This window comes from Triticum urartu, chromosome 2, assembly GCF_003073215.2.
Source record: "Triticum urartu cultivar G1812 chromosome 2, Tu2.1, whole genome shotgun sequence".
In the NCBI taxonomy this organism is placed as follows: domain Eukaryota; kingdom Viridiplantae; phylum Streptophyta; class Magnoliopsida; order Poales; family Poaceae; genus Triticum; species Triticum urartu.
In genome coordinates, this window is record NC_053023.1 from 737,510,010 (window position 1) to 737,582,098 (window position 72,089).

The 72,089-nt window shown below is 47.4% G+C and overlaps 2 protein-coding genes and 1 pseudogene across 2 annotated transcripts; 2 read left to right on the forward strand and 1 right to left on the reverse strand.

Annotated features, from left to right (window-relative positions):
• The first annotated feature begins 41,128 nt into the window (after positions 1–41,128).
• LOC125538400 lies at positions 41,129–50,948 on the forward strand (annotated as a pseudogene).
• An 8,774-nt stretch (positions 50,949–59,722) lies between these two features.
• On the forward strand, positions 59,723–62,606 carry LOC125540332 (mevalonate kinase-like). The gene is made up of 5 exons (XM_048703940.1): positions 59,723–60,160; positions 60,251–60,506; positions 60,591–60,850; positions 61,222–61,635; positions 62,189–62,606. The coding sequence occupies exons 1-5, from the start codon at positions 60,031–60,033 to the stop codon at positions 62,296–62,298; spliced, it is 1,170 nt and encodes a 389-aa protein (XP_048559897.1). The 5' UTR covers positions 59,723–60,030; the 3' UTR covers positions 62,299–62,606.
• A 727-nt stretch (positions 62,607–63,333) lies between these two features.
• Positions 63,334–66,236, reverse strand: LOC125540333 (tetraspanin-19-like). Its single transcript, XM_048703941.1, has 6 exons — positions 65,845–66,236; positions 64,787–64,886; positions 64,423–64,503; positions 64,227–64,331; positions 63,756–63,947; positions 63,334–63,654 (listed from the first exon to the last, which is right to left on the reverse strand). Exons 1-6 carry the CDS (start codon positions 65,997–65,999, stop codon positions 63,640–63,642), a joined length of 648 nt encoding a protein of 215 aa, XP_048559898.1. The 5' UTR covers positions 66,000–66,236; the 3' UTR covers positions 63,334–63,639.
• Between the last annotated feature and the right edge of the window lie 5,853 nt (positions 66,237–72,089).

Genomic DNA, 72,089 nt, shown 5'->3' on the forward strand with positions numbered 1-72,089 from the left:
GTTCTGAATCTTGCAAGCTGGGAATCAGTGAGATGTGTAGGCATCTTTGTTGTACTTATTATTTGAATCTTATTTGTTGGTTCTGAATCTTGCAAGCTGAGAATCAATGAGATGTGTAGGCATCTTTGTTGTACTTATTGTTTGGATCTTATTTGTTGGTTCTGAATCTTGCAAGCTAGGAATCAATGAGATGTGTAGGCATCTTTGTTGTACTTATTATTTGGATCTTATTTGTTGGTTCTGAATCTGGCAAGCTGGGAAACACGGCATGATGATGCAGAGGACAACAACCATAACAAATAGTTCAAACTTGGTAGTATTATCTTTGTGAAAGTGCGACAAATGTGCTGATCATGTGCGTCCTGAGAATAATAATTCTACTTGTTGTGCATGTTGATCTTGTGGCACTGATAGAATGAGCGAATGCATTGCTTGTTTTAAGTACAAATTTCTATTAAAACTAATTAAATTAAAGTAAAGTGACCACTAACTCCTGTTATTATAGTACCAATACAGACCCGCTCGTGAACCGACGTGTGGCCGAGGGTGCATCTTCTGCCGGGCATGCAGTGGACGAGGGAGGGGTAGTAACTGTTGTCGCCTGTACACACTCAGCTTACTATTGAATCGAGTTCACCAAGAGCTGAAAAACGAACTGCTGCCGCCGCCTACACACTCGTTCACTCGAAGAGACTCCAATGGCGATCCGAGGGGTGAGCCTGCTAGATATGGACTTCAGCAAGGAGTTCCCCTTTGAGTTCGCCGTTCATTCCTATGGCTGCACCAAGTTGAATGTGATGTACACCAACGATACGGACTCGGTGAAACTCTGCCTTGCCTCAGTCCTATGGCTGCACCAGGTTCTGGAGCATTCACCCGTTTCATCGGTAGCGCCAACTGCACCTTCGCTACGGTGGAGAGAAGGAAGAACATGACGATTCGGCCATCTGGTGCAACAAGCTTGTCGACATCCAGAAGCAATACAAGATCATCAGCAACGGGCAGGAGAAGGACTCCGTGGTTGACCTCGCTGAGACCATCATCGACCCCTGATACGCCAACATGAAAGAAGACGACCTGAACACGTGGGAGGTACCTCTGAATCTAGCCTACATAACCTACGCGGCCAAGGACGCATACGCATGCTACGACATGTACAGGCAGATCTTGGACATGAGGGCGTGTCTGCTTCCCATAACCGACGAGTACACGGACAACCGCAGCGTCATGATCAAGCGTGCCAGGAAGGTCTAGATGTTGTACTTTATCTGTTTATAAGCACCATTATCATCTGAGTGTTTCATGCATTAGCCTATGTGTCGTAATTATCTGTTTTGTCCGAAATATTTCTTTTCAGAACTCATTAATCTGATTGCTTTTTTAGTGGCTATTTGCTTATGTATGTAAACTAGTTCACTTGTCCGTAAAAAAAACTAGTTCACTCGGCTGCCGTGCTTTGAATCTCCTTCCTCCCAACATATTCCCTTCCTCAAGTGGACCCAGCAGGTCTTTGAATTTTCTCCCACTTTCTTTTTCGATCTAAACTAGGTTTTCTCCCAGTACTTTCCCCTAGAACCAACTCAACTGTCCCATGTCTAGCCTAAAAAATAATAATACCCCACGTACTATTAACTCATCAAATTAAAATGATATTTTATTTCATAAGTTGAAAGTTCTTACAAAATAATAATAATAATTGTTTATATATAACTTGGCAAGTTAACTCCTAGTGATTGCGTACATAAGCTTGCAAAGATTTTACTGACGTGCAATCATGTGTTTATGTTTTTATAACATTTCTCCGTCTAGCCCAACATGATATTTTCACCCAGCCTAGCAAGTCTGCAGATTTCAAGAAAAATGCAAATGGGATTTAAACGGGATGCATAGATGCTACATCATTGTTTCACCCAGCCCACCAAATGGACTAAAAAACAAATGGACTGACAGCTGGGTCCACGGCCATAGCCCAGTTTTTTTGTGATTTGCCAAGTAAGTCGCTTTGTCAGGCCTATTGGGCTGCAAATCTTTCAACACGAGGAGAGCTTTCATTCGGCTGGCAGAGAAAATGGCCCATCAGTAATGAGAAATGGGCTGTACATTTTTAAAACACATCAAACTGGCAATTAGTTTCAAATATCTTTTTTTTTCATTTCGAGATTTTAAATTACATTAATTTTTATGCGTGGAGAATTTGTTGGATTTTATATTGATATACATTTATTTTTTAAATCAGTTTGAATGTGAGTCGAAATTTCGGGATTAAAAACAGTTCGGACCGCACCGAAATATGCAAAATTTCGTATAATTTTTTAACTGTAGCCACAATATGGGCTGTAGTGCTAACAAAAAGAATATGGGCTTCAAAAAAACCTTAATAATTAGCAAATGGGCTGTACATTATTAGAAATAATGGCAGATGGGTTGTATGCTATTTTCCACAGATTTGAGGCTTTCCTAAAAAAAGGTTGACGCACAAGCAGTGACTGTTGGATGGCCATCCAACGGCCGTCGTGCTTCTTCAATCTCTGCTCTTCCTGCTCCAACCGCTCAAACAAGCACCGGCGGGACTGCCTGCTCCCTCCTTCCCGCGGCCGACTCTGCTGCCGTGCAGGCCTCACCGCCCCACCGTACTCCCATCGCTGGCCTAGCCATCCCTCTACTCACCCACACCTGCTGTTATTCTCCGGCGACGGCAGACGAACCAGTAAACCCTCGTACAGTCATACTCCCCTCCGCGTGGGAAACAACTGCCGAGTCTTCCCTGCCTCCGTGTCGTTCCCTTCCTAGGCCTCGCCGTCGTCCACCGCCCTGGTGCTCTCGGCGCGGCCTGGTCAACATGGTCAACGACCGACATGCATCTGAAGTGGACTGTACGTGGAGAGGCCGACAGCTGGGTCCACGGCCCCATGCAAGGAAATGCCTCCTTATTACACGCAAAATAATGATTCCTCCACCTGACATCAGGGACCCACCGAAAGGGCCTCTGTATTTCACGAAAAAAAATGTTACCGCCGCTGACAGCTCGGACCCATCAGCTATATCTTCGCACACAAGGAAGTGGCTCCTTATTATGCACAAAAAATGAATACTCCCCCTGTTAGCTGGGACCCAGTATAGTGGCAGGCTGACTTGTGGGCCTACTAAGTTGACGGGGACGGAGGGCTTTGTCAACTTAGTCAATATGCACGATTCTAGCTCTAGTGACCGTACGATGTCCATCCAACGGCCGTAGTGCTTCTTCAACCTCTGGTCTTCTTGCTCCAGCCGCCCAAACCAGCGCTGGTCATGCCTCGTGCTCCTGCCTCCCGTGGCCGGCTGCGCTGCGGCGGAGGCCTCACCGCCCCTACTACTCCCACCGCTGGCCAGGCCATCCCTCTACTCACCCACACCCCCTGTTATTCTGTGGCGACGGCAGCCTCACACCACAGCAAACCAGTGAACCCTCGTACTCCTCTACGCGTGGGCATCCACTGCCGCGTCTTCCCCGGCTCCGCGTCGTCCCCTACCTAGGCCTTGCCCACGTCCACCGCCCTGGTGCTCTCGGCACGGCATGGTCAACGTGGTCAAGGAACGGCTTCAATCGGACGTGGACTGTACGTGGAGAGGCTGACAGCTGGGTCCACGGCTGCAGCAAGGAAGTGCCTGTCAGGACCCCGATTCCAAGTCACATTGATCTAGCCGGTAACACTTCATATCACATTGCGGCCTCACGCACGGTATCCCCACGGGTGTCGCCTTACCATGGCCCAAGACCGTTTGCGCCTTTTGGCTCACGTATATGATAGTGTCGCTAGCATCCATATGACAGAGAACCCGGGCCGACATGGCTAGTCGTGAACGCAAAGCGGCACAGACCTATGGAGACAGGCATACGTGAATCACATCGAGCATGTCGGTCATCAGCGTGTGAATCCGGGTTGTAGCACTGGGCTAACAGGACTCCGGGGAACCCGGGCTGTAGCAGGCTAGGAAGGACTCCGGATGTCACCGCGTGACATTTCCCCGAAGGGACAGGCATAGGAACGAAGTGAAACACATGCCGGCCAGTCAAGTGTCCTGAGCAGTAGTGCTGGGCTAACAGGACTCCGGTGAACCGGGCTGTAGCGGACTACTATGGCTCGAGGAACACTAGACTACATTTCCCCATAAGAAAGGCTGCCAAGGATAAACAACTAGATTGTCGGATCCCACACATATCAAGCATTTCAATCATACACACAATATGCTCGATATGTGTAAATACAACATGGCATCACAACAAAACTCTACAACTCAAGTACTTTATTTAAAGGCTCCAGAGAGCCATACATAACATGTTTATACAGGTAGGGGTCACATGACCCGACACTCAAGTCATACAAGCATACAACCACATGCGGAAGCAAATAGTCTGAGTACAGACACTAGAAGGAAAGAAGGCTTCTCGAATCCTGTCTATCTACATAGGGCCCTCCATGGCAAGGATCACCACCTGGGTGGCAAGTCACTCATCGACGTCGAGATCTACATAAAACCCATCGGAGGGGGCGGTGTAGTCATCTGAAAACAGTAATTAAACAAACATGAGTACAAAGGTACTCAGCAAGTCTTACATCAGAACCTACTATACATGCTCATTCTCAAGAAGGTGGTGGAGTTATTGCAGCAAGCCAGCTTTGACTCTTGGCTAAGCTATCCTACGGGACACCACTAGTAAAATAGTTTTCGCACACGAGTCCACTAATCACCAACACAATACTCCACCGGGGATCCTCCCTCGTCATCCTACGAGAGAGCCATCCTTGGTACTCACACTTATCTTGAGTCTTTTAGTAGTATCCATTAACTTGTCTATGAACTATATAGGCAACCAAGTAGTCCTTTACCGCGGACGCGGCTATTCGAATAGATGATGTTAACCCTGCAGGGGTGTACTGATGAAGCTATGTACCTAGGGTAGGGTCACGGACCTGTCCCAACTGCCCTACCCAAGGACATCTCTAGAAGAAATCACCTTTCAATCGACTTGGAGGTGTTCCACTCGACAGACTCGAAGACACTCGACCAAGAAGCAATCACTCGACCAAGACCCAACCACTCGACGGCCAAGAGACCTAAAGGCACTCCGCACGCTAACGGTCGGTTATTAAGTAGCTTTTATGGTTATTATAGCACTTTATTAGGGGCCTTACCAGTAACGCCCGACCTTAATGTATTTAAAACCCTGCACAACTGAGGGCCGGAGGGGTCCGGCGAACTCTATATAAGCCACCCCCCTCCTCAGTGTAAAGGGTTCGCACCCCTGTAATTCATACTCGCATAATCCAGTCGACCGCCTCCGGGCTCCGAGACGTAGGGCTTTTACTTCCTCCGAGAAGGGCCTGAACTCGTAAACCTCATGTGCTTACAACTACTCCATAGCTAAGACCTTGACTCTCCATACCTACCCCCCTACATTACTGTCAGACTTAGAACCTCAACAGTTGGCGCCCACCGTGGGGCAGGTGTTTTAGCGATTTGTTGGAGGAGTTGCAATCTTTTCCGATCCAAATCATCATGGTTTCTGGTGGAGTTTTGGTGGAGGGCCGCGAGATCCGTCTCGGTGCGCTCACGTTCATCGCCGACGACTCCGCTTGGCTTTAGGAGGCTCCGCTCGACGTGGACGCACTCCCTGTCCGCGGGGCAACGCACTTTCGCGCGTGCATCCGTGACGTCCTCTTGCGGCAACCGTCGACCCATTATCGGTCGGTTCCTGTGTTGTCCTCCCTCCCTGTTTCCCGCCGGCGGAAGCGCTCCGGTCGGTCGAGACTTCAGCGATGGGTGAGACACGCGGTGGCACGCCAGTCGACCACCCCTCAAGTCGCGGCGATCGAGCCCGACGAATCCCTCTACGGCCTGTTCGACTGGCTCCGCAAAGACCGCATCCGAGTGCGACAGCAGTGATCCGGCGGCAGAGGTTCTGATGGTCGATGGACCGCCCAGTCCTCCCAGTTTTCCCCGCACCGACGGAGGCGCAGGTGGAGGCGACCCGTCGCGTCCCCATGAGGAATATCTCCCCGAGCCTCTCACATCGCTGCAGAGAGAAGAACTTTGTCGCCGGAACATGGATGCACTTCACACTCCTATTGTTGGAGAAACCCCCGAGGCTCGTGGCTTGGAGGACGCGCGCCTGGCAAACTTGGCCGAGTGCACTCGACTGGAGAACCTCCAGCAAGCACTTGACGAGCGTGCGTGACAACGGGTTCCAGAATCCAGTCGACGCCAGCTCTTTCTGCCCCTGCAGGTATATCGAACTCCGATTCCGAATTTAGCAGCTGCAGCCCGTATAGCAGAGTCGATTCAGCCTTCCCAGTCGGAGGCTGGCAGAGGCTTGCTGCAGATCAGAGCGTTACTCCGGGCAGCAGGAGACCAGAATTCCGCTGTTTCTCAGTCACGGAACAGGATTCATAGCAGATCCGTTGTTGCAGACACAGTCCAGTCGGCTCATAGCCCAAGATCGCCCCCGAGGCGTGAGGGACGTGGGGACCGGCGTAATCAGTACGGGAACCGTGAGCAGTATGATCACCGATTCGATCGTAACGATCAACGTCGAGTGCCCACGCCTCCCCCGAGGAGCGGGTCGTATGTGCCTCGACAGCAGGATGACAGGCGCCCTCATAGTGTTGGGCGAAGGATTCCAGTCGACCCCAGGGAACCAGGCTTTGATGCGAGATCCATTCTCGTTCAAGGTTTGGTCGACAGGAACAGAGCTCACCGAGAAGGTCACGACAGAGATGCACCTACCAGCAGCAGAGTACATGTTTCGAGGCCAGAGTGCTTTAGTAGAGCCATCAGGGCCGCTGTGATTCCTCCCAACTTCAGGTTGGCGACTGGAGTCAGTAAGTTCACTGGTGAGTCCAAGCCTGATACTTGGCTTGAAGACTACCGAGTGGCCGTCCAGATTGGCCGTGGCAATGATGAAGTGGCCATGAAGCACCTGCCTCTCATGTTGGAGGGCTCGGCCAGAGCGTGGCTGAATCAGTTAGCACCCAGCAGCACTTACACTTGGGAAGATCTCGCCCGAGTGTTTGTCACCATATTTGAAGGAACATGCAAGCGACCGGCAGGGCTGACGGAACTGCGGTCTTGCGTGCAGTAGCCGAATGAAACTTTGAGGGATTACATCCAGAGATGGATCACGTTACATCACACGGTAGAGAATGTGCCTGACCACCAAGCAGTCTGTGCCTTCAAAGAAGGCGTCAAGTACAGAGAACTGAATCTGAAATTCGGTCGAACCGGAGATATGTCTCTGAATCGGATGATGGAGATTGCCACCAAGTACGCTAATGGTGAAGATGAGGATCAACTCAGGAGTGGCAAGCTCAAGTCAGTCGCTCAAGAAACCGGAGGAAATTCCAATCGGAAATAGAAGCGGAAAGCCGAGCCAGCTGCTCCTGGGGAAGCCTTGGCTGTAACTCAAGGAAATTTTAAGGGGAAACCCAAAGGACCTTGGAACCCCAAGAAAGTTAAAGACCAAGACGGAAATTATGTGTTGGATTTGCCATGTCACATCCACACCAAGAAAGATGAAGAGGGCAAGTTCATTTACCCGAAACATACCACTCAACAATGTCGTCTCTTGATCCAGCAATTCCAGGGCAAGCAGCCCAAAGATAAGGAAAAGGAGTTGGACAAAGTTGAGGACAAGGAAGACAGTGATGATGGATACCCTCAGGTCAATTCCACCCTGATGATTTTTGCTGATGTTGAAAGCAAAATTCAACTGAAAGTTATCAACCGTGAGGTGAATATGGTTGCTCCAGCAATACCCAGTTATCTGAAGTGGTCTCAGACTGCCATCACATTCAACCAGTCCGATCACCCAACGCACATTGCCACCCCTGGGAGGCAAGCTTTGGTGGTCGACCCAGTTGTTGAAGGCACTCGACTGACCAAAGTCTTGATGGATGGCGGCAGTGGTTTGAACATACTGTATGCTGAGACGCTGAAAGGGATAGGCATTCCCATGTCCAGACTCAGTACCAGCAACATGAGTTTCCATGGAGTCATTCCTGGGAAGAAGGCTGAGTCACTCGGCCAGATTGCTCTTGATGTAGTTTTCGGTGATTCCAAGAATTACCGCAAAGAAAAGTTGACGTTCAAAGTTGTAGATTTCCAGAGTGCTTATCACGCTATTTTGGGCAGGCCGGCTTATGCACGCTTCATGGCTCGACCATGTTATGTGTATCTCAAATTGAAGATGCCTAGTCCCAAAGGTGTCACTGTTACGGGCAATCGGAAGAAAGCAGAAGAGTGTTTTCAGAAAGGTTCAAAGATCGCTGATGCTCAGATGGCAGTGGTGGAGCTGCAGGAATACCAGAAGACTGCAGACCCGAGTGATTTGTTGCGAGCCGAGAAGCCCGCTACAGAATCGGCTTTTCAGTCGTCCGGCGAAACGAAGCCGGCTCACATTCACCCGACCGATCCCAGTGCTGCTCCGACTCATATCTCAACAACACTCGACTCCAAATAGGAAGAAGCGCTCATCCAGTTCCTCTGTGAGAACTGGGACATTTTCGCATGGAAGCCTTCTGACATGCCGGGTGTTCCCAGGGGGCTGGCTGAGCACTGCCTACGAGTCGACTCAAAAGTAAAACCTGTCAAAGAGCATCTCCGACGGTCCGCCGTCCAGAAGAGAAAGGCTATTGGTGAGGAGGTGGCTCGGCTCTTAGCAGCAGAGTTCATCCGAGAGATCTACCACTCCGAGTGGCTCGCCAACGTTGTCATGGTCCCGAAGAAGGACAAGTCACTTCGCATGTGTACTGACTTTAAACATATCAATCGGGCCTGCCCGAAAGATCATTTTCCTCTCCCCCGCATCGACCAGATAGTCGACTCGACTGCGGGATGTGAGCGACTATCTTTTTTAGACGCCTATTCCGGGTACCATCAGATCCGTCTGTATGGACCTGACGAGATCAAAACAGCTTTCATCACTCCATTCGGGTGCTTCTGTTATGTTACCATGCCGTTTGGCCTCAAGAATGCCGGAGCCACATTCATGAGGATGATTCAGAAGTGTTTGCTCACTCAAATCAGTCGGAATGTGGAAGCATATATGGATGACATTGTGGTCAAGTCATGGAAGGGTTCCGACCTGCTGACTGACCTTGCTGAAACCTTTGCCAACCTTAGGAGGTATGATATCAAGCTTAATCCATCAAAGTGCACATTCAGAGTTCCTGGCGGAAAGCTACTCGGTTTTCTCGTTTCCGAACGGGGAATCGACGCCAATCCAGAAAAAGTCGGTACTATACTCCGAATGAAAAGTCCTGTGCGAGTGCACGACGTCCAGAAGCTTACTGGTTGCTTGGCCGCTTTAAGTCGATTCATCTCTCGTCTCGGTGAAAAGGCATTGCCTCTTTACCGATTGATGAAGAAGTCCGACAAGTTCAAGTGGACTCCTGAAGCTGATGCAGCGTTTGCAGAGCTCAAAGCTCTGCTCTCCACCCAGCCGGTGCTTGCTGCCCCAATCAGCAAAGAGCCTTTGCTGCTTTACATCGCGGCCACGGGACAAGTCGTCAGTACGGTACTTACGGTCGAGCGGGAAGAAGAAGGAAAAGCCTTCAAAGTTCAGCGCCCAGTATATTATATTTCTGAAGTTTTGACCCCGTCGAAGCAAAGATATCCTCATTATCAGAAGCTTGTATATGGGATTTATATGACCACAAAGAAGGTTGCTCACTACTTCTCTGATCATTCCATTACAGTCATCAGCGATGCTCCATTGTCAGAGATCCTGCATAACAGAGATGCAACTGGTCGAGTGGCAAAATGGGCGATTGAACTCCTTCCTCTAGATATCAAGTTTGAGGCAAAGAAAGCTATCAAGTCCCAGGCAATAGCAGACTTTGTCGTCGAGTGGATTGAACAGCAACTGCCGACTCAGGTTCACTCGGAGCATTGGACCATGTTCTTCGATGGTTCCAAAATGCTGAATGGTTCCGGTGCCGAGGTGGTATTGGTCTCCCCCCGAGGAGATAATCTCAGATATGTTCTTCAAATCCACTTTGACTCCTCCAATAACAAGGCAAAATATGAAGCACTTTTATGTGGGTTGCGCATGGCCATTTCACTCGGCGTCCATCGCCTCATGGTCTATGGCGACTCAGATTTGGTGGTTAATCAGGTGATGAAGGAGTGGGACGTCAGAAGTCCAGCCATGACTGGTTATTGCAATGCAGTGAGAAAGCTGGAGAAGAAATTCGAGGGGTTAGAACTTCATCACATACCCCGACTGAAAAATCAAGCAGCTGATGATTTGGCGAAAATAGGTTCCAAAAGAGAAGCCATTCCTAGCAATGTGTTTTTGGAACACATCCACACACCATCAGTTCAGGAGGATCCCTTCACTGAAGAAGCCCCGCAGCCAAAAAGTGCCACGGATCCGACTGAAGTTGAAGTTCCAGCTATGGTCGACCTGATCATGGAAGTCTTGGTCATCACTCCCGACTGGACAATACCGTACATCGCGTACATCCTAAGGAAAGAACTCCCAGAGGACGAAGAAGAGGCTTGACAGATCGTCCATCGATCCAAGGCCTTTACAGTCATAAAGGGACAGTTGTATAGAGAAAGCACGACTGGAGTCAGTCAGAAGTGTATAACACCAGAAGAAGGTCAGATGATCCTTGATGATATCCACTCGGGGACCTATGGTCATCATGCGTCCTCTCGGACCATTGTGGCTAAAGCATACCGAGCGGGATTCTACTGGCCAAGAGCGAATGAAATGGCGAAAGAGATAGTCGACAAGTGTGAAGGATGTCAGTTTTACTCCAATATGTCGCACAAGCCCGCGTCAGCCCTGAAAACCATTCCACTCGTCTGGCCCTTCGCCGTTTGGGGACTGGACATGGTTGGACCACCCAGAACGGGCAGGAGCAGCTTCACTCATGTGCTAGTAGCAGTCGACAAATTCACCAAGTGGATTGAAGCTAAGCCTATCAAGAATCTTGATGCTTGCACAGCTATCAGTTTCATCAGAGAGTTGATATTCAGACATGGAGTTCTGCACAGCATCATCACTGACAATGGGTCAAACTTTGATTCTGACAAATTCAGAGCCTTTTGCGCCTCTCAGGGCACACGAGTCGACTACGCTTCGGTCGCTCACCCCCAGTCGAATGGACAAGCGGAAAGAGCAAATGGCTTAATTCTCAAAGGACTGAAACCTCGATTGATGCGCGATCTCAAGCACGCAGCAGGTGCATGGGTCGACGAGCTTCCATCAGTTCTTTGGGGATTGAGGACAACCCTGAACCGATCGACCGGAAGAACCCCATTCTTTCTGGTCTATGGGGCCGAAGCAGTTTTGCCGAGTGACCTGCTTCACAACGCACCTCGAGTCGAGCTCTACTCTGAAGATGAAGCAGAACAAGCCTAGCAGAACGCAATCGACCTCCTGGAAGAAGAAAGAGAAATGGCCATGATCCGATCGACCATCTATCAGCAAGACTTGCGTCGATTCCATGCCAGAAATGTGAAGAGTCGAGCCTTCCAAGAAGGAGACTTGGTCCTCCGAGTGGATCAGCAGAAACCACACATACTCGCTCCTACTTGGGAAGGCCCCTTCACAGTCACCAGAGTCCTCCACAATGGAGCGTACCACCTGTATAATGTCGATCGCCAGATTGATGAGCCACGAGCCTGGAATGCGGAGCTGCTCCGCCCCTTTTATACTTGAATTCTCACTCGGATGAGATGTAATAAGAAAAACTCCTGTAGTTTATTTGTCAAAGACAAGAGCGTTATAATTTTCCCAGTGATTGTTATTGTTTTTGTTTGCGTGAGAAATCCCCCAGTGGGTGGCTTAGTTGCGAATCCGTTTCGCCTAAGTTTGTAAAAATAATTTCCTACCGAGTGGTGAGCCAGCCTCTCACTCGGAGGCTTAGCTGCGAACCCGTTTCGCCTAAGTTTTTGAAAATCCTACCGAGTGGTGAGCCAGCCTCCCACTCGGGGGCTTAGCTGCAGTCCAGTACTCGCCTAAGTATTTGAAATCCTACCGAGTGGTGAGCCAGCCTCCCACTCGGGGGCTTAGCTGCAGTCCAGTACTCGCCTAAGTATTTGAAAATCCTACCGAGTGGTGAGCCAGCCTCCCACTCGGGGGCTTAGCTGCAGTCCAGTACTCGCCTAAGTATTTGAAAATCCTACCGAGTGGTGAGCCAGCCTCCCACTCGGGGGCTTAGCTGCAGTCCAGTACTCGCCTAAGTATTTGAAAATCCTACCGAGTGGTGAGCCAGCCTCCCACTCGGAGGCTTAGCTGCAGTCCAGTACTCGCCTAAGTTTGAAGATCCTACCGAGTGGTGAGCCAGCCTCCCACTCGGAGGCTTAGCTGCAGTCCAGTACTCGCCTAAGTTTGAAAAATCCTACCGAGTGGAGGGTAACCCCCCCCCCACTCGGGGGCTTAGCTACAGTCCAGTACTCGCCTAAGTTTGAAAAATCCTACCGAGTGGAGAGCGACCCTCCCACTCGGAGGCTTAGCTGCAGTCCGGTACTCGCCTAAGTTGGAAAAATCCTACCAAGTGGAGAGCGACCCTCCCACTCGGGGGCTTAGCTGCAGTCCAATACTCACCTAAGTATTTGAAAATCCTACCGAGTGGTGAGCGATCCTCCCACTCGGGGGCTTAGCTGCAGTCCAGCACTCGCCTAAGTATTTGAAAATCCTACCGAGTGGTGAGAAACCCTCCCACTCGGGGGCTTAGCTGCAGTCCAGTACTCGCCTAAGTATTTGAAAATCCTACCGAGTGGGGAGCCAGCCTCCCACTCGGGGGCTTAGCTGCAGTCGAGTACTCGCCTAAGTATTTGAAAATCCTACCGAGTGGGGAGCCAGCCTCCCACTCAGGGGCTTAGCTGCAGTTGAGTACTCGCCTAAGTATTTGAAAATCCTACCGAGTGGGGAGCCTGGCTCCCACTCGGGGGCTTAGCTGCAGTCCAGTACTCGCCTAAGTACGAAACACGTCTCAATCCACAAGGACGACGAGGTGCAGGTCGACTATCGCCTTATCCTTGGGAGCTTCGCCACAAATACAACATGCGCTCCATCTCAATCCACAAGGACGACGAGGTGCAGGTCGACTGCCACCTTCTCCTTGGGAGCTTCGCCACAAATACAACATGCGCTCCATCCCACTCCGCAAGGACGACGAGGTGCATGTCGACTGCCACCTTCTCCTTGGGAGCTTCGCCACAAATACAACGTGCGCTCCATCCCACTCCGCAAGGACGACGAGGTGCAGGTCTACTGCCACCTTCTCCTTGGGAGCTTCGCCACAAATACAATGTGCGCTCCATCGCTGACCCGCAAGGACGACGAGGTGCAGGTCGACTGCCACCTTCTCCTTCGGAGCTGCGCCGCAAATACAAAAGTTGTCTCGAGTGAAGAACGAGTTCCACTCGACGGAGGATTCATGAAGATATTCAACGATAAACCAAGTTCAGATAAATCCTAAAGGTTCCGGACCATAGATCGAAGTGCTCGGGCATTCAGCCCGAAAGAGTTTAATGGTTACAAAAACCACTCGGCATTCCGAGGAAAATTTAAGGTGGGGCATAAAAGTTTGTTCACTCCGCAGGAGGAGGACTGGCAGGCTCGACGAACTCGTCCAGGTCGATGCCGTCGGCGATCCGAGTGGCTGCAGCGATGAAAGTCTCCATGAAAGTTCGGAAGTCATGCTTCTAGGTGTTGGCGAACTTGATTGCTGCCAGCTTATCTTGTCGCACCTCCTTGCAGTGGACACGAACCAAAGACAGAGCCACATCAGCACCACACCGGGCAGAAGATTTCTTCCACTCCTGCACTCGATCAGGGATCTCGTTAAGTCGAGTCATCAGGGACTCAAGATCATTCTGGAGCGTGGCCTCTGGCCAAAGTGCCGTGTCGATCCGTGACATGGCGAACTTTAGTCGAGCCAAGTAGTCCGCAACACCGTCAATGCGGGATGCCAGTCGGAGCAGATTCATGGCCGTTTCATCTTTCACGGGAGAATTGATTGGGTCCAAACCTGGCTCAATCCGCCCAGTCTCCTCCTCGAAGTTCTGGCAAAACTCTGCATTCACGATCCAAGGATAAGTCAATTTTCATACGCTGAGTCGACAAAAAACATCAGTCGGAACAAAATGTGTACCTTCAAGCTTGATGAACAACTTCTTGTCAAGGCTCCTCGGATAGCTCTCCAGATCGTCCCTCCTGCGAGCGATGCCTTCCATCTTCTCGTACAGGTTGAGATTGTCCTTCTTCAAGCGCGTGCACTCCTTGTTGGCTTCGTTCAGATAAGATTTCATCTTGGTGTTCTCTTCTTCCAACTGGCCGACCGAAGCCAGTTTCTGTTCAGCCAGAGCGGTTCTGTCGCCAGCTTCCTTTTGAGCAGCAGCCAAATCCTGATCCTTCTTCGCCAGAGCTTCTCTAAGTTTTTCTGCAAAGAAATGGTGCTTGATTCAGAAAGAGCAGAAGGGTACTCAAGCCTAAGACAAACCAGTCGACAAGCTCGTCTTACCATTGGCGTCGTCCTTGGCCTTTTGCAGCTCTGTCTTGGCCAATTCCAAGTCAAGGTTCAGTTGGATCTGCTATTTCTCCAAGTCAGCAAAGCGAGCTCCAAGATCACTAGATTTCTGCAATCAGGGAGGAGAAGTTATTTTACAGTGAAAAACGACAAAGACAATAAGTACTAAGACTACGGTCGACTGCCCGCAGTCCACCATAGTCTCGGGGACTACACCCAGTGGGTGCACTTTGCGTGCCCCCACCGGTTATGATTCCACTCGACCGGCCCGCCGGAGTCGAGTGCAGGGAGTAGAAAAAAAGGGGGGAGAGAAAGAAGAACTTAGACCATAGAACTCAGACCACAGTCGACTGCCAGCAGTCGACCGCGGTCTCGGGGACTACACCTAGTAGGTGCACTTGGCGTGCCCCACCGGTTCTGTTCCCACTCGCCCAGACCGAGCAGAAGAGACAAACTACCAGTTCGGTTTACACTCGACGCGGCCAGACCACATCGAGCAAAAGAATCAAAATACAAAGACTACAATCGACTGCCAACAGTCCACCGTAGTCTCAGGGACTACACCCAGTGGGTGCACTTAGCGTGCCCCCACTAGTTCAAAAATTCAATTGACGCACCCAGTGGGTGTACAGATGCAAAGATTTTCAGAAAAAGAGTCTTCAAATAGCATATCCAAACAGAACAAGCGGCGACCAACTAACCTGAACGTTGCTTTGGAGAGCCGAGCTGGCGTCATAGGCAGCCTGACTGGCGTCCCGCACCGTCTTCATCTTCTCCATCATAATGCCCGCCTGGCGTATGGCTTCCTTGGCAGCATTCACTTCGTCCTCTGGGACATGATGGGTCGCAAAAACTGAAGGTGGGTCGACAGGGGCCTGAGCAGTCGACGAAGAAGGCAAGGCACTCAACAATGGCACGGCAAAGGTAACAGAACCCCGATTGGCATCACCAGCATCCTGAACGACTGGTTCCGCCCTCAGCGTCGACTGTGGCACCTTGCTTGCAGGAGCTTTCCTATTTTTCCTCGTCAAAGGCCTCTCGGGCTCTTCATCATCATCATCGGGGAGGTCAATAATGTTAGGAGCTGTTCAAAGTTCAATCGCCAAAATCACATCACCCAATGGTACACATTGCAGTTGAGTCGACCAAATAAAGACAGAATGGCAGAAATCATACCCAGATTGGAAGTGACCGCATCCTCCATTACCTCATCATCGTACCTGTAAGCTGAGGTCCCGGAAGTAGCAGCGCTGCCAGTTCCAAAGTTCGTCCGGTTAAAACAAGAAAAACAAACAGCACGGGGTGTTGAGTGAATACAAAGGGAGACACTCACGCAAAAGCGACGGGGATGTCAATCTTAATCTTCGGCAACGCCTTTCGAAGCTTCAGCTCTGCAACTTTGGGATGCTTTGACGCTTTTTCAGTTGGAGTTGGCGAAGAGGTCCGAGGACGCTTTGAAGACTGACCAGCCTGAGCAATCGCCTTTTCACGGGCGCTCGGTCGTTCTTGGTCAAGCTTGGACCGCCTCTCCCTGCGAGGAGGCGACTCGACTTCTTCTTCGTCACTTGAGTCGTTGCTTTCTTCGTCCCCTTCACCATCAGAATCCCATTCGCCACTGTCGCCGCCACTCGCCTCTCCTTCCGGGTCCTGCTCTTGCTCTCCGTTGGGCATTGAATACATTTCGATAAGGGCCTAAAAGAAAGCAGCGAGAACAAAGTCAGTCGACGCAGTATAGGTAGCCGCGCGAGTGAATTCAGATTACAATCAAAAGCTCAGAATCGGACCTTTTCTGGTACATGGGACTGGTCGAATGGAGGAACTCTCCTGGCTCCCCTGGGGTTGTCCTTGTTTCCGGTCATGCCCGACAGCCTCTTCTCCAGTGTGTCATCATCGACCTCCTCTGGGTGAATCCGAGTGGAGTCGTCAAGACCCGAATACATCCACATCGGATGGTCTCAGGCTTGAAGAGGCTGGATGCACCGCTGAAGGAAAACCTCCAAGAGATCCATACTGGTGACCCCGTCACGGATAAGCTGGACCACTCGTTCGACCAGCACCCTAACCTGCGCCTTCTCCTCCGGGAGCACCTTCAAAGAGGAGGGTTTCCTCACTCGGTCCATGGTAAAAGGAGGGAGGCCAGTCAACTGGTCTTTGCAGTAAAACCAGGTCGACTGCCATCCGCGAACCGAGTCAGGAAGAATCATGGCTGGAAAGGAACTTTTCCCTCTCATCTGAACACTAAGACCCCCACACATCTGAATCACTTGTGTTCTCTCGTCACTCGGATTGGCCTTTTTCACTGTCTGAGAACGACAGGTGAAAATGTGCTTGAAAAGACCCCAGTGAGGCCGACAACCCAAGAAATTCTCGCACAAAGACACGAAAGCAGCGAGATACACAATTGTGTTGGGAGTGAAGTGGTGGAGTTGTGCCCCAAAGAAATTCAGAAACCCCTGAAAGAAAGGGTGAGGAGGCAAGGAAAATCCACGGTCGACGTGGGCGGCGAGGAGAACGCGCTCACCCTCCCGAGGTTATGGCTCGGACTCCTTCCCCGGAAGCCGCGCTGATCCATGGGGGATCAGCCCTCCTTCGGCTAGGTCGTCGAGGTCTTCTTGGCGGATCGCCGAGTGGATCCAGTCGCCCTGGATCCAGCCCTTCGGCAGGCCAGCTCGCGAGGAAGATCCACCCCAACTGGACGCCTTCCCCTTCGCCTTTGTCGTCGCCTTCTTCGCCCGCTCCAGATCCGCCGTCTTCTCCTTCCCCATCGTCGCATGTGGCACGATCGGCGATGCTTTGGGCGGCTGGAGCAAGAAGACCAGAGGTTGAAGAAGCACTACGGCCGTTGGATGGACATCATACAGTCACTGGAGCTAGAATCGTTCATATTGACTAAGTTGACAAAGCCCTTCGTCCCCGTCAACTTAGTAGGCCCACAAGTCAGCCTCCCAGCAAGGTGGGTCCCAGCTAGCCGGGGGAGTATTCATTTTTTTGTGCGTAATAAGGAGGCACTTTCGGTGGGTCCGAGCTGACAGCCGGGGGGACGTTTTTTCGCGAAATACGGTGGCCCGTCCGGTGGGTCCCAGCAGTTAGGGGGAAAAGATTTTTTTCGCAAAATACTGGTGGCCCGTCCGGTGGGTCCCTGCTGTCAGGTGGAGGAATAATTATTTTGCACGTAATAAGGAGGCACTTCCTTGCTGCGGCCGTGGACCCAGCTGTCAGATTCTCCACATACAGTCCACGTCCGATGGAAGCCGTTCCTTGACCATGTTGACCACGCCGCGCCGAGAGCACCAGGGCAGTGGACGACGGCGAGGCCTAGGAAGGGGACGACGCGGAGCTAGGGAACACGCGGCAGTGGATGCCCACGCGTAGAGGAGTACGAGGGTTCACTGGTTCGCTGCAGTGTGAGGCTGACGTCGCTGCAGAATAACAGGGGGTGTGGGTGAGTAGAGGGATGGCCTGGCCAGCGGTGGGAGTAGTAGGGGGCGGTGAGGCCTCCGCTGCATCGCAGCCGGCCACGGGAGGCAGGAGCACGAGGCACGACCAGCGCTGGTTTGGGCGGCTGGAACAAGAAGACCAGAGGTTGAAGAAGCACTACGGCCGTTGGATGGACATCGTACGGTCACTGGAGCTAGAATCGTGCATATTGACTAAGTTGACAAAGCCCTCCGTCCCCGTCAACTTAGTAGGCCCACAAGTCAGCCTACCACTAAGGTGGGTCCCAGCTAGCAGGGTATTCATTTTTTTGTGCGTAATAAGGAGGCACTTCCAATGGGTCCGAGCTGACAGCAGGGGGAACGTTTTTTCGTGAAATACGGTAGCCCGTTGGGTGGGTCCCAGCAGTCAGGGGCAAACATTTTTTTCGTGATATACTGGTGGGCGTCCGGTGGGTCCCTGCTGTGAGGTGGAGGAATAATTATTTTCCGCGTAATAAGGAGGCACTTCCTTGCGGCTGCCGTGGACCCAGCTGTCAGCCTCTCCACGTACAGTATTCTTCCGATGGAATTTGGTCGTTGACCACATTGACCACGCCGCGCCGACGGCACCACGGCGGTGGACGACGGCGAGGCCTAGGAAGGGGACGACGCGGAGCTGGGGAAGACGCGACAGTGGATGCCCACGCGGAGAGGAGTATGAGGGTTCACTGGTTCGGCTACGCTGCCGTCGCCGCAGAATAACAGGGAGTGGAGGGATGGCCTGGCTAGCGGTGGGAGTAGTATGGGGGCGGTGAGGCCTCTGCGGCAGCACAGCCGGCCACGGGAGGCAGGAGCAGGCGGCACGACCGGCGCTACTTTGGGCGGCTGGAGCAAGAAGACCAGAGGTTGAAGAAGCACTACGGCCGTTGGATGGACATCGTACGGTCAGTCGAGCTAGAATCGTGCATATTGACTAAGTTGACAAAGCCCTTCGTCCCCGTCAACTTAGTAGGCCCACTATACTGGGTCCCAGCTAGTAGGGGGAGTATTCATTTTTTTTGTGCATAATAAGGAGGCACTTCCTTGCGTGCGAAGATATAGCTGGTGGGTCCAAGCTGTCAGCGGCGGTAACATTTTTTTCGCGAAATACAGAGGCCGTTTCGGTGGGTCCCAGATGTCAGGTGGAGGAAATCATTATTTTGCGCATAATAAGGAGGCATTTCCTTGCGTGCGGTCGTGGACCCAGCTGTCAGCCTCTCCACATACAGTCCACTTCAGATGCATGTCGGTCGTTAACCACGCCACACCAAGAGCACCGGGGCGGTGGACGACGGCGAGGCCTAGGAAGGGAACAACACGGAGGCAGGGAAGACTCGGCTGTTGTTTTTGTTTCCCACGCGGAGGGGGGTATTACTGTATGAGGGTTTACTGGTTCGTCTGCCGTCGCCGGAGAATAACAGCAGGTGTGGGTGAGTAGAGGGATGGCTAGGCCAGCGATGGGAGTACGGTGGGGCGGTGAGGCCTGCGCGGCAGCACAGCTGGCCGCGGGAAGGAGGGAGCAGGCAGTCCCGCCGGCACTTGTTTGAACGGCTGGAGTAGGAAGAGCAGAGATTGAAGAAGCACGACGGACGTTGGATGGACATCCAACAGTATACAGACCATCTGTGGAAAGCCTCAAATCTGTGGAAAACAGCATACAACCCATCTGCCATTATTTTAAATAATTTACAGCCCATTTGCTAATTCTTACGGGTTTTTTGGAGCCCATATTCTTTATGTTAGCATTACAGCCCATATTGTGGCCACGGTTAAAAAGTTATACGAAATTTTGCATATGTCGGTGCAGTCTGAACTGTTTTTAATCTCGAAATTTCGAGTCACATTCAGACTGATTTTAAAAATAAATGTATATCAATATAAAATCCAATAAATTGTCCACGCATAAAAATCAATGCAATTTAAAATCTCGAAATGAAAAAAAGATATTTGAAAATAATTGCCGGTTTGATGTGTTTTAAAAATGCACATCCCATTTCTCATTACTGATAGGCCATTTTCTCGGCCAGCCGAATGAAGCTCTCCTCGTCTTGAAATATTTGCAGCCCAGCAGGCCTGATAAAGCTACTTACTTGATAAATCACAAAAGAACTGGGCTAGCCATTTTCAGAAAGAAAAAAAACTACTGGGCTGGTCTGTGGTAAACATAAAAGAAAAGGATGTCTAGACAGGCCAGAGTGTCCCGCACAGCCCAGTTGACACCCTGCTTCCGTCTCAAAAACAAATTAGATAAATGTCACTCCAATTATGGTGATTCATAAAAATGCCACTGCAATTTCCAAACTTTGAAAAATGCCAATGCAATTTTTGCAAACTTTGAAAAACGCCACTGCAGTTTGCAAACTTTGAAAAACACCACTCCAGACTTCGAAAAATGCCACTAGAAATGGCATGAAATGGCATTTTTCAAAGTTTGGAAATTGCAGTGGCATTTCTCGGATACACCAGATTTGGAGTGGAATTTATCAAATTAGCCCAAAACAAAAATAACTGGGCGAGTTGCTGGGTCCCTGGTGTCAGCCGCTCGTTGTGAAATTCTCTCATTTATTGACTACGTTGACAATGGCATGGGACCCAGATGTCAGAAATCCACTAGGAGGAGCCATTTTTTTATTGGCTTGAAATAAGGAGGCACTTGCTTGCGTACTGCCATGACCTTGGCGGGTCCCTGCTGTCATCCTCTCCACGTACAGTATCAGTTAGTCGTGCTTCAAAACTGATCGGCACGCCATTAAAAAATAAAGGTCGATAACTAATGCGGCACCTCGGGCCAACGCGGCCAGATCGAATTTTGCACGAGAAATTACACACCATGTTTCATTGACATGTGGTCCCGTTCCAACATATCAGTGAGACGACGGCGAGTAGTAGGAGTATTTCCGAACGAACGTGTAGGCCGGGGCGCCTCTTCGTGAACCGTGGCAAACTCGCAACCGTCCACCGACTCTTCGCCTTTCCCTCTTGATTTGGAACTGATGTCGCACGCTCTTCCTCTCCCTCCTCCATTTTCCTTCAGCCCTTCACCCTTTCTTCTGCCATTGTTCGATCGTCTTCTCCATGGAGGGAACAGGCTGGAAACGACCCCGTTATTATTGCCCCGATCTGAAAGATGACGTGGTGGAGGAACTCATTGATCGGTGCGACGTCGTCACCTCGGCTAGAATGGCAGGTTCATTCAAGCCCATTCTCGACTCAACTAATAACATCATTACAAAGAACCCAAGAGTCAAGGAGCGGTTTGATCTCCCCTATCTTCTTCGCCGTGACCCTGATGACTGGCGCCGGCATGACGGAGGCCTTGCCCTGTGCCAGTTGATGTCGCTTGATAATGATACGTATGATGTTAAGATGCCATCGCTCGAGGGCAAGGCTTGGGCGGGCGCAAATGGAGATTGGGTTGTTTACATTGGGTCCAACTGTGAGTGGGAACTTGTGAATGTGTACACTCGTCACCGGGTTCCACTTTCAAAAATCTCAGCACACGGCCCAGAGGTTGAGCACACCGGTAATGTACGCATGTTCAAATATGATCATGGTGACTGTCTTCTACGGAAGATAGCAATTTGTCGAGTTCCCAACCGCTCTTGGAATTACAACAACTATCAAGTTGTTGCTATCTTCGACAAGCTTGTTGCCATCCTTCATGGTTCGACTCGATGGATATTGCTCAAAAATCAGTTTCTGTACACGGATGAGTACTGTGATGCAATTCAATACGAGGGCCTTGTGTTTGCTGCCACCACTCGTGGCACTGTTTTTGCATGGCATCCTAGTAGTTTCGGTACGTTTGTCTTCCACAATAATTATAATTGTTTCATCCACATGCATGCGGGTTAGCAAGTTTCCCTTTACTAATTAACCTTCTTCTTGTGTTTCCAAGGTCCTGTGAACATCCCACCACCTATACTTGAAAATTTTTATAACCAAGGGGGAGATGACGATGGTGATGATCACGAGCATGAGGACGAGCAGCGCCGATATACTCTGTGGCGCCTGGCAACTAATTCTGATGGATCACCTCTTCTTGTGTGTATACAGCCCACTGATGATGTTACTGCTAAGGAAGCAGGTGTCTCCCATGGTCGCACTCTCCGGACCTATTCCAACACCCGTTGCATGGTATTCGGGATGGATACTAGTGTGCTAGCGCCAACTCCTCCCTGGCACAGAATTGATAGTCTTGGAGAAAACTCGCTCTTCCTTGGACAAAACTATCCGATGATGGTGAAAGGCGATCCAACTGCTGTTGACACATTTATGAGAAGCAACTGTGTCTATACCTCGGACATTTGGGTGGTTCCCTACCCTCGTACTGATATAGTAGGCCGCTTCAGCCTGGATGATCGGTCCTGCGTTGGTCTCCAGATCGACAACAGATGGCCCGTCCCAGAGAATCACTTGTGGTTCAAAGCAAGCGTTTCCAACATCGCGGAATGGTTGAGTTGAAGTTCATTTCATGGCTTGTTATTTGTTGTGTGGTGAAAACTTTAGTATTTATAATGTATCCTCGTTGTCGATGTGGGTTGATGACCTGTTGTATGTAATAAAATGATATGCATGTGATAAACTTACTAAATTTATGAATGGCTTTCGAGTCGCTTCTCTAAATTTGTACTAGCTTCACATGCTTCGCGCGTCGGGCGGGTGTTTTTACTGTATCCATATGTTAATGTGTTCGTTGTACGTAACAAGCACCTCGAATCCTCGATACTAGTATACTATATACTAGTAGGAGTAGTAGGGTAGCATGGGCCAGAACAAGCATTCACCTCCAGGAGTACGGCACACGCCACCACCACGACATCCATCTGACACCATATTATTTCTTGGGGTCCGTGCTAGAGCAATATCTTCAACCTCGTCGTTTCTCTAACTTCAGCCATCGCGCGGCGGGCGAGGTGGGGGTTTTGCCGATAGTCGGTTTCCTTAACTGCGGTCCCACTTGTAAGGCCAACTCCAAGGCACGACCCCAAACGGACCTCCGTTTTGCACGAACTCCAACGATAATTTTGACTAGAAAAGCAAGACCAAAGAAAACAAGAACCACAAGAATACATTTTACTACTCCTGTAAGTTGGATTAGTGCCTTCTCGATGCATTCATTGTTGATCTACGGAGGCTCGATCTTGCGTGCTTCTTCCTTCTTCGAGTGTAAAGAAGTAGACGTTGCTTCCTCGCATCTAGTCTCATGTCTAGCCTCTATTCTAGTAGGAGTATCAACAAGTGCACTAATCTCATCCGATAGCAGAACCGAAGATTTGGTCGGGTTCTTCCTCCTTTTGCCGACACGTGGGACATCCAGCATCCAGGTCGTGTCATGAAAGAAAACAGAGTGGTAGTTGAAGCCATGAGATGTGCATCTTGGGTTAAACTGTAAATAGAATCTTACTACTCTTGAGTAACTCCAAAAGCGGCCACCAAAGATCTTTATTGGATTTGTTTTTCATGACCAGCACGTCGAGGTGAAAGATGTGCAGGTTTAGTGGGTCCTCTTGCGTTTTCACTGACATGTGCGGCCGCATGTGAGCAAATAGACGATGGGCTCCGCGCGTCCGCTGGCTGGCTGAGAAGAGAGATAGAGGAGGGATGAGCACGGACTGCAGGAAACTTGTTCTAGGTACCTCGATATGGCCCTATTTGGATCATGGGGTTAGAGCTAGTTTGGGTTAGTTGAAGGCTCAAATAACCCAAAAGTATCCAAACGGGGAGGGTTAGAGTGGGTTAGTTTCATCTAACCCAACTATCCCGGTGGAGAGGTGCTTATTTGGGTTAGAGTGGGTTAGAAAATAACTCTAACTCTAACTGTGTTAGAGTATCCAAACAGGGCCACAGGCTCGATATAGTGGGGTGGCATGGGCCATAACTCAGTAGCATTCACGTCTAGCAGTACGGCACACGTCACCCACACGAGTCCCGTCCGACACCAATTTTCTTGGAGTCCATGCTACAACCATCTCTTCTCCCTCCTGTTTTCTCAGCCATCCGACAAGATAATTATTGTAGTATCATATACTACTATATGGATTTGACGGAGAGATAAAAATACATACGGATCCATCAATGTTCAACGACATCCTCACGCCCTAGTGCGCCGGGTCACCAACCGACGTGTGAGGAGCAGCGGCGTTGGCGGCGAGCTCAACGTGCTTCTGAACAGTGCCGTCCAAGGTTGCCCTACGCTCCAAGAAGGCCAGCGTCCTATCGTCCTCCTCTTGCATGTAGTAGTCCTTGTGGACGATTTGCGCGTAGACGTGGGTGGTTATGTCGATGGTGTCTTGCTACGCCAGGCGCTGCGCGGCGAGCGCGACCTCGAGGTGGACATTCTCCGGCACGACGGCGGGCAGTCGCAGGGCCACCAGTGCGTCGAACTGGTTGTTACCATAGTGGCCGTTGAGGGTGGCGGGCATCGCAGAGCCTGGGCGTGTCGGCTGGAGGCTTACGTCAAATTCGTCCGCAAGCTTCTTGACGACCGTGAACTTGTCAAGGAAACCGACGAGGACCTCGTCGAACAAGGAGACGAAGTTGTCGTCCAAGCGGCCCCTCGCCCTGGCGGCCTCAAGCAATACTACCTGGAGACGTTCCTCGGTGCCGGTGGACGTGGTAGTACTCCTAAATCCAGACGGTGGTGCTACTAGTACTAGTAGTAGTACTACCAATGTAGTAGTAGGAGTACTAGCACTGCACTACCCGTTGGTCAAATTATTACGTGCTGCTCCTCACGGTAAAGTGACAAGACCCTGCGCCGGAGATGACACCTGAGTATAGGCGCCGTGTTCGGCATACCATAGTCAGCCTCACCGTCTGCAGTCACTATCATCATGGCTGTAGAGCTAACTTGCTTACAACTAGCCCTGTTCGACATAATTTCCCGTGCGTAGATGCCCGTGCATTGCACGGAACACCAAGATTGGGGGTGGACAGCTCCGGCAGCGGCCATCGCGCCAGATTTTTCCACGGCCTTCTACTCCTAGATTGTGAGAGACAAGGAGTTGTTTGTAAATAGGGAACAAGTGCGGGCATCTTTTTGCAAAAATGGAGAAGCTTGGTTTGTATGCGTTAGATCTTGATCCGACGGCTATTGGTGAAATATGGGAGGCACAACATCATCACCAACTCAGGACCTGTTTGATTCACAGGATTTTGAAAACGCAGGAATAGGACACGGCAATATTACAAGTTTCAAACTGATATTACAAATGTTAGGAGTAATGTTGCACCTACGAAGAGGGAATTACTAGGAAGTTTACATAAGAACTTTCGTTACTTTAGGTGGAAGCAGCATTATCGTACAAATAAAATCCACCGCCCTGACAAGTCACTAATGGGCAAATAAGTTTTCGAGTCTCTGGCCACTTGATGTTTCAAAAACAAATTCAGCTTCTGTGGAGAAATGAGCTCCACCGTGTACCCGCGCGGGTGTGGCTGGGCACGAAGCGTGAGTACGTGCACGGTGCACCTATTCTCTTCTTGTATAAGTACACCACCTTCGTGGGGTTGTGTGAGAGAGATACAAACCTAGATAGATATAGTGTGTGGGTTCTTGAGAGTTTTTTTTGTGGGGGGGGGGGGTCAATCAAAAAATTTAACATATGCAATGTGTGTGAAATAGAGTCCTGGATATAACATATATATATAGAGGGGGCGATCCACGAGAAGAGAGTGGAGGTATCATCGGCTTGAGGTGTCCATAGAATCGAAGAGAGGGATGATGTGTGTGTGTGCGCGCGCGCGCGATCGATAAAGAGTGCCATCGAATTTGTGTGTGCCCATGTCAAAGATATAGAGTGGCTGGCCTACTGGAACGTGAGATGGGACATGTGCAGTTTGTCTCTGTGGCATGGATACCTACCTGCAGCGCTCGACTATCAGTGTGTGGTGGGGGAAGAGGGAGGCCCAATTAACTATAGAGGTACAATGGCTGGTATATGTGTGGAGGAGGAGAGAGGCCTACCTCATGTATTAAGGAGATCGATCTGCCTCATGTATTAAGGGAGATCGATCAGCATCCATGCATATGTGCAGGAGATGAATAAGGTTGGGAGAGAGACAGAGCTAGAGTGTTGGAGGGGGTGGTAGTGGAGTTGCTTCTAATAAATGGTGGGATAGGCTTGCTAGACAAACGGAGGGCACGCCCGCAATATCAATAAGAGAGGAGATGGCTGCTTGTTGTCTGTGCACGTGCGTGTGAGAGACGGGTCAGGAGGCATGCACGAATGATGAGGGGGGACGATGTGGCTGTGGTAAGCAGACGTAACTACATAGGAAGATCAATCGCCCTTTGTAAGAGAAAGGAGAGACATAACTTGTGAGGTACGTCGATCAATGGGGGGGTAGTTAAAGTCGATTTAGGTATATGTTGGGAGATCGATCGGTATACATGCATGTGTGTGTTAGAAGCAAATGAGTCACGAGGAGAAGGATAGAGAGAGAGGGATGCATGTAGGAGGTGGTACGAGAGGCACACTATATCGAGGGGGAGGAGTGTGCGAGTACGAGAACGATGAAAAGAGTGGTGGGAGTGAGGCATGGATGGTGACAAGAGAAGAGGGGAAGCTTGTGTTTGTGCTAGGCACACCTGGCTAGAGAGGCATATCGATCGATGTGTGCCGTAAAGAAGGAGCTGGGGGGCCTACACACACCGTGGGTGAACGACCTAAAGTGAAAAGATGAATTTGCGCGATGGAGCTAGAGAATGCTGAGGGAGGGTGAGAGGGATGTGGGCGTGTGCATGCACAAGAGAAAGTTAGCGCTAGCTACAAAGATAAGAGGGTTGTGTGGGTGTAAAAGACGAATAGAGATCATATATACTTCATTATAAAAAGCGAATTCAGATATTTGAAGAATTTATCATAGTGTTTCAAACCGACGGATGTGTGAATATATATAACGGTGATACACATGGTGTGGTTATGAACATGGTATACTACATTTGATATGTTTTATCTATACTCTTATAAAAAACGGAGTTGTTGATGATGGTGTGCCTGCCATCCTGCATTATAGGTCATCTGATTTATATCTGGCGGATAGCAAGGAAACTATGATGGTTGAAGTTGGCAACAATCATGATTGTAGATTCTTATTGAAATAGAGAAACGAATTCAAATTTAGTTCGAATTGCAGCGGTAGTATAGACATTTGGAATGCACTAAAATGTTGGTATGAGTAGGTTACATGCATTATATAGCAAGCGAAAAAATTTAATCGGACATAACATGGATTCATACTCCCTCCTTCCATCTATATAGGGCGTAATGAGATTTTTAAGACCGCCTTTGACTATTGACAAGATTAATAGTAAATGACATGCACAATGTGAAAATTATATCATTGAAAGAACCTTTCACAGATGAATTTAACGGTGTGCTTTGTGTAAGTTGCATGTCATATATCATTGCTCTAATATTTGGTCAAAGTTAGCATCGAAAAACGCATTAGGCCCTATATAGATGGAAGGAGGGAGTAGCTTTGAATAGCATTTGTATAGTAAAACGGGGCAAGACTCTCTCTTTGTGTGGTGTGAATAGTTTTATTTTTTTCGTTTTCTTTTTGGTTGAGGGAAGTGCGAATTGATTTGGTACGTACAAGTACAATATTACTACACGTTAGGCTTGTCCCTAAAATTCAACCCGCGTCTTGTTATATCCCAAAAATCAGATATCGTGCTCCCAAAACTGGCGCCTTCACAACCCGCGCCTTGCTATCCCGAAATTACAACGCGCGCGAAAACTCCCTCCAGCTGCCAAATCCCGACACGCGAAATCCCCCTTCTAACCCTGAGCCAAAAGGGCCGCTAGTTCAAATCGGTGGGGGTTACTTTTGTAACACACCCTACATTTTGGACAAGCGTGTTCCTAAGTCATGCTTCACCCCCTCCCATCGCCCCCTTTTCGCCATTCGAAATCCCAGGCCGCCATAACCTCTCCGCTCCAGCCGCGAAACCCCACCCTCCTCCGTCCGCCACGTCACCGCTGCCCAGCCGGAGCCTCTTCCCCGACAACGTCGTCCAGCGCAATAGCTCGACGTCCTTCTTCCACCTCCCCGAATGAGGATCCGTCGTCCATCTCGCCGTCCCGCCGGTTCAGCCACCCCGTCCTCCACCTTCAAGGAGCTGCTCCGACGATCACCTTGTCTATCGCGGCTGCTCCATCCCCACAGTGCCGCCTTAACCTGCTCCACCGGAACCACAGCATCCTCACCGACTCCTTGGACGAAGCCGAGGCCTACTCGGCGCCACCAAAGAGGTTGTACACTCATCGCATCGCACCTTATCCTTAACTCGACCTCCCGGCACCAATGGTGCTCCATCCCGCACCCCCATGGAGCGTCTACCTTGAAGCCGGCGCTGCGGGCGACATCTCCACGGCGGCTCTCCCCCAGTGCGAGGCCCCTTCGGCGGCGGCGTCCATACCAGTCGGATCTGCTGCTGCTGCTCCGGCTCTCGCTCGATCGCTCGCCCAGCTGCTGCTGCTGCTCTCCCCCTCGCTTGTGCTGCTGCTCTGCTCCGATTAAGCCACACTTCAGTCGACTGAATCGACTTTTGGGTCAGCCGATTTTCAGGGGTTGGGGGGGCTCGCCGGAGTTAAGGAAGAGCCACCCACAGTGGGGACGGGGGCTCGCCGGAGAGGCACCCCACTATCTATCTTAGGGTTCAGGGTGGGGGCGGGGGGCCTAGAGGGCTGGCTGGGGCGGCCGGGGCGAGTTCTTTCGGGGCGGCGAGGCGGCGCTGGGGCCGGCGGTTTGGCCGGTGGTGGCTGGCGGCTCAGGGGGTTGTAGGTTGAAGATGAACTGCAGGCCCTCCCTAAACTACATGTCAAGTGCCTCTCTGCTACCATTGCGTTCAGTTTCGACAGTAGCATTCAGATTCCACAGTAAATTTCAGTTTCGACAGTTAAGTTCAGAGTCAACAGTTTTTACCTCATCTGTTGTAGTCAGGTGGTTTTTGGTGATGTTAATTTTGCATCCATTTTACATCATCTATTGGAGATGCTATTAGAATCCCACTTGAGATTGACGATGTCTGTCTTGTGCTGCTTCAGCCTTGACGTCTTACGGCTCACCGGAGCTGCTCCAACGACAGAACGATTTGTCACAACAGAGCAGTGCCCTGGACGCCGTCTACAGATTCCTCAGATCTTCCTCCACACCTCCGACAGCCACCTCTGCCTCAACTGCTTCAGCGATCAACCAATGATGTTGAGGTCGACACGGCTACGGCAAAGAGGTTGTACACTTGTTGCATCACTTATTACTATACATTCACGTCGATCCATTAGGGCTATTTTGGTTCGACGGAAAAACATCGATCCACTGGTTGTTACCATCACTCTAAATTTATACATGCTCTCCTTACATAATCTCACCATATTTTTTTCGTATGCATGTCAGATATTTTACACAGTCATGCTGAACATGTAGAGAAAAAGAGAAGAGTTTTGTGCGGCAATACAATGTCATGCAGACATCGCTCCATGGTGGGTTCAATGGCAAACCCTCCCACCCCTCTCCAGATTGTAATCCAGAGGAAGATTTCTGTTCTGAGGTGGATTCGGACGCCGCTGACCACTCCTATTTACCCCCCAAGGTGTTTGCTCTACCTTGGCATGATGATGTTAGTCATATCATGCATATGTCGCCTTGCAGTGCCTACTTTTGACATCATATATGTCATCTGCTTAGTTTAGACATGTTTTGTAATGCCACCTGTTTAGTTTCTATATCATATATGGGAATTATGCAGTCTCATGTCTTTTAGCCAGCCATAATATATGTGAAATGTGCAATGCCATCCTGTTTAACCAGGCATCATATATTTGAATGATATCTTGCCCATCCTTTTCTTCATTACATTTCCATTTGTCGACAATGTTTGTACATTAAACTACTCTTCCTGTGAATCAGCCATTTGGGTGGGAGATGGAAAAATCTGGAGTGAAAACAAGGCCTTCAGAGCAGACAGTGCTACCTGTCAAAGCAGATCTCTTGTTGGGTCCCGATAGCTCCTCAGAGATGGATTCAGAGACAGATGACCAGTCCTATTCCCCCACTGAGGTGTATGCTCTAACTTGGCACGGTTATACTGCTCATATCATGCATACGGTGTCTTGCATTGCATAGTTTAGACATCATATACACAATATTCAACACCATGTTCTTAGTTCAGACATCATATCGAATGCCCTCTGTTTAGCATATAAATCACATATGTGAATTAAATGATGCGATCCTGATTACTTAGATAACATGTAGGTGAATTATGTCATGCGATCCTGTTTAGTTATTCATCATATCTTTGAATTATGTTATGCTATGTTATCCAATTTATATAGACATCATATATGTGAAATTATGTCATGCTATCCGTTTTAGTTAAACAATATACATGTCAACTATTTCATGCCCTCTTTTTTCCACACTATCTATTGCATCTGTCTCTCATACAATGTCTGTACATTCAACTATGTTTCCTGTTTATCAGCTATTTGAATTGGAGCGGGTGATGCCAGTATCTAGCAGACTAAAAACACGGTCTTCAAATAAAACAGTGCTACCTCTTGGTGGAAATAGCACCCCGGTTGTACATGCACAAGAACCAGCCCTACCACACATAACCCAAACTCTCGCAGATTGTACCCCTACTACGATGGATAGAGAACCAGCTTCACCCAATCTAACCCCAACCCCAGCCGATAGTAACCCAGTTCCTGTTGACACAGCACCATCTCCACCACAGAGCTCCCAAACAAGAGCAGTTAGTAAGGCAGCTCCAGTGCCCAAAGAGCCAGTACTATCACGGCGAACCCCAACTCCACCATTTAGTACGCTTATTCCTGTGGAGGAAGCACAACCAGCTAGTCGTAGTTTAGCATCTATCACATTTGATGTTGTTAAATCGTATGTGTGTATCTTCCCATCTTGGAAATATTATACTGAATATGAAGGAAAATGCCAGTTGCAGGTGTTTGTCCAGGAGTTATGTGTAAGTAATGTTATTCATGGCAATTACTTTGCTTCGTCCCATACATCCTACCTCCATGATGGTTATAATACAGCAAATTTTCCCATTTTTCTCTATAGAGAAGGACCGATTTGGAAACCCAGGATGAGGTAACATGTGCTAATACCTCTGCTATCTTCAAGAATGCTTGGTGGCGGTATCGGAATTACATGAAGAAAACGTACTTCACCGGCAAAGAAACTCATCAAATTCCCTTACGTTCTCCTGAGACACATTTACTGGACGATGACTGGGAACGCCTTGTTCTGTACTGGTCCCGAACCAAGAATGTGGTAAGGTCTATGAGCTCATTTTCTATTTTTAAGTATTATATTCTTGCGTCTTACTGTACTCTGTTCATGTAGAACAAGTGCCTAAACCTGAAGAACAACTGTTCTAATTTAAGATCCCATTGCTACCATAGGACATAGATATATGTTTGTTTGATGCTTTTATTATGTACTAGTACTTGGCAATAGAAGACTCGGTAGTTTAATCCTGTCCACCTTACTAATGAACTGGTTCACCGAAATGAGTTTCATATACTAGTACATGCTAAACTTGTTATGTGTCTGCTTGTTTCTTCTTTTCAATGCTGACAGAATATTGGGGAAGAGTGCCTTATTAAGCAACGGTAAAGGAAGTAATGCAGATAAGGTTCAGGATAGTGACACATCCTATCTTGGTTTAGTGTTGGAGTTACTGGCCACTACCGCTTGCACAAGCTATTCAAACTCACTGTCTGAATCAGTACGGTTTCTTGAGTCTCAACTACAAGCTGAAAGACATCGATCAGCTGTGCTGCGACAAGAAGAGGAAGGACTGCGGAAGTCCCTGGAGCATTCAGATGCATACTTTCTGGTGCAACGGCAAGCGTTGGAGGATTTTAGCACCAAACAGGACAAAGCTAATCAGCTTGCTAAGCTTATTGCCAGCATGGTGGATACCCAGGATAACGTTTCTTGAGCTCTTCTGAAGTTGTTTCAGTTATGCTCTTGTTTTGCTGTTGCGTTTATTTGCACTCGTGGCCAATTTTGACGGCCAGTGTATATGATATGCTGCTTTGTTCCCTATATTTGCACTGGTGGCGAACTTTGATGCCCAGTGGATGTAATATGTGTAATAGCCGTGATAGCTTAGCGTTAGTTGCTTGCTTATTTATTTCCTTGTTGTCTTGTTTATTTGTTTGCTTGTAGTCATTGCAGTTCTTTTTCCACGGTTAACTAGTGGCTGCAATAACCTATTTTTTCAAACTAGGCCACAATAACCATGGGCTAATATTTACTGTAGTGACACTGGGCCTCCTACGGGCCGTAGAAACAGTGGGCCTTCTACGGGCCGTAGAAACAGTAGGCCTTCTACGGGCAGTATCATCAATGGGCCTTATACGGGCCGTATGATCGTTTGGCCAAACATGGGCCAATAACAGGCCGCATTATGGCCGTAAACGGGCTAGAGTTGGAATCATCCGTTCATGGGCCGACCATAATGGGCCATCGTTAATAGGCCGTATTTGATGATGCTATGAAAACGGCCCAACGTATTAACAGACCACAAACGGGCCGACTGTAACCACGGGCTGAATTTGGCCCACAAGCAGAAAATGACAGTAACGGGCCATAAGTAAACGAATGCTAGAAATGAGCCCAAGAATAAATGGGCTCTGAGAAGGCCGAAAGATAACATGGGCTGGAAACGGCCCAACGGAATAACGGGCCGTTAATGGGTATAAAGTGATACACTGTTCATTACGGGCCAGTTTCACCACGGGCCGTTAATGGTTGTAAAGTGATACACCGTTCATTACGGGCCAGCTTCACCACGGGCCGTTAATAGGCCAAGAGTTACATAGGGCCTCATATGGGCCGAAAGACGCCATGGGCCATACATGGACCAGAAGTGAAAACGGGCTGGAATCATATTGGATGGCCTAGATGACGCTACTGGGCCAAATTCGGATAGGGCGTAACGGGCCTTGGGTTAGCGGGCTGTAAATGGGCTATATGCAAACAGGCCGTTAACAGGCTTTCCATGGGCCGGCCCACCACCTTTTGACCAATTCAAACGGGCCGGCCTTTTCACAGGAATGGGCCTCTGTTGGGCCGTGCCACGTGTCGATGTATCATAGGCCCTATCTGACTCACTAACGAGCTGACACGTGTTTCGTCCGGCCAATAAGAATTTTACATGTGGAAATTTCCCATTGGTCGGGGCTGTTAACAGGTTATCGATCCAAAACCCGACCCGATAGCTTAACGGCATTCCATTACAGTGGATGCCACGTGTCGGTCACCCTTGACGAAAGCACTTCTGTGACGCGCGATTTATCGTCATGGAAGTGGACACTTCCGTGATGATAATTTTGGTAATGTCATGGAACACTTCTACAACAGCACAGGTATGACTATCTTTATTCTATCATAAATTTGTCACGGATGTACATGCATGACAAAAAAGTGACCTACTGTGACAAACATGTATCATCACGGAAGTGTATTTTTTTGTAGTGACGGGATATTGTTCATCTCCACCGTCGACCTCCTCCAGCCTCCACGGGCTCCTGTTCATCCAGCCTCCACCGCGCGCTACTCCACCGGCTACTGTTCAACCACCCCTCCACCGTCTACTGTTCATCCAGCCCTCCACACCACAGGGTCCTGTTCAACCACCCATCCACGGGAACCCCTCCATCGTCTAATGTTCATCCAGCCCTCCACCGCACCACGGGGTCCTGTTCATCCAGAGGCAACGCCACCGCTCACTGTTCATCCAACCCCCCCCCCCCCCCCCCCCCCCCCCCCCGCCGCAACGCTCACTGTTCATCCCAGAGGCAGCATCGATTGGCTTCAGTTATCAGCAGTAGCGAAGGAATCGCTCGATCGGGTTTAGTTAACAGCCATCGATCGATCGCTCGGGTTCAGTAATGCGCAGCCTGCAGTGCAATCGCTCAGGTTCAGTTAGAGCCCAACGCCTCGCTCGGGTTCAGTTAGAGCCAACGCCTCTCACACACGCGTATGTGTACGAGAGAAACGCGCATTGCTCGGTCCCCGACCTCCCACCGTAACTGGGAACTCCCCGAAATTTTCATCGCCCTCGCTTCTACCACGGTTTTTTCCGTCATGGACGACCCAAAGAATTTCATGCAGCTGTGTCTCCACCCCGCCCAGGATGAAAAGCCCATTTTCTGTCATGATTTTTTGTCATAGAAGTAGGAGCCCACCACATCTATGATGATACTAGGTTTTGTCACAATTATCGTCATATAAGTGTCATGTGTATGACAAAAAAAAATTTCGTTCGGCCCAAAATGTCACGGATGTGTCTTTTTTGTAGTGAAGACTCTTAAAGTAGCCTTTGTTGGGCATGTCGAGAACGGTCTCTATGTGATTAACTTTTCGGAGCGACCCACTAAGACCGCGACATGCCTAATGGCTAAAGTTGACATGGGATGGCTTTGGCATCGCTGTCTTGCCCACGTCAATATGAGATCTTTGCAAAGTCTTCTCAAGGGGGACCATGTTCGTGGACTAACAAATGTTAGTTTTGCCAAAGATCATGCTTGCAGTGCTTGCATCGAAGGAAAGCTACATGAGAAGGCTCACCCTCCCACGACTATCATCTACTCGAAGAGGCCTTAGGAGCTCCTTCATTTGGATCTTTTTGGACCTCCATGCTTTGATAGTCTTGGGGGTAGAAAGTATTGCTTGGTGGTCGTAGATGACTATTCAAGATACACTTGGGTATATTTCTTCAAGAGGAAGAGCGAGACCCAACAAACCGTCATCGACTTTGCAAATGAAGCTCAATGACAACACAATGCAAAGATCTTGACAGTAAGAAGTGACAATGGCTCCGAGTTCAAGAACTACACCTTGGACGAGTTTTTGAGTGATGAGTGAATCAAGCATCAATATTCCGCACCTTACACCCCTCAACAAAATGGTGTAGCGGAGAGGAAGAACCGGACGTTGATGGATGCGGCAAGGACCATGATGGCGGAGTTCAAGTCTCCCTACATCTTTTGGGCCGAAGCCATCAACACCGCGTGCCATGCATCTAATCGGCTCTACCTCCGCAAAGGCTTGAACAATACTCCATATGAGATACTCACCGGTAACAAGCCCAACCTCAAGTACTTCCGGGTGTTCGAGTGTAAGTGTTTCATTCTCAAGAAAGGTGTCTGTTTGTCTAAATTTGAGGCTAGAGCTTATGAGGGCATATTTGTTGGTTATGCTACAAACTCTCATGCTTACCGTGTTCTCAATAAGTCCACAGGACTTATTGAGGAAATGTGTAACGTGGAGTTTGATGAGAATAACGGCTCCCAAGTGGATCAAAGTGGTACTTGTGATGTAGGTGATGAAATTCCTCCCCAAGCCATAAGAAGAATGGGCGTTGGTCTTATCCTACCCATTGAGGAACCCCGTGTGGCCAAAGGAGAAGGACAATGTTCTACTCAAGTGGAACCTTCACCAACCCAAGACCCACACGCTTCCGAAGAACAAAGTGAGGGCCCTCAACCTCAAGAACAAGACCAAGGGAAAGATCAATCTCAATATGGTGTTGTAACATCAAGTGATGCCCAAGGTCAAGCTCCCTCCTCCGAGCAAGTTCAAGATCAAGAGCTTCCACGAGATCAAGAACAAGCTCAAGACGACGCTCAAGATGATCAAGTGACCACTCCTCGTCTCACCCCCGAGGAGGAATTGGAGCGTCGTGCCGCCAAGGTTGCTTCCAAGCTCTCCACCAAGGATCATCTCATGACAAATGTGCTTGGAAGCTTAAGAAAGGGGGTAAGCACTCGTAGACAATTAGCAAACTATTGTGAACATCACGCGTTTGTCTCTTGTGTTGAAACCCAAAAGGTCTATGAGGCGCTCGAAGATCCGGATTGGCTCAATGACATGCATGAAGAACTCAACAACTTCGAGCACAACGAAGTGTGGAGATTGGTGCCAAGGACAACGGGGAACCACAATGTCATTGGAACCAAGTGGATATTCAGAAACAAGAAAGATGCTCATGGGATTATCATTCGCAGCAAGGCTCATTTGGTAGCACAAGGCTACTCCCAAGTCGAGGGTATCGACTACGGTGAAACCTTTGCTCCCGTTGCTCGTCTTGAATCCATTCACATGTTGATTGCATATGCTTCTCATCATAACTTTAAGTTACAACAAATGGATGTGAAGAGTGCTTTTCTTAATGGTCCTATTAATGAATGGGTTTATGTCAAGCAACCCCCCGGGTTCGAGGATCCCTACTTTACCGATCACGTGTATCAACTCGATAAGGCACTCTATGGCCTTAAACAAGCCCCATGTGCGTGGTATGATCACCTTACCGAGTTGATACAAGACCGTGGTTTTGAAGTTGGGCTAATCGACCCCACTCTTTTTACCAAGAAGGTCAAAGGGTAGTTGTTTGTGTTCCAATTATATGTTGATGATATTATCTTTGGTTCCTGTCGTGGAAACGTCACGGCAGATGTCCTTAGTGTCAGGACTTAGTCGCGAGGCCAACGCATCTATGTGGTAGCTTGAGAGGGGTTGAGCGGGACGAGAGACGCGATGTTTTACCCAGGTTCGGCCCCTCACGGTGGAGGTAAAAGCCTACATCCTGCTTCATTGATATTGATGATGATGATCACGGTTACAAGTGTGCTCTATCTCGAGAGCTATTGTCTAAACCTAACTTGTCCAACTTGTGGAACTTGTGAATCTTGTCCCTCTTCCCCCTTTTGGGGAGCCCTGCCCCTCCTTATATATGTTGAAGGGGCGATTTACATGTGGAGTCCTATTAGGATTAGGACTAGTCTATCTCTAATACAAACCGGATACAAGTCTAGGTCTTAGCTCCTTATAAGATAATGTTCCTCTTGCCTTTCCTCTTAAACCGGCCCACCGTTAAACGTGAACCGGCCTTCTGGGCTTTGAGCCTTGTTATCCGTCGATCCCGCACGCTGGATCACCAGTGAGTCATAATGACCAGGTGGGTTGCTTGTAAACTGCCAGGTCAGGGCGGGTCGCCAGTAACTCGCCAAGTGTCCGCGGGGTCTTCAGATAAACCGCCAAGTCCGGCCAGGTTAACTTCTGGCCGGTTTACACCGCGGGGTATATCCCCGACATTAGCCCCCAAGTTTAGCTTGGATTTATTCATGGTAAACTTATGCTGCAAAATAAACACAAGAACAAATTTGACAGGTTATGCTCCGGGTTAAGAATTTTTGTAAACTGGTACCTGATCATCCTTAAGTCCTTGTTATTTCCTCCTTCTGGGAAATTAGGGTCAACAGACCAACTTCATAATCAATTTGCCGACATTGGCTTGTCACCGAGAAATATTGTGAAGAATAACTCCTTTGACTCAGCTCCGCCGGCTTAAGAAATATGGGTCTGAAAATACTTATCTGATATTCAGCCGGTTTGAAGATGTAAAACTTGCTGGTTTAATATTACCAAAACGGTCGGTTTATAAATATTGATGGCGCCGGGTCATAATTGTTGTCGACACCGGGTCATGTAATTGATCTTCTTGATTTGCTCAAAACTGATAAAATGAAGATGTTCCTCCTTTATATGCATAATACCTGTAGCCCCCAAGTCTTAAGAGGATAACATAATGATAACTTAATACTTGCTCCAATAAGTGTTTCAACCTTGAAGAAATCCGCTTTGTTCATCTCAATCATATAAACTGAATACTCCATATATGTAGCCCCCAAGTGCCAGGTTGTCATGCTTGCAGCAACCTGGGACTTGTAATTGCTTATAAAAACTTCAATCAGTGTAGCCCCCAAGGGCCGGGTCATTATGCAATAATGAGCAGGGACTTTGTAAATATAATCTTGTAAACTTTGAACAGCAACGTGTAGCCCCCAAGGGCCGGCTTAGTAAGATAATACTGAACCGGGACTTGATATATATACTTTAATGAAAATAACATATTATAATGTAGCTTCCATCATAGGGCTTGAACCCATGTCCACAAGGTTAATAGCTTTGTGCTTTACCAACTGAGCAATGGATTCTTCAATATTATGGACGAAAACTTGTGTACCTTGAATTGTTGACAGGAGCAATTGGTAGCCCCCAAGGGCCGGCTCATTATAATATGATGAGTTGGGTCTTCAATAAAACTAGTAAAAATGACTTTGCATTAGCCCCCAAGTGTCATGGTGCATGCTTGCTGCGACATGAGACTTGCATGTAATCTCAATTTGAATAATGTAGCCCCCAAGTGTCGGGTTGTAAGCCTGCAACGACTCGGGACTATTCCTTCCATTGTAGAATAAATCATATCCTTTGATAAAATAATAGCCATTAAAGCGACTTTGAAAACTTGATAATACCGGTTATTAATAACCATAAAAATCCAGCCATGTTGGCTATTCAAGATAATATAATCCGGTGAAAACCTTTATTCATTCAATATCATAATGAAAATTCAGCCAAGTTTGGCTATTTGAATAATATAACCCAATGATTTATAAGCGCATAATTCCAATGGCGCAATCCAAATATATATATACTGGCGACTTATAGTCCAAAGCTAGGCCGGTTTAACAAACCTGTTCCTGCATACAACAAGTTTAAAGTGTCCTGGCAGTTTACCGCCGGACGGGTCATAATGCCCAACATATAACCCGGGTTTATAACCAAGGCTGCACTTAAGAATAATAAAATATGAAATAGATCATACCTGCGACATTGAATCACATTGTTGGTTTTACCAACTTTTTGTAGTAAAGGTGATAACCCCAATCTTGAGTACTGATAACTCCTTCCATATTGTGCCGGTTTATGATAAAACCGTGCCGGGTTGTGATAAACACCGGTTTACTCCATAAGAGGATGTTAACAACAAGGATCAAACCGGGCAAATAGTCTCCGGATTGACGTGAACTGTGTTCCCCTAACAAAGCTTTCAATGAGGAATTTGCCGCTCTCATGACCTCAAAGTTCGAGATGTCTTCCATGGGAGAGTTGAAGTTCTTTCTCAGGTTCGAAGTGAAGCAAAGGAGAGAAGGAACCTTCATCAACCAAGACAAATACAATCAAGACATGCTCAAGAGATTCAAGCTAAGTGATGTCAAGCCGGCTTCCACTCCCATGCCCACCAAGTGCCAATTTGACATTGATCCCAATGGTAAAGCGGTGGATCAAAAGGTATATCGTTCCATGATTGGCTCCTTGCTTTACCTTTGTGCATCTAGACCGGATATCATGTTGAGTGTGGGAATTTGTGCACGGTTTCAAGCCGCACTTAAGGAAAGTCACTTTGTGGCGGTCAAACGAATCTTTCGATATTTGGCTCATACCCCAAACTTTGGCCTTTACTACCCAAGAGGAGCAAACTTTAAGCTTGTAGGTTATTCAGACTCGGATTGGGCGGGAGACAAAGTGGATAGGAAGTCCACTTCCGGAGGGTGCCAATTTCTTGGTTACTCTTTGGTGAGTTGGCCTTCCAAGAAGCAAAGTTGTGTGTCTCTCTCGTCCACGGAAGCGGAATATGTGGCCACCGGTAGTTGTTGTGCACAACTTTTATGGATGAGGCAAACTTTAAAGGATTACGGTGTCACTTGTGACAAAGTGCCTCTTTGGTGTGACAATGAAAGTGTCATCAAGATTTCTCTCAACCCTGTGCAACACTTCAAGACAAAACATATTGAGATTAGGTATCACTTCATCCGGGATCACATTAGGCGAGGGGAGATCGAGCTCAACTATGTCAACACTCATGATAATCTTGCAGATATTTTCACGAAGCCTTTGGATGAAGCAAGATTTCGGGAGTTAAGGCATGAGCTAAATATCATTGATTCAAGCAATGTGACTTGAACCCTTGCACACCCCACCTCACTCAACTTGTTGTCTAGTTTAGGTGTAGGCATGGACATAGGGGGAGTGTTGTTCTCTCAATGAACTTTCCCTCCCCCCATAATGCATAAACTAACCAAACTCTTTCACATTAGCCATTTTTATGGTAGTTGTGCTTCAAAGATGAGTGTTGGTCATGGACCCAAGGTTAAAATCTTCGCGGCGCCATACCTCTGAACTCAAACATAGGTGGCCTCGGCCACCGCCCTCTCTTGGAGAGGTGTGTGCCTTCTTTCTTTTTGTCGGTTTTGTGTGTGTGTTCTCGTTTTGCCTCGGTTTCTTCTCTTGTGCTAAGCCCGGTTTGGTTGGCCCTTTTGCGGTAGAGCGGTACTACCGCTGCGTGAGCGGTAGTACCGCTGACAAGCGTCAAGCGGTACTACCGCCCACCCCAGCGGTACTACTGCTGCGGGGCGGGCGACGGGGGGTTATGTCGGGGCAGGGGGAGTTGTTTCTCCCCCATACCCATTCGCCCCCACTCGCTTGTCTTCCTCGTCGCTCTAGCGACCTCTCGCCGCAGGAGGGGCCCGGCCGGCCGCCTCTTTCGGGCCGTCTCTCTCCATTTCCTCTGGTGGAGTTGATCCCCACCACGTCCTCTAGCCATGGATGCCGGTATTGTCCTCGTTCCCGTTCTCTCTTTGCCTAGATCTTGCATCTAGTTTTTAGGGGCAATAGGCATTGTTCTTCTCGTCAGTTGGGTAAGGCGAGGCTTGAGTTGGATGGAGATGGCTTCTAGGCACTATGGATTGAAATTTGGTAGGTTTGTTTTTGAACTTAGCATCTCCGGTAGTGCCGAATCTGACCACGGTAGTAGGGAACCACCGTTCCCCATCTGGCGCGGTACTACCGCTCTCCTCGAGCGGTACTACCGCTCAAGCGGTACTGCCGTTGTTGTGTCATGGTACTACCACTCAAGCGGTACTACCGCTGTTGGGTCACGGTGCTACCGCTGGATGCCCAGTTCCATCCTTTCCTACCAAGCTTTGATCCTTGTTGTTTTGTTTGGTGGCTTATGCTCTTTCTTTCGTGTGTTTCTTCTGGTCGTGTGTTTTGGTTCCAAGTGATGATCATCCTGAGCAGCAGGTCCGCCGTGTCAACCTCGGTCGTGCAACGTCAAAGCGCTACCGCACTTCTGAGTCAGCAGGTGGTTCCTCTAGTGTTCAACAGCCGCCAGCAGGCGCAACCTCAAGTGCTCCACCGCCACCTCAGCACTCGAAGAGATCTACAAACAAGCCAAAGGGAAAGACTGTGACTGAGATGACTGCCAGGGAATTTTGGGCAAAGCGTCGCCGCAACCCCTATGAGGAAGATCAAGATCCCACTTTGGTTAACCTCCCGTTCTGGAACCGCTTTCAGTTCTCCATCTTCTTTGATGTGATCAAGGTGAAGAAGAATCACTTTGTTGATGTCCGTTCCATCGACACCGATCCAATGGAAAAGGATCCTGAGTACTTTAGTGAAACCCTTCAGATGTGCACTCAGTTGAACATTCTCAGAATCATACAGTTCAACAAGGACTTTGATGCCGACATCATATGCCAATTCTATGCCACTGTCCATCTTGGAACTAATGCAGAAAGGACCTTGACTTGGATGACGAATGGCAAGTTGCTCACTGTCACATGGAAGGCCTTCATGGAGTTACTTGGGGTGGAAGATCATGGGCTTGAGCATCCAGTCGGCTTCCGTCCTCACCGCAATGTCACCTCCACTCACAAGCAAGCTCTCTGGCCCTAATGCTCTCAGAAGGTTAACCCCAAGACAAAGAAGGTAACCTATGAGCTGTCTACCTATCTGGACATCCTTCACCGTGTCTTCCACGAGACTCTTTTCCCGCGCATTGGGAATCTGGATATGGTCCACTCCTATCTTGTGGACATGCTTCTCTTCTGCCAGCATGAGAAGGAAGAAACCACTGGAGAGACCCTGGACATTTCTCATGTTATGTGGTCTGAGCTTCTGTCTGCCATTTCTGAGCGCAAGTGCCCGATATATGGTCCTTTCATCATGCTGCTCATTGAGAAGGCCTGGGCACATCACTATCCCAGGGCCGTGCTGGAAACTGGAGAGTTGATTTCTCATGATATCAAACGTCCGCGGAAGAAGGACAAATGGGGCACCCAGGCCCCTCGTTCTGATGCTCCACCTTCTGAGGTTGACATGGAGTCCGAGGATGATGCTGAGGCCGACAAGGATGAGGACTATGAGCCCTCTGGTGTGGAGCCCTCATGGGCTAAGAGGATTAAGCGCAAGATGAAGAAGCTCTTCTTCATGGAGTCTCATGGCCAGTACATGTCTCATGTCTCTGAGAAGAAGGCCCGCAGATGTCACAAGGAGCTCATGCTCCAGTTGGGTGCCACTGTTAACAGCGGATCTGAGGAGAGGATCACTGACGAGGAGGAGTGGGTTTAGCAGCACTGCCCATGGACCGATTCAGACGCCGAGTAGTTTCCGACCGACGACGGAGGTGCAGACGATCACGTTGAGATGTGATGTTCGAGATTCTCATCTTGCTATCACCTAGAGCCGTAGAAACACTCTTTGCCCTTTTGGTGTCTCGCTGCCAAAGGGGGAGAGAGTTTAGGGATTTGTGTTGTTGTCGTGTTGTGAGTGTGTCTTTGTGGTTTGTGGTGTCTTGTGTTTTCTCATCGTTTTGCTTGGTTTGGTTTGGTGCCAGTGAGACCTAAGTTCTAGACATATGGTGTGAGACATATGGTACCTTATCTTTACCTTTATTATCTATGTCTATTCAGTACTGTACTATCTTATGAGTTGCATGCTTATCCTGTTTTATACCCTGCTCTCATGTATCCCATGCCTAGAATTTTTGGACTATAAAATATAGGGTGTGTGTTGATCCTAATGTGTGTGTCTTGCATTCCAAAGGCACTACTAACTAGGTGCACACATTCAGGAGCCCTTCTATATTTTGTAGTTCTAAGTATCCTTACTTTTATGTCTTTTCCCTGTGCAAATCCCTGGTTGTCATCAATCCACCAAAAAGGGGGAGATTGTTAAGGCATATCTCTCTCGATGTAGTTTTGGTGATTGATGACAACATATTTGCAGACTAACCATGTGCTTTGAGCATTTCAGAGATTCATCCTTTGGCTCGAGATGGTTTCTTTCCCCTCGGAGTGTTTTTCAAGACGGTGTAGCTCTTTCGTTTCTTGTTGGTGGACTAGTTTCGTAGGAGTCACCATACTATCAAGAGGGGGTCCGCTTTGGTAAGGGTAGGGTGGAATCATCACGTACACTTTCGTTTCACACCCTCTGGGCCTTCCCGCGTCGTTGGAGGTTTGTTTCCCTGCTGTTTGGACAGTCTTTGGCCCCAGCGGTAGTACCGCGGTGCCCAGCGGTAGCACCACGGTGCCCAGCGGTAGTACCGCTTGAGGGTCCTCAGCGGCAGTACCGCTGCGGTACTAGCCCACTACCGCCTCGACTCGAGGGAGGGCACTTCTCGTGTCGGGTTGAGCGGCACTTGCAGCGGTACTAGGTGTGGTAGTACCGCTCGAGAGCGATAGTACCGCCCTGCCACTGCGGTAGTACCGCGCTGGGCCAGTCCCTCCTTTATCTTCTAGCCCTCTCTAGCTGGGCGGTAGTACCGTAAGGGGGGGCGGTAGTACCGCTGGGTCCAGCGGTAGTACCACTGCCCCCTACGGTAGTACCTCCCTCTACGGGGCTGTTTAGTGGGGTAACTGTTGGATTGTTACCCCCACTATAAAAGGGGGTCCCCTTCTTCTTCGTTGACCGACCTCTTCCCCCAAAAGCTCCATTATTGCTCCAAGCTCCATTTTCGCCCGATCTCTCTCCCTAGCCAACCAAACTTGTTGATTTGCTCGGGAGTAGTTGAGAGGGCCCTGATCTACACTTCCACCAAGATATATTTGATTCCCCCACTAATCCCTAGCGGATCTTGTTACTCTTGGGTGTTTGAGCACCATAGACGGTTGAGGTCACCACAGAGCCATAGTCCATTGTGGTGAAGCTTTGTGGTGTTGTTGGGAGCCTCCGATTGAGTTGTGGAGTTTGCCCCAACCTTGTTTGTAAAAGTCCGGTCCCCGCCTCCAAGGGCACCAATAGTGGAATCACGACATCTCGCATTGTGTGAGGGCATGAGGAGAATACGGTGGCCCTAGTGGCTTCTTGGGGAGCATTGTGTCTCCACACCGCTCTAACGGAGACGTACTTCCCCTCAAAAGGAAGGAACTTCGGTAACACATCTTCGTCTTCACCGGGTCCACTCTTGGTTATCTCTTATCTTTACTTGTGCAAGCTTATTAGTGTTACTTCTCTTGCTTGCTTGTATGTTCATTGCTGTTGCATCATATAGGTTGCTCACCTAGTTGCACATCTAGACAACCTACTTTGATGCAAAGTTTTAATTTGGAAAAAAGCTAAAAAAATTTAGTTGCCTATTCAACCCCCCTCCCTCTAGTCAACCATATCGATCCTTTAAGAAAGGGACGTGCGCATGGCGTTGGGTTGAGGGAATCCTGTCGACGAAGAGTTGAGCAAGCCATGGAGGCACGATATGGGGGTACTGCTCGATGATTGCCATTAACGAGACATGCCCAACGGATGGGGGTGGAGTGTGGCATGGAGAGACATGGAAGGGTGAGGGTATGGGTAGGTGAAAACATGATAAGTTTTGATTTAGTTGAGGTTTTGATAAGATTTAATTTGATTCGTTTGAGTTAATGCAGGATGTGTGACATACACACGAGAAAAAACAAAAGAATGAAGGACAAAGGGTGAAGGCAAACGTACAAAAACGAAATCCACTATAATAGTAATCTTAGAAAGGAAATTGTGAGACCGAATCATAATACTAGGATGAAGTCATAACCGAGAAACCAAATCTTTAACCATGATCGAATACTCGGTCTCTTACTAACCGGATCTAATTCAGACTTCTTGGTTTTTAACCTGATGGGTTGAAAACTGGAATGCTTAACGAACTCTAAAATATAGCTATTATACCTTTTTAATGGTCAAATTTTTTAGTACTACAGTACTTGATTAACTTTGTAAAAAATATTGTTTGCGTCTTTAATGCCAAACAGATAAAATATAAAAAATAATAATTTTATGACGTATATAATGATATTGAATTGATGTCATAAATACTGGCATTCCTTCCATGGAATTAGACAAAGAAACGTGGAAATTTCTGACTTTTTTTAGGAAGATTTTGACAAGGGGGCTGCTAATCCTAATTGGACGCGTCTAGTGGGCGGCCGGCCACCCTGGGATCGCTAGCCAGCGGCCACCCGAAAAAGGAAACCACCTGGTCCCCCCTCGAGCGAAAGAGGAAACAGTCCCCCGCTCGCCCACGTGGTCCACCTGGTCCCCGCCCGTCGGAGCAAAAAAGGCAACTGCCCCGCCCGCCAGCTGGCCGCGGGATCACGTGCACCCTCCTCGCCAAACCATGCCCCGTGGGATCACGTGCACCCTCCTCGCCAAACTGCGCCCTGGCTATCTTCTTCTTCCTCACGAAAGAAGGAGGATCTGCCCAGGTTGCAGAATCCACGCCATCGCTCGCCCCCACGCCTCAGCCCCACCGACGCTGCCTTCTTCTTCTTCTGCACGCCAGAAACAAATCCAAACGCAATCGCCCCCAGCCCTTCTTCCTCCTCCTACACAGCCGCCATGGGAGCCCCAAAGTAGAAGGAGCTGCTTCAAGATCTAAAGGGCAGGGTGGTCAGAGCCATACCAAGCAGTAAGATCGAGCAGGTAAGCCCCCTCTCCACTTCACTTCCCCCTTCTCCATGGATCCATGGAGAATCTGCTTCAAAAAAGAGGTGAATCTGGCACATCACACCAGATGTTAGAACATGCTGGATGTGTTAAACATGCCAAAAACTACCACCTGGATGTGTTAAAACAATCCAACTAAAAACGAGTTCTCTGGCCAATTAAAACATGATTAAAGCCAACTTCTAGTTATTGTTTGCAAAATGAACAAAAAATTGACTGCCCAATGCTTTGTTGAACATGTGCAACAAAAAATTCATAAATGTGCAACTGAACATGCATCCCAGCCAACTGAACATGTATCCTGGCCAACTAAACATGTATCCTGCCAACTAAACATATATTTGGCAATACATGTTTCTGAGTGAACACTTTGGAAAAAATGTAGTATATGTGGAAATAAAAAACATGTTTTCTGGCCAACTAAACATGCATGTTGGCCAAAAACTGATGACCAACTAAGACATATATTCTAGGCAACTAAGACATCTATTCTAGCCAACTGAATGCATTAACTGTCCAACTGAACATGCATGTTGGCCACAAACTGAAAAAAATGCAACTTGGCCAGCTGAGACATCTATTCTAGCCAACTAAAAGCATTGAATGTCCAACTGAATATGTATGCTGGCCAAGTGGAAATCCTGGAAATTGAGACGTCTATTCTAGCGAAAACCAGAAATCTGTAGTGCAACAGGAAAAACATAGGAACTTTTGTCCATGGCTAATGAAGCCACAAACCATATTAACATATTCACACACGTAATCTTGTCCCACGCATATATTCTGGTCCCACACCTATTGCAAACCATATTAATATGTTCAAATATACCAGATCTAGAACCATATTAACTATAATCTGTCCTCCAATTCTTCTTTCTTCTTTCACCTGGATTTTCCTTCTCAAATGTAGCATCCAATTATGTGCAGAAAAATCTGAAAAGAGCTCCTTGCGAAACGGAAACCTACAGATCATTGCAACAAAACAAAAAGGGAAAAGGTAAGAAAAACTCTGTAGCAAAAAGAAGTCATGCTCTTGCCAGTTATTTACTGCAAACTGTGCAACTAACATAACAACTCTGTGCAAACAAAAAAATTCATAACTGTTATAATAAAAGATTATGCTATGGTCATGTTGCTTTTAGGTTGTTTGAAACACAGTTTTTCTGTGGTTACCAACTGATGACATCAATTTCTTCTTTTTTTATATGTGCAGGGAGTGTGTGGCAGCATCCAAAAACAAAGGGAAAAAATGCTTGATCTCAATGAGTTGCCTCCAGATCTCAATGAGCTTCCTCATGATATGGATCAGCAGCAACCCAGCATACAACAAGGAAACTGGACAGAAAATGGTCGATCTGTTTACTACACGCAGGCAAGTCGTGATGGTAACCCTACGGGCCATGACAATGTGGCAGGCCAGTCATCAGCCCGTGGTGCCCCTGTAGTGGTGTCTTTGCAGTCAGAGAGCCATACTCTTGATGACACAGGAACCGAGGCAAATGTTCCTGGTCCAACCAGGACTGAGCTAGGAGCTCGGGCTGTTGACGGAGCTGTGCAAGTAGAAGAAGGAGAGGATGAGGCTGGTTCTCAACGTATGGAACCCTATGTTGGCATGAGGTTTGACAGCCTTCAAATTGCTAAGGATCACTACAACAGTTACGCACTATGGATGGGTTTCTCTATCAAGATGAACACCTCTAGACGGACACACCGCACCAATGAATTGATAAAACAACAGTTTTGCTGCAACAAGTTCAAGAAGCCCAAAGCTGATGATGGAGGAGCTGAGGCTCCTCCTTACCTGGACCCTATTCCAGATCCAACATCTGTTAACAGTGATGAGGAGATGGAAGAAGAACCTCCAATATTTGCTGAAGAGGAGGCTGGTACTAGTAAGAAGAAGAAGAAGCGCAAACGCGAGACAATAAAGCAGACTGAATGCAAGGCGAAAATGTTGGTGAAGCTGATAGATGGGCGATGGGAGGTGACGCACTTTGTTCGTGACCACAATCATCCGCTCGTGAACAAACCTTCATTGTCCAAATACTTGAGATCCCACCAAGGCATCTCAACTGATGAAAAGGAGTTTCTGCGCATCTTGTATAACTGCAACTTGACTACAGGTGTGGTGTTTTTCTATATCCCTTGAAGAATTAAGTTTCCCTCTAGGCAGTCCAGTGTGCAACTGTTATGGTACTACTGTGCAACTGAAATGGCTTAACTATGCAACTGCTGTCCAACTTCCCATGCTTTTTATATTTCACTTTTGGTGCTTCTTGTGCAACTAGATTGTCTTTACTGTGCAAATACACAATGTCCTGTATGCAAAAACTGCAAAGTGTTTTTAAAAAGGTGCAGCTAGGTGTCCATTTCCTGTGATTATCTTCTGTGCCAACACGTGTCCTATTACTATGCAGCTGGATGTGCGCATTTGTGCAACTAAAAAAAGGATATATTGTTTGTTTTTGTATTATGCAGGACGAATGATGCATGTAATGGCAGAGTTCTATGGATCTAAGATGATGGTGCCGTTCGGACCAAAGGCAATAACAAATCTTTGTACAAGTTTCCGTAGAGATGACACAAAGGAGGGTGATCTGATTGAGACAATTGCGCACTTCAAGGATATACAAAAAAACGATCCAGACTTCTTCTATAAGGTGAAATATGATGAAGAGGATAGAGTTTTCAACATATTTTGGGTGGACGGCTTAGCTCGAAAAGCTTATGCGGAGGCGTACCACGATTGCATATCGTTTGACACCACCTACATGACCAACTTGTACAATATGCCGTTCGCGCCCTTCATAGGAATAAACCGACATGGCCAGTCTTTCATGCTGGGTTGCGCATTTGTGAGGAAGGAGTTGGCATCGAGCTTTGATTGGGTCTTTGGAGCATTCCTAGAGGCTATGGATGGCAAACCTCCTGACAACTTCATCACCGATCAGGATGGTGCGATGAGGCAGTCAATACAGAGCATCTTTCCAACCACCGTGCACCGTTGTTGTCGATGGCACATCATGAAAAAGGCTCAGGAAAAGGTTGGTTGGTTGCTGTGCCGGAATCCAGGACTCTCTGATGATTTCAACAAGTGTGTTGACTTCAGCTTCACTATAGACGAGTTTGAGCAGAATTGGGCTGGGTTAATGATGAAGTATGAGGCTATGGCACACACGCACTTTGAGAAGTTGTACGAATACAGGTCAACTTGGGTGCCGTGCTACTTCAAACACAGGTTCTTTCCCTTCCTCCAGTCTACACAGCGTAGTGAGGGGTTCAACGCCGTCCTCAAAAGATATGTGAACCCACACAACTCAATGCTGAACTTTGTCAAGCAATATGAAAAAATACAGAACCACATCCTTGCCAAGGAAGGCTGCAATGATTACAGGACACAACACCTTGAGATTGAGTTGTGGTCCAACTTCCCAATAGAGAAGCAAGCTTACAAAACCTATACTAGAGACCTTTACCGCAAGTTTAGAGAAGAGTTTGAGCTGATTGGACGTTATAATGCATTACAAGTTGGTGCTGATGCGTTTGAGCTCAGACCGAACCAGGAATTTGTTGCGAAATATGGTTCTCGAAACTACTTGGTGCAGGCAAGGGTGGAGGAGGGTTCCTATTTGTGTGAGTGTTGTAAAATGGACAAGGACGGCATCCTCTGTTGCCACATCCTCAAGGTGTTCACCCATGTTGGCGTTGATGTCATACCGGAAAGGTACCTGCTAAGACGGTGGACACCTACTGCTGTACCTAGTGCGCCAGGGACTGGTTATGAGCAACCGGATGAAATGCCTCCTCAATCAAAGAAGCAGATAAGGGAGAGGAACATGATATACGATTTTCGGAAACTAGCAAAGTTTGCGAGTGGTTCTGATCCAGCACAAGCTATTGTATACAAGCATATGCGTGCAGCACGTACCGAGATCGGCCACCTGAACAAGTCCAAGAAAAAGAAAAAACCGACTGCTGCAACGGGGCCATCAGATGATGGCAACCCTCGAGGACCTCCTCCACCTCCAGGCAGCAATCAGGGGGCTCATCATCCAGGTAATTACCTGCCCCAACTCCTGATCTAACTAGGTGTGTAACTTCAGTTGCACACATCATTGTGCCCAGTGGCACACACCATGGTAGCCACTTGGACAGAACATACTGCCTAGTTGCGCACGCTGTGTTAGTTCAAGCATCAAGATAACACAGCTAACTTATTTTTCCAGTTATGCATATATGTGATGTCAACCCTCAAGGACCTCCTCCCCCTCCTGGCTGTACACGGCATCCTCCGCCACCTCCTCCCCCGGATGCTCCTCCCAATGGCCCTACAGGCAGCACTCAGGGGGCTCGTTGTCTAGGTAATTACCTGCCCCCAACTCCCCATCAAACTAGGTCTGTAACTCCAATTGCACACATCATGGTGCTCAGTTGCACCGAACAGGCTACCTAGTTGTGCATGCTGTGTTAGTTCGAGCATCAAAAAGATAAACACAACTGACTTGTTTGTCCTGTTCTGCCTATAGGTGATGCCAACCCTCAAAGACCTCCTCCCCCGCCAGGCCCAACTAGCAGTGCCCTTTGTGCTACTCCCAATGGACCTACAGGCAGGACTCAGGGGGCTCATAACCCAGGTTAGTACCTTCACCGACTCCAAAACAAAAACTAGGGTGAGTGACTTTAGTTGCACATATCATAGTGCCCAGTTGAACAGAAACATGCTGCCTAGTTGCGTGCGCTGTGTTAGTTTGAGGATCAAGCTAAAAATCTAACTTGTTTTTCATGTTCTGCTCATAGGCGACTACAATCCAAGTACCATGACAAGCCGTGCTACTGCAGGTGTTTTTTTCAACTTAACTTGCACACAGCAACCAGTTAGTTGCACAAAATGTACTGTGTGGTTGCACAGAACATCAGTGCTGGTTGCACAATAACAAAAATACTAAACTTTTTATATGATTATTACACATGTGATCGTGACGGTCCTACTGCCCCGTTGGAGGCTGCATCCCTTGCACAAGCTTCTGATGATTTTGTGCCCAGGGATCCTCCAAGGTCTACTACAAAGGGTAGGGCAAAGAGTCGACGGTACAAATCGGCGCTGGAGCTACACCCAAAGAAGAAAAACAAATGCAGCCAGTGCCAATCTACAGAGCACACTGCTGGTGTGTGTCCACAGAGACTCCTGTGCTTCTGTTTCCTCATTTCTAACTTTGGAACAAAAAAGGAAAATAATGATGTCTTTTTTAGCAATGTTGGGACCAAGTGGACACATTCAGCATCTATGATTCCTCTTTATCTAATTTATGCTGCTTGAATTAGTTCATGCACTGTGTAAAAAAAAGTTGCTATTTGTGCCTTTGCTGGCAACTGGTTAAATATTTAGTTGTTGAACAATTGTATATCCAGTGCTCCTAATGTATCAACAAAAGTGATGATATTGAGTTGCAAACGCAATTACTAGCAGTGTGCAACTACAAAATCTACTTAATAAAATTGTACAAACCAGCAACTTCCTCCATGGAGCAGAAAAAAAATAGTATTGACCTACTCCTTGTCATATCTCAGCAACTTCCTCCATGGGGCGGTGTTGTGCACGCTGGTGACCCAATCATACGTCAGCTTCTTCCTGATGTTGAGTACTTCCTTGGGGTCGTAGTTGGGCAGTTGTCTACCATTCCACTCGGTGGCGTTAAGCAGTGCGAACAATCCACACTCATTACTGCAAAAAATGGGCAAAAAAATTGTCACATAAAATTAAAACCAAATAATTGGGTCAACTACTTATGTCCTACTGTGCAACTTCTTGTGTTCTACTGCAACTCATTATGTGCCACTGTGCAACTACTTATGTGCCACTCTGCAACTAGCTAGATAATCCATTAGAAACTCATAAAAATGATAAAACAGATTGAAGACTAGTACTGTGTCTAAATAATACTAAAGATTGCACATGTAGAAAAATTTAAAAACTACAAAATGATTGTATTTGATTGACAAGGAATGAAATGCTTATTGTCTTACTTGCCAAGCTGCTTTGGTACGTCAATGTCAATAATCCGGAAGTGCTCGATGCTGAACTTTGGGTAATGCTTCCTCCATAGCTGGCGTACTGCCCCCGCAATGGTAGAGGCGTTGTTCATCAGCTCAATGTTGTCCAGCGTCCTGCTTGAATCAAGAACTTCGAAGCGTCCGTCCCTCAAGTTGACACTAAAGACCCAATAATGCCTCCCTCCGTCCTTATCGGTTACATCTGCGCACTCGAGCACTGGCAGCATGACCTGCAAGCGTGAACGATTTCAGACACAAATACAAGATGTAGCTAAGAAAAACAGTAAAAGACTTGGTCAAGTTAAAAACGGGTTGCAACAAGTATCTGCCAACTAACAGATGTGTCATGTGCAACTGGACATGCTGTGGGTGCCAACTAAAAAAAGATTGATGATGTGGGCACAACACTCACCAAGTCTTTCTTGTCGAGACGGTTCTTGTAATCAAACTTCTTGTTCATCTCATTCACATTGTGGATCCCTTGCTGTAATTTTATCTGCAGAGATTATAAAACATGGCTCAAAACTCCTTAGTAGGTGAAAGGCCTCCCTCAAATGGTCAACGAAAAAGTGCTACAGAACAAAGATGAGGGTAAAAAGAAGGTTTTGGAAAAACTTACAGAAAACCTCAGTGGCATAACAACCTTCTTTGACCCTTCTGGTAAGTTATCCATTATGTGTAAGATTCCAATCTCAATAATAATTTTTGACAACCATTGAACCGGCTTCATCGAATCAACTAACTCCTTTAAAGAAATGTAGAAAGCACCATACCTGATTATCTCAGGGCTGATTTTTTTTGAAAGCAATAAAAAGACAAGTTAGCTCGAAGGGTCACAGCAGCAAAAAAAATGTGCATGAAAATGAAAAAAGAACAGTGTGCAACTAAAAGCCCTGTTCTGTGCAACATACTATGCTTTCTGTGCAACTAAGTGGCTGGTACTATGCAACTAAAAAAGATATGTATGTAGGCTGTGGGGAGTTAGTTTACCTGGTAGCTCCATCATCTGCTCCTTTGTGATGCCTGACCCAATACAAGAGGGCAGCGTAAAGCTTGTTCACTACCTCATTGGTGCTGAAAGTCTTGTTCTTGTTGTAGTCGATGAATGGAGACCTTTGAGATGCTGCGGGCCTTCTTACCCTCCTCTGTCTTCGTGCAAGAGGTGGCCCCGAAGAACTGCTCGTGCCAAGTTCTGGTTCTGCGCATATCGGGGTGTGGCAATTCTCTGGTGAACCAACATCTAGTTCTTGAGCTATTGCCTTGCCAGCATCAGCAGCATCACATCCTTCATTCACAGCTGCTGGGTCTAACTCACACTCATCGATGCTGATCACACCGGCTTCCGCTATTTCTGCTGCTGGAGCAGGTGCTGGAGCATCACCATCTATGCCGAGGTCAAAAGATGGTGCATCGCAGAACCCGCACCATGATAAGAGTTTGATCTTCGTAAGGGTTCAAGGACCAGGGCATCTCCTTGCGGGACAAACACGGGTGCATCATTCACTGACTTGGTTCGCAATAGTGTTGTAGTTGGCGGCCTTGGAGGCTTGCACCTACTTATAATGTCGAACACCTCCTCTTGTGTTAATGGTTGCTGAAAGACAGCTCTTGGGGATGGCACCTTGATAGTTGGATGACCTCCTTTTGTGTTTGGCATTGAAGCATCTCTATCAGTAGGCACCTTGGGACTTGCAGTTGCAGTGGTGCCTTCCTGGCCAGCTGTGGTGGTTTTGACTGTGACCATGCTGCTAACTGACACATCAGTTGGCACACTGGTATTTGTAGTTGGCATCTTTCCAGTCTGAGTTGGCAGCAACCTGGCAGAACTTGGCACCCCTGCATCAATGGCTGCGGCTCGCAGCTCTCTCTCGTCTCTGAACCCCAAATCTTTTGTGGCCTGTTCCCCCTTTGCGCCCCTGGCAAACTTGACAAACTTCTTCTTAGGTGGTTTTGGTGGGACTGTTGAAAGGGGAGTCTTCCCCTTGATCTGTTGAACTTCTCTGACATTGGTTGGCTCTCTGCTCACTACTGTTGGCATATCAGTTTGAAGCACAGCTTCCTTGACCATATTTACTTCAGCATCTGCACTCACCATCTTCTCCTTGGTTTGAGGCAACTGCAGATTCTTCTTAATTGAAACTACTTTACGCTTCTGAACCACGTGAGGGTTTGCCGTGGATGCTGCCTTGCTCTAGCTGGAGCTTAGGTCTGGGAGCTGCTTTAAATATTCCTTGTATTTTTCCTTTGAATGAACCTAGTCAAGACCCTTTCCTACTTCCTCCATGTCAATTTGATTCTTTTCAGCATCAGTTGATAAGAACAGGCTCTTGTCAATGGCAAAGTTGATCTTCTCACACATATCTTTGTCGCTGAAATCTGGCACGGGAAAGGTGGTTGGCAAAGGTGGCTTCAAGTTGCAGAGCTTGAACATATCAATGCTGCCCTGAGACTCTGCTTCGTCATTTTTCTTTGACTTTGGAAAATCCTTGTCTTTCCAGCAAGTCTTGTCAATCAACATCTGTAGTGTGCTCCTGCTACTCAATGAATTGCTGCTGCTCGCAGGGTTGGCATGAGTGCTAGTCCTCCTGGATGTGTTGCCACCTGTACCACCAGAACCAGGGGCGTTGTCATCATCATCGTCATCGCTGCTGTCGCTGCCTCCATTGGATCCCCCTTTATCATCACCATAATCATCCGCGTCTTCTTCATCCTCGTCTTCTTCCCTCTCACTGCCATCAGCTGCCGCGCCTTTGTCTTCTCCCCTCTCACTGCCATCAACTGCTGCCCCTTTGTCCCCGTCCCCCTCTCTGGCCTCACCTTCTTCTTCCTCCTCCTCTGCATCACTATCTTCTTCCTTGTCCTCCTCCTCTCCTTTGTCCTCTTCTTATTTGTCCTCCTCCTCCTCCTCCTTCTCCTCCTCCTCCTCTTCCTCCTCATCCTCCTCCTCGTCTGCATCTTCTTCATTGTCATCCTCATCCTTGTCCCCCTCCTCTGATTCATCCGCATCTGTCTCCTCATCGTCGTCAGCATCTATCGCTGCTTCCATGTCCTCATCTTCTTCTGAATCATCCTCAACAAATTATTCTTCTTCTTGTATAGTTGACCGCCATTTCTTTCTTTTTGGAGCACGGCGTGATGCCCCAGTTTGCATTGATGGCTGATGTACGTAAAGATCAAAATCTGGTTCCTCGTCATCAATCTTGGCAACTTCTTCAATGAAGGTGCCAACCTGTTCAGTTACAGCCTTGCACAACTCATTGACCACTTTCGCAATTTTTGCCTTTTTCTGCATCAACACAAAAAAGATTCAGTACTGATTCAGTTAGAAAAAATAATAAAAAGTAAAAATGTCTGTAACTGACCATGATGTGATAAGCAAAAACGACTAATACACACTTTCTGGCCAACTAAAAACATGATTCTAGCCAACTACAAAATGCACTGTGGCACAAAGTAAAAACCATGCATTTCTGCCAAAAGTTGATGACAATGGTTGTAAATGAACACTTTGACTATCCAAAAGAACATGTGCAACTACAAAAGCTTATATGTGCAACTGAACATACATCACAGCCAACTAAATTCTGTATTTTCGCAACTACAAAAGTTATACATGTCCAACTGAACATACATCCCAGCTAATAGAAAAAATATTAGTAAGTGATACATGTTTCTGTATGCAAAACACTAACCTGAGGATTGTATGTTATTGGTAACTTGGATGCCACAAATGCTTCAGCTTGCAAAATTCCACCAAACAGTGGTGTCTGCTCCGTGCCTCTATACTCCTCTTTAAGCTGATGTGAAAAAAAGTGAAACAGAAAATAACAAGGTTATCAAAATAGATTTGTGTGTTGAATGAAACCACACATTACAACCTGTGCAACTACAACAAGATACTGGAGTAGACAAATTCAACTATACATATATGCAACTGAACAAAGACACAAAAACTGTGCAACACACATGGCACCTAAAAAAAAGTTCCTACCAACTGATGCAATACATCTGTGCAACAAGATTAGTAAAACTGTGCAACTTAAAAAAGATGGTGTGCCAATTTAAAATGAACATGTGTGCAGATTGCCAAACTTAAAGCTATAATCTGTACAACTACATGCATTGTTGTGCCAACTGATGACAGTTTTCTGTGCAATTTCCAAAAAAGAGTGACCAGACATCAAAAGAACATAGAAGGAAGACACTGTTGGAAAAAAACAAAAAAGAACTCACTTGTAATTTGCCGAACACACCAGGAGAGATAGTATCCTTCTTGATCACCTTGGCAATTAGAGTACTATCCCATGCATTTGATCGTATCGCGCAGTTGCTTACTGGGATGTCATGTACGAGCGCATCAAGGTATAGTCTCTGCACCAGACCCAAACAAAAGAAAAAGGCAAGTTCAGTTATTGTTATGAGAATTTTAGCAAACTATAACTGCACAGAAAGAACAGGAACAGATGGAAAAAAGTGGTCATTTTCACTAACCATCAAGTGATACAAGTAGCAGCAAACAGTTTGCTTCTCCTGGTCCATGTTCCGGAAAGCTTCGTTAATGTGTTCTGCTACAAAGAGGCAGATGTTTGTATTCTTTAGCATTTGATGATCTAGCACAAGTCCATAACACTTTGGGCTGAGCTTCAAGGCCGTGGTTGGTGCTAGAGAAGTGCCGAAGGCAACCGCAAGCCAGGCCATAAAGAATGTGTCATCCGTTCTTCCAGCCATATGCTCAATCATCTTGAGCCATGTAGTGATCTGGGGATGAGAATTTCCAGTTATGTTGAAAGCCTGTCTGAATCTCCTAGTGGCATCCTTGTTAACTAAATATCTGACTTTTGGACCATTGTTTGGGAGATCAAATACCCTCTGAACACTGTCAGCATCGACACGCATCCTTCCCCTTCCTGGGAAAACCATTTCAGAGGTCTGTGGCTGGTAGGACTGCACCAGGAACTTAGTGAGGTCCGCTAGAAGTGTATCTGATAAGTTCAATAGCCCCCCGACCGACCTCGAAACTAGCTCTGATTTCTGTAGTGGGGTTAGAGAGGCGTTGAAATTTGCAAAGCGCGCTGGTGATGCCCTTATCCTGCCTGCTTGTGATGGTCGCTCCACATCTTCCCCTGGAGGCACCTCAACTCCTTCACCGCTGCCCTGTTGATTAGAAAATGAAAGCATTACACAAACATTAAACACAAGAGAAAAAACAAGAATGAAAAAAAACTAGCAATCATCATTTGAATCAGTATTAGAATGAGCTATATATTCATAAAATGGATCATGCCAACTAATATGATGTATTTGTGCAACTAATAAAGCTCATGAGGACAACTGCAAAGACTGCCAGTGTGCAACTGAATGTGCAACAATAAAACAGTAAATAAAAAAAGAACGAGACCTGGCAGCTACAAAAAGTTCTAGTGTATGTGCAACAATAAGAAATGATATTGCAACACAAGAAAAACAGTAACTAAAAAAAGGTTTGCAAAGAACTATTCAAATAGCTCATAAACACACACAAAAAACCCACATACCTCAGCATCTGCTGCGGAAGATGCGACAGCTTCTCCAGCAACTGCTGCCTGCACAAAAAAATGACCACTGATGTCAACTATGAAAAGATGCCAACTAGTGAACTACAAGATGCCAACTAATGCCAACTAATGTCAACTGTATTTAAATCAAAATGACTAGAGATGTCAACTACAAAAGGTTGTTATTGACAGACTAAAAACAAAAATACTGTTCGGAAATGCTGCATAATTTCATCACTATCTAAAAAAAGCGAGAAAAACACTTATATTTGAGATTTTACTTACCCTAGAAGATGACTCAGCTCCCTTGCCAAGTGCTGCACGTCTAGTCCGCTTTACAACACGGAACTGATCAGCATCCTAAGAAAAAAAATAAAAAACATGAGCATGGGAAAAAATAAAAAAATGTTATATGACCCAAACAAAACCAAAAAAAATGGACTTGTGTCATCAACATGCCACTTACCTCAACGTCCTCTCCCTGCTCAACACTCTGTGCAGGTCGTGGCTGGCGATTAGCAGGACGCTTCGAGTTCCGGCGAAGAGGCTGACTTCCAGAACGCTGATTAAGCAACCAAAAGAAAACATGAAAAAAAAGACATTAGCATACATGCATAAGTTGAAAAACAACTCAAAAACAAAAGAAAAAAGTGAATAAAAATACATCTCCTTGATTGCCACCCGCATCTCCTCCTATTATAACCATTTTTGCCCTGCGGCAGGAAATACAACAAAAAAACATAGTTAGAAGATGTGGACAACCAACTACTACAATGATGCAGCCAACTGGGCAGTAAACCTTGTGCAAACTGGACATCAAATAAGCCAACTAACTTTTTTCTGCCTAATTATTACTTGCCAACTGTGACAAGTAATACCTAGACAGAAAAAAGTTAAGTAAAGGCAACAAGCTCAGTGAGATAACTTATTCTGAAAAAAGCGTCCCTAGTTGAACATGAAGGGAGACACATGAAAACAACCACATCCACAACAAAAGACTTGCACATTGAGAAAAATTAAAATGGAAAATTGGCAAGCATTGGTACTAATTTGCACAAATCAAGGGGTCCTAGTTGCACAAAGCAGGAGAATAACACATAAACCACCACAGCCACCACAATGCTGGTGGATTTGGTAGATTATATTGGAAAACTGGCAAACATTGGTGCTAAAATTGTACAAACAAGAGTCCCTAGTTGCACACAGCAGAGGGGGAAACAGCCAACTAGTAAAAGTGTATAACATATGCAATTAAGTAAAACCAACTAAGTAGAGCAACTGGCACAAGTGTATAACATATGAATAGCCAACTTAGTAAAAGTGATGCAGCCAACCGAGCAGGCAACTTGTGCAACTGAACACAGTATAGACAACCACCTAGTACAAAAACAGTGAGCCAACTGACCAAAACAACTGCTGCAACTGCAGAGCATATGGACAGCCAAGTACTATATGGACGCAGCCAACTGAGGAGAATTTTGTGCAACTAACCACTTAAATCTCTGAACACCAACTACGAAATCAGCCAATGCATTGCACACAACATTGCGCACATCTAATACAAACTTACAGAATAACTAAGAATCATGAACAGATCTCAAATCTCTGCAAAATTGAATGGAACATGAAGTAAACAGCCAAATCGCCCTAAAATCGCGCAAACGGGGACTACACGTTGACCCTGTCCAGCCACCCCCATGCCGTGAACTACGCCTCCAACGATTCCCCCGCGAGGAGAACCACCCGCAAGCCGTCGCCAAACTGAGCACTCCGCCGCGACGCCCCGTTCGGTGGAGAGGATGGCGAGGAGGAAGATGAAGACGGAATGGGGAGAGAACTCGCTGTGGCGAGGGATTTCAGGCCACCTTGTAGATCCCGACCACCGTTGGGCGCGTGCTGCGAGATGGGAGAACGGAACTCAACGTGACCTCGCATTCCCCTCGCCCTAAAATCGCCCTAAAATCGCAGGAAATCGAAGATAAGCGGGGGTAGTTCGCGCCGTTCCCGAACCCTAGAGAGCATTCCCCTCGCATTTCGGCACCATCCGCGCTCTGCGAGATAGAGAAAGGGAGGAGAAGCATGTAGAAGTGGAGGGAGAGCATACCTCCGGCGGCGAGGAGCACCAGCGATTCCCCGGCGAGGAGAACCACCCGCAAGCCGCCGTCAAATCTGAGCACTCCGCCCGCCACGCCCCATTCGGTGGAGAGGATGGCGAGGAGGAAGACGATGAAGGAATGGGGAGAGAGAGCACACTGCGGCGAGGGATTTCAGGCGCAGATTTCGAAAACCGCCGCCCACGACCCCACTACTCTCTCCTCTATCACTTACAGGTGGGCCTCCCACGTCCGGATGCGGACAAAACCGCCCATGACCGCGGTGCGCGACCAGGTGGTACCTGGCGGATCTGGGAGCGATCGCTCGCGCGATCGAACGGCCACGGGCCGGCCGCCCGTTTCGGTCAGTTAGTGGCCGGCCGCTTTTTAGATTTCAGGATCCTAATTCTAGTCCAAAGTTCCCGTCGCTGCGTTCAGGCAGCCGCCGGCGACCAGTGAATGCTTCCGCATCCCGTCGCGCAAAAGGTAGCTGAGACGAGTGTCCAGCCGCCAGCGAGCCTACCCTACCCGAGCTCACCCACATCGGCAGCCGCCACCGCCGCCGCCGCGTTGCTGCGCGCAGAGGAGGAGCGTCATGATTTGATCCTCTGAATCTTTCCCCACGCCGGGCGATACTTCCTATGCGCCACCGCCGCCCGCGGATCACACAGCAGCGGCAGTAGCGCGAGGGAGGCAGTCAGAGGCCGAAAGATTTGGATCGATGGAGATCCGCGCCCGCGCGCCCGGCAAGATCATCCTCGCCGGCGAGCACGCCGTCGTCCACGGCTCCTCCGCCGTCGCCGCCGCCATCGACCTCTACACGCAGTCCTCCCTCCACCTGCCCCCGCCAGGTCTCCTCCCCGGCCCAACAAACGCCATCCGACTCTCGATTCTTTCCTGATCGGCACTGACGCTCTGGCCTTTCGCTGTTTCTTTCGCAGGGGATGGCGGCGCCGGCGGGGAGGTGGAGGTCGACCTGACGGACTCGGGCCTCGCCTTCTCCTGGCCATGCTCGCGCCTCCTCGAGGCGCTGGGGGAGACCTGCCGCAAGGCGGAGCTGCAGGCCCCGAGGCCCTGCTCCCCGGAGGAGCTGGCCTCCATTGCCAGGCTCGTGGAGCTGCACGAGATACCCGAGGCCAAGATCTGGCTCTCCGCAGGCCTCTCCGCGTTCCTCTACCTCTACACTTCCATCCTGGGGTCAGTCGGCAGCTTTCTTTCCCCCAAGCAAATCTTCTGATGCTGAAACTAGTAAAATTGATGCAGCTATTTTCTTTTGTGCAGGTGTAGGCCTGGGAAGGTCGTGGTGAGCTCGGGTCTGCCGATGGGCGCGGGGCTTGGTTCGTCGGCCGCGTTCTCCGTGTCGTTGTCAGGCGCGCTGCTGACGGCGGCAGGAGTGGTTTGCGCTGAGGGCGCCGTCGACGGAACAGAGTGGCGGTTGTTGGGGAAGGATCATCTTGAGCTGGTTAACACGTGGGCGTTCCAGGGGGAAAAGATTATTCATGGCAAGCCTTCTGGCATTGACAACGCTGTCAGCACTTTTGGTATGTTGTTCCTCTTGATTGGTTAGAATCTTTCAATTCGCGCCAAAATCCGTTGCGACTTAGATTTTTTTCCTCTAGTGGAGATATCAGTATTGAGGTTATATGTGCTTGTTTCATGAACCTATTCCTCAACGGCGCTGCCGTTGTACGTTAAAAGTTTAAATCAGCAACTGCCTGTTATTGCCAACTAGTGTCCCATCTTGTACTTTTAACTTGAATATGAGTATTCTGTATATATAGGAGTTCAGTCATGAAAATCTCACCCGAGTCATTTCGTACTAGAAACATCTTGTATTTTTAACTTAAAATAGGAGTATCTTATAACTTTACATGCCATTGGGATTTAAATTCATCTGTTACGTGACTATTAGGGAGCATGATCAAATTCAAGAAGGGAGAATTGACAAACCTCAAATCTGGCAATCCAGTCAAAATGCTCATTACTGATACAAGGGTTGGTAGGAACACCAAGGCTCTGGTTGCTGGTGTGTCTGAAAGAGCATCTAGGCATCCCGATGCTATGGCTTCCGTCTTCCATGCAGTGAACACCATTAGTGAAGAGCTTTCCAGCATTGTCGAGTTAGCTGCCACTGATGAGATAGCCATGACCTCAAAGGAAGAAAAGCTAGCAGAACTCATGGAGATGAACCAAGGTTTGCTCCAGTGCATGGGAGTCAGCCATTCCTCTATAGAAACCGTGCTGCGCTCGACATTGAAGTATAACTTGGTCTCGAAGCTCACCGGAGCTGGTGGTGGAGGCTGTGTTTTGACGTTGATACCAACTCGTATCCTTTTATATCTTATTACTTGTGTAGCTTTTATATCGCTTAAATACCTCAGATCCAGCATATCTTTTCCTTTCAGTTGATTTCTTCATGACATTTTAACTGAATGTTTCCAGAAATCGAAGTGTGCACAAATGCAGTCTTTGGCATTCTGTTAGTGAAGAATGTTAACATTAAAATGATTTGCCAGTAAAAGCTAGATCCTCGTCACTTAACATTTTTACATATGAAGATTTCTGAATTGTTATTTAGTAATTCTGTCAAACTTATTAATGTAGCAAGGAGGAACTTGAAATTGCTTAATGTTTACTGATGGTTTGTACTTGTAAAGATCCTTTAATTTCTCTGTGGTACAACTGTACCCACTTAATGAATAGGTCTGTTAGATGCATGCAAACCAAGAGTTTCACAGTTCTTGTATGCTGATTTAATCTGGATATGCTTAATATATGTTTGGTACTCTTTTTAGTTTCAACAAACATTTTGATATATAATCCGTTTGTCTATATCTACCGACTTAGCAGCGATGCGTCCTTGACATCATAAATTTCAGTATTGTCCAAGTTAGTTTTGGAGAAGGTCACCACGGAGCTAGAATCGCATGGTTTCCGCTGCTTCAAAGTCGAGGTCGGTGGACAAGGTCTTCAGATTCACCAAGGATAAGATAATGCTCGCTCCTCTTTCAATGGAGATGTTGTACACTATTTTTAGGTTTGCTTGACCTTCTGAGACGAAAGTATTCTTTCTATTCTGTGCCTAGCAGACCACTCACTGTATCAATCAATAAGCGAGTTTGTCAGTCGCATGATTGTTGTTGTATCAGATCAATAAACCCTGTTCCATAGTCGGGCGTGGTTGGAAGGAATATTTGAGGTGCCATGTTGCATCTGATCTGATGTATCATTGTTATCAAAGTTGAGTTCATTGGGTTGGGTCATTTTTCTTGTAATAAATAAACTCTCTGCCTGCTCTTTTGTGTGTGTAAACATTTGCAGTTTTGGTGTCATTGAGTGCTCACCGTTTGTAATTACAGTGAGCTCTGATTGGAAGTGTTGGGTTGTGCTCAGGTTTTGTAAATGTCTGTAGATAACATTTACAATTCGCATGGAAAAAGTTTTGTAATTTCATAGTAGTACTTAGCGTGTGTATGTAGTACAGTACTATTTATTTATGTCTTGGTTCGTTCTAGTGCTGATGAATAATATTATGTAGCTTCAGTTATAGTCCCTTCATTCACAAACATAAGATGTTTTGGATATTTCAATATACACTACATAGACTGAAATGAGTGAAGGGGTTACATCACCATTTCTCAGCTCTCTTTTTCCTCTACCGCCAGTTAAAAATATTTTGCCTTAATCTGTTTTTCTCATGACGTAACTAAAAATTACTTGCAAGGTAAGAAAACGTATCTGCAGATTGTTATTGTCTGAGTGACATTTTTCCGTAATATACTACTCCCGCTGTAAACAAATATAAGACGTCTTGACAGTTTAACCAAAACATCTTACATTTGTTTACAGAGGGAGTGGACAGTACGTTACTGATACCGATCGACCAAGCAACTACCGTGTATGTACCTTACAGTACACTAGGTACAATTAAGTGTTCAACTAAACTTTGAAATTTAGCATGAAAAAAGTCCCATCCCACGTTCTGTAAACATTAACAGAAACATAAAATGCATGGCGTTCAGACTATCAGGGTGATTTCCTTTTTGTATTGGGTAAGACATTGCATCAATCCATCATCTATTTGTGAAACATTTTACAACATTCATCCCATACATCAGGAGGCTGTAAGATTAGTCACATGCTACTCAAATACTTGCGCATGTCGAAAGGCAATAAAAGTAGCCATTCGGGTACCACACCGTCGTTGTATCAATCCTCACTACTACTTCAGAGAAGAAGTATCATCATGTCCTCAGGTTGGCCGTAACCCTCAGGGGTCAGGACAGCGAAACCTTCCGGAGGGTTTTCGACATGTAAGGTCAGAAGAATCTTATTGTTCGTTGGCCTGAAAGGAAACAGTTGCAAGGCTTCAGTCACGGTGTACAGACTGACGGTGCACCAACGTAAAGAGGGAAGAGATGCTTGTTTAATAGATAAACAGCTCACCTTGTCTAAGATCCGCACATGCCATGAATCAATCCTGCGAGGTGAGTTAGGTTCGCCATAGCTTGGACCATGCTGGGGCTTGTTCCTTAGGAGAGGCAGCCTTGCGGGCACTGCATCATCGTCACTGTCGTATTCGATTTCATTTTCGGGGCCAAGGGCCCTAAGTACCATTGCAAGAATGATTGATAGCGCCTGCGAATAATAAAATGTTATTATTAGTGTTGTTGTTACTAAGTTTGTTATGATTATCTCTGAAAAGTACAGTGGTAGACTGGCTGTGAGCCAAACCAGTAGTGGAAGGTACAAATAAAACTATGGTACTATTTAGAAGTCTAATTTGGTTATTTGGCAAAGCAGTCAGCATTTCCTTTTCCCCCTACATGTTGCCACCATACTTGTTATATCTACACAGCTGTTTGGTTACAAGCATAAGAAGCAAGAGGTGGAAGACTTGAGCAGAGAATCGCTCACCTGAGCAGCGACCACCGAGAGGGCTACCCATTCACATATGTCAAAATTTGATCTCACGAAATGCTTGAATTCATCAAACTTCCCGGATGGGTCATCTGGGAAATCCTGCAGGTTTGGGGATTATCAAACCATCACAAATCAAATGGCTGATATATTAGAAATAGCAAGTATATGTAGCAGCTGAAGTGCTCCTTACCTCCTCCCAGTAGCTATTCAGAAATACATCGGCGGCGATTGCAGCTTCCAGTATCACAAGCAAGAATACAAAGATCATGTGCTACATACATGTCAGGTTAAGGCAAAATAGTTCATAGCACCAGGTCACAGTATTATTAGGAGCCAACAGTCCCATTTCGAGACTTACCTGCTAGCAATTTCCTTCTTTTTTTTGAAATATCATTAATATCTTAAATGGAGATATCATTTTTTTTGCGAATAAATGGAGATACCATTGATGGGAAAAAAACAGAAAGGTTTGGCCTCTATGCGACGATGCAAAAGGCTTTGAGGAATTTTGATAAACCAGTAGCAAGTGCCACATAAGCCGCTTTCAAGGATACACAAGACAGGCAGGGGCTGTTTGCAGTTTCGGCGGCGATATGGCCCGAGCAGGTCAGCAAGCACATGATGATCCCCAGGCTGAGAAGAGTGTAGATAAACCTGCACAACAAGCGATGCGATTTATTTTCAATCAAAACAGCCATTGCATACTAGTATATATTTCACATAGGCAAGCAAGACACCTGAAAATTCCTTGAATACTGGTTGGCATGGATTCCTAATAAATTTGTCAGGCCCAACATAAAAAACATGGTAGAATAAGCCATTCGGTGGGCGTCGAGGCGTCGACGTCTTAACAGCAAAGCAAAGGGGAAGATGCCGATCACTAGAGGCGTGCCTAAGTTGGGGAAAGCGATTGTTGAGCACAAATCGCTGTTGTTTCTTTATCCTCCATGAGTGCTCTTGCACAGCCCACCAATCAACCGCACAGATATATACATATACATCCATCCTTTTCGTTTGGGCCATCCATCCGCTGCATCACGTCGTGACGACACATCGCAGCCGCCACCTAAATCTGTAGGGGCGGCGCAATTCCACCGCAACCACCGAATGGCACTTGCATCCGTCCCTCCGCTGCTTTTTGTTTTCGTCACTGCACACACATTTGCTGCAATAGTGGCTGCTGAGTGTCCCGCCCGTCAGCAGCCGGGGAAAAAGGGGGGCGCTTTTGGGCTTGGCTCGGTTCCTACGCCACTTCCCGATCCCTCTCGCTCTCCCTCTCTCGTTCGTTCGAGCAGGGAACTGATCCTGATCCCTCTGTTGGTCGTTGCTGCCTCCGGTGAAGCAGTGTGCAGGACACGCGCATTTCACCGGGAATTCGGTCGGAGGTGGGTGCGGGGGGTATCTGTCTGTCTGAGCGACGGATTCCGCCGCGAAATCGGTCGGAGGAATCGGGAGCGGCAGCAGAAATGGGGGGAATAAAACGGCAAATCCGGCAGTAAGTAACTAGTAGGCGAAAGCAGAGATTGCGACGCTTGGGCGAGAGCAACGCTGTGCGAGATCTGCGTGTTGAGTTCAGGGAGGGAGGAGGAGGAGCGAGGGGAGGGGATGGTACCAGGGGGCGGGGAGGTGGTCGGCGGCCTGCTGGGACCAGGCGCGGAGCACCCAGAGCGCGTAGAGGATGACGGCCATCCCGGCGAGCCCCACGAGGGAGTTGGCCGCCTTGAGCGCCGTCTGCACGCAGCTACGCACCGCCGCGTGCCCCGCCATGCCGTCCGGTCCCCTCCGCCGACCACCAGCTCTCCGTCCGGCAGGCGGCTCGCCAAGCTCGGGTTTTTTCTTCTTGAGCGGGAGCGGTCGCAGGTTGGGTGGGGGGAGGAATGGGGAGCGGGGCGGGGCTGCCGCGGGAGACCGCAGCTGGAGTTTGACGGTGGCGTGGGGGGAACGGGTGGGGAAGAGAAAGAAAAGACTTGTGAAGACCGGAGCGGCGGGGAGAGGGGAGGGAGTGGGGGGTGGGGGTGGGGTTGAGGTTGAGCGGCGGGGCGGGGCGGGGCGTGGCGGGCGGAGGCAGATGGACGTGACGGCTCGCCGGGAAACGAGAAATGGATATGCGATTTGGAAATTTCAGACAGCGATGGTTACTGCCGAGTCTAATAATGTTGACCGTAGATGTGGAGCTGTTTGTTTGTACTTGTACGTACTCCATATATCCGTATTTACTCACGTATATCTCCGTATTTATTTTACATGGCTTCGCGGCCGTCTCTTGTATTCGTTCAACGGCAATGGCTTCATTTTTTGTGAGCCACCTTGGAGGTCCGTAAAGCTGCATATCAGCGATGGAGCCGCGTCGAACTCGAGTGAGGAGGTGACCCGTCATTCTTTTCTTCTGTGGCTGCTGTGGTGGTGCCGGAGGCAGGTGACAGGCGTTGCTGTCAAGCTCAGAGATGTTTTGCTATCTTTTCAGTTTTGCCATGTTGGTTATTACATGACTTGTATTTTATTCTTTACTAGCAAGATGCCCATGCGTTGCACAGAAAATCAAGATGCATCCGTATGAGTAGTTTATGTTGTGGGAGAAAAGGATGAACAAGAGAAGATCTTATTTGTAAATGTGGAGAGGGGTGTGGGCATCTTTTTGCAAAATTGTCATAGTTTCCTTCCTATCCGTTAGATATAAATCGGACGGCCTATATTACAGGATGACAGTCACATCATCGTCACCAACTCTGTTTTTTATAAGAGTATATGTAGATATAGATGATATGAATGAGACACGTATTACCATGCAAAAAAAATGTCCCTTGACGGAAAAGAACCCCCCCCCCCCCTCTTCCATGACTGTATAAGGTCATGGTTTGTGTTTGCGGCTTTTCAACATCCATTTGTATCAAGACTTACGCATAACTTTTCAGAAAAAAAAAAGAGAGACTTACGCGTAACACGTTTGTATCCATCGAGCATGGCTGAAATTTAGGGTGGTTGGCTCTTTTTTTAGATGTCTGAAACCAAAGGTAGTGCTGGTGGGTGTGTGGTGGAAAATCCTTGCATTTATTCGTGTGTTCGTAAATGTGCAGTTGATATCTCCACACTTAATTCATGTATGCCCCGTGATCACCGATTTTATTATCCGAAAAATCCGCTCTTTTAAGCCCGATATGAAGATTCTTGTCCAGGATCATTGGGCATTTCAACTGCCCTATCATCTTGATTAATGCATATAAGTCATTGCATTCTCGCAGTTATGTATACTTAACCACTTCACTATCCGTGAACTGAGCATAACTCCAAGATTTTAGTTCTGTTGTGTTGGAAGCAACCAGTGTCGGTCAAGTCCTAGATTGGCATGGGTGCTCACATTTTTTTTAGTTTATTCCAGGCTTTTTGGTGGTTTGTTCAATGGGAGATGACTTTTTATATTGCAAATGAGGCGTTTATGTTGATTTCGTCAACTTTAAATTTGTCGGCTCAATCTCTTAAAAGATCCTTATAGAAGTAGTGTGTATGTGCTTGGTGCTTCCGTAGAAGTGTCAGTATGAGTGTGCCATTGTACCGTACTTTTACAGAAAATCCACTATCCACTGAAGAAATATCACTACTTCCCCTGAAAAAATATCGCTCCTCTTTTCACATGTCCATTGTATGCGACATGCTTTGATAACTCGTGCAAATTAATTAGTAAGATAAATAAAATCTTAAAAATGGTGTAGCATGGCGTTTACCTTGCCGGTGAAACGCAGACCACACGTGCCCGCCCTCTAAAATAATCTACCACCGATGTCTTGTTAAATTTTGGCCTATAAAATAATTTGGAAGATGGGACACGACTTCCTTTGAAGGGCATCATTAATATGATCGATACTACTAGTAGTTGTGAAGATCAAATGGACACCGCTGCCAAACCGTACTTCTTTATGCGATGTGAAAAATTCAAACAACGGTGTAGTTACTTGTGATGTGGTTAATGCCGACAATAGATGTAGATGTAGATGTGGATGTAGACGTGGAAGTGTTTGTTTGTTGTGCTCGGTATCTTCGTATTTATCCGTGTATTCCGCATATTATGTTTGTATGACTTCGGAGTCATCTCACATCTATGTATGTCGAACAAAAATCTCATTTCCCGCATTGGTATAAAATTGTGGTTTGTATTGCGGCTTATCAACCCCTCATTTGTCCCAAATCAAGACCAACATATAACACATTTGTATCCATTGACCATCGTTGAAATTTAAGGTGGTCATTTTCGGAGATATCTAAATCAACGAGCATAGTTGATGGTTGGGTGGTAGAAAAACCACGCACATTAATTTGTGTGTTCAAAAGTATGCGCTTGGTATCTTCACATTTATTCGTGTGTCTAAAATCACCTCATATCCGGGTGCTTAAACATATGGAGATCAACCGCTTAAAGGTTTCTCCGAAATGTAAAACCACCATACCTGACCCTGAAACCGAGGATGATGATGAAGCGGATGCCAAATATGATGATCCGCTTATATCCCACTTGGTTGGTGAGGTTACCGAGGTTGGATTGGATGATGCAAGATCTGGGTCCATGTTTTGTGACTTCACGGCGTCTTTGCGAAAATCTAAATCGCACTCCTCTAAAAATAAACAAAAACCGCCCAAGAAGGCGAAGAGTTCAACACAAACCCAAGTTTCCACATAAGAGGCATGTTTTGGAATAGCAGAGGTCTTTCAGACTTGGCTAAATATAAACACGTCAGTGATTGTGTCCGGGAACACGGTTTGGATTTTGTGGCAATTTCTGAGGCTGGCAAGTGTGACTTTCGCCCGCATGTCCTCGATCACCTATCAGGTGGTTTCGACTACACATGGCATAGTCTACCAGCTCGTGGAAGATCTGGAGGAATCCTTCTTGGGGTAATGACAACAGCCATTGACTTGTTGGCTTTTTCGATCGGTGAATTTCATATAAAATTTCACCTGCGAAATAGAGCTGACAATTTTACATGGACTCTTGTCGCTCTCTATGGGGCTGCCCAAGATGAGCATAAATCTGCTTTCCTTTGGGAATTGGTTAACCTGGCTAAGAATAACCCGTACCCAATGCTTATTGGAGGGGACTTTAACATTCTGAGGTACCAGGAAGAGAAAAATAAGGACCGTTTCGACACTCATTGGCCTTTTCTATTCAATGTTGTGATAGACAGTTTGGATCTTCAGGAGGCCAGTATGTCGGGGCGTCAGTTCACTTGGGCAAACAACCGATCTGTGCCGACATACGAGAAGCTCGATAGGGTACTAATGGATACCGAATGGGAACTGAAATTTCTTCTGGTAACCGTGCGAGCCCTAGAGCGTATAGAGGCCTTATCGGATCATGCACCTATCATTCTGGATTCTAACTCTATGAACCCAGCCACCCGACGCCCTTTCAAATTTGAATTTGGATGGCTGCATAGGGACGGATTCGTAGACATGATCAAGAATGTTTGGGAGAGGCCCGCTGTCGTCGTACACCTATTTGGCGATGGATCTTTAAAATAAGAGGCATGAGGCGACACCTCTCTGGATGGGCAAAACACACCAACAGAATTTATAAAAAGGAAAAACAAAGGCTCTGTGCCATCATTGATGACCTCGACAAAATTGCAGAGACGCGCACATTATCTCAGCAAGAGATTGAATTGAAAAATCAATCTAATGAGATGGTTGCCCGTCTACTGCGAGAAGAGGAGATCAAATACTACCAGAGATCTAAAGTTGATTTCATTTTAATGGGTGATAGTAATACAAGATACTTCCAATTGGTCGCCAATGGGTGGTTGATACGTCCATTTTGCATCATGCTTTTATATCGATATTTATTGCATTATGGACTGTTATTTCACTTTATGTTACAATACTTATGGCTATTCTCTCTTATTTTACAAGGTTTACATAAGGAGGGAGAATGCCGGCAGCTGGAATTCTGGGCTGGAAAAGGAGCAAATATTAGAGACCTATTCTGCGCAACTCCAAAAGTCCTGAAACTCCACGAAACATCTTAAAATAAATAAAGAAAAATCCTCGCCAAAGATGAAGGCCAGGGGGCCCACACCCTGCTCACGAGGGTGGGGGGCGCGCCCCCTACCTCGTGGGCCCCCCGGTGGCTCTCCGACGTCCATCTTCTCCTATATGAAGTCTTTCGATGAGAAAAAAATCAGAAGGAACTTTTTGGGACGAGACTCCGCCGCCACGAGGCGGAACCTTGGCGGAACCAATCTAGAGCTCCGGCAGAGCTGTTCTGCCGGGGATACTTCCCTCCGGAGGGGGAAATCATCACCATCGTCATCACCAACGCTCCTCTCATCGGGAGAGGGCAATCTCCATCAACATCTTCACCAGCACCATCTCATCTCCAAACCCTAGTTCATCTCTTGTATCCAATTCTCGTCTCAAAGTCCGGGATTGGTGCTAGTAGGTTGCTAGTAGTGTTGATTACTCCTTGTAGTTGATGCTAATTGGTTTATTTGGTGGAAGATCATATGTTCAGATCCTATATGCATATTATTACCCCTCTGATTATGAACATGAATATGCTTTGTGAGTAATTACGTTTGTTCCTGAGGACAAGGGAGAAGTCTTGCTATTAGTAGTCATGTGAATTTGGTATTCGTTTGATATTTTGATAAGATGTATGTTGTCTAGCCTCTAGTGGTGTTATGTGAACGTCGACTACATAACATTTCACCATTATTTGGGCCTAGAGGAAGGCATTGAGAAGTAAGAAGTAGATGATGGGTTGCTAGAGTGACAGAAGCTTAAACCCTAGTTTATGCGTTGCTTCGTAAGGGGCTGATTTGGATCCATATGTTTCATGCTATGGTTATGTTTACCTTAATACTTTTGTTGTAGTTGCGGATGCTTGCAATAGAGGTTAATCATAAGTGGGATGCTTGTTCAAGTAAGAACAGCACCCAAGCACCGGTCCACTCACATATCAAATTATCAAAGTATCGAGCGCGAATCATATGAACGTGATGAAAACTAGCTTGATGATATTCACATGTGTCCTCGGGAGCGCTTTTCCTATTATAAGAGTTTGTTCCGGCTTGTCCTTTGCTACAAAAGGATTGGGCCATCTTGCTGCACTTTATTTACTTTTGTTACTTGTTGCTCGTTACAATTTATATTATCACAAAACTATCTGTTACCACTTATTTCAGTACTTGCAGAGAATACCTTGCTGAAAACCGCTTATCATTTCCTTCTGCTCCTCGTTGGGTTCGACACTCTTACTTATCGAAAGGACTACGATAGATCCCCTATACTTTTGGGTCATCAAGACTCTTTTCTGGCGCTGTTGCCGGGGAGTGTAGCGCCTTTGATAGGTGGAATTTGGTAAGGAAAAATTTATATAGTGTGCTGAAATTTACTGTCACTTGTTACTATGGAAAGTAATTCTCTGAGGGGCTTGTTTGGGGTATCTTCACCCCTCCCAGTAGAGCAAAGAGTTGCTCCTCAACCTACTGAACCTATTGAAAATGAAACTCCTTTTGAATTTCCTTCGGGTATGATGGAAAAACTGCTAGCTAACCATTTTACAGGAGATGGAACAAAGCATCCTGATGAGCACTTAATATATGTGGATTATTTAAGCTTGCAGGTATACCCGATGATGTTGCTAAGAAGAAGGTCTTCCCTTTATCTTTGAAGGGAGACACATTGATATGGTATAGGCTATGTGATGATATGAGATCCTGGGACTATAAAAGATTGAAGTTGGAATTTCATCAAAAGTATTACCCTATGCATCTTGTTCATCGTGATCGCAATTATATATATATATATAATTTCTGGCCTCGCGAAGGAGAAAGCATCCTCAAGCTTGGGGGAGGCTTAAATCAATAT

Excerpts from the sequence above, each read along its gene's own strand:
- LOC125540333 (XM_048703941.1), bottom strand. The coding sequence starts at position 65,999 with ATGGCGGGGCACGCGGCGGTGCGTAGCTGCGTGCAGACGGCGCTCAAG. Across the intron at positions 64,504-64,786 it reads ACAGCCCCTGCCTGTCTTGT|CACATGATCTTTGTATTCTT; the intron begins GTATCCTTGAAA and ends ACATGTATGTAG. Across the intron at positions 64,332-64,422 it reads TGAATAGCTACTGGGAGGAG|GATTTCCCAGATGACCCATC; the intron begins GTAAGGAGCACT and ends CCAAACCTGCAG.
- LOC125540332 (XM_048703940.1), top strand. The coding sequence starts at position 60,031 with ATGGAGATCCGCGCCCGCGCGCCCGGCAAGATCATCCTCGCCGGCGAG. Across the intron at positions 60,161-60,250 it reads CCTCCACCTGCCCCCGCCAG|GGGATGGCGGCGCCGGCGGG; the intron begins GTCTCCTCCCCG and ends TTTCTTTCGCAG. Across the intron at positions 60,507-60,590 it reads CTCTACACTTCCATCCTGGG|GTGTAGGCCTGGGAAGGTCG; the intron begins GTCAGTCGGCAG and ends TCTTTTGTGCAG.